This window comes from Cervus canadensis, chromosome 12 (genome assembly GCF_019320065.1).
Source record: "Cervus canadensis isolate Bull #8, Minnesota chromosome 12, ASM1932006v1, whole genome shotgun sequence".
Taxonomy (NCBI): Eukaryota; Metazoa; Chordata; class Mammalia; order Artiodactyla; family Cervidae; genus Cervus; species Cervus canadensis.
Genome location: NC_057397.1, coordinates 19,106,275 through 19,178,363, shown reverse-complemented (window position 1 = coordinate 19,178,363; position 72,089 = coordinate 19,106,275). Strand labels below are relative to the sequence as shown.

The following is a 72,089-nucleotide window of genomic DNA, read 5'->3' as shown; positions in this document are numbered from 1 at the left end:
TTTGGATTTCCTATCAGCATTGGATCAGGCAATGGCCCAGCTTTTGTAGCTGATTTAGTACAACAAATAAGCAAAACTTTAAACATCAAATGGAAACTGCACACTGCATATAGGCCCAGAGTTCTGAGATGGTGAAATGAACCAACCGGACACTTAAAGACTCTCCAAGTGGATCATAGAGACTGACTGCTCCTGGGTGGACTTGCTTCCGATGGCTCAGCTCAGACTCAGGATGACCCCACAGTCCCAAGGCTATTCTCCATACAAAAGTGTGTATGGGAGGCCTCCTCCCATAATAAAACAGGTGTCAACAAATTTGCCTCAGGTAAGGGGGGATAGGATTTCACAACAGATGAAACTGGGTAAGGTAATAAATTGGGTGACTAAGTTTGTACAAGAAAGGGTGCCGTTCCCCCTTGGGGAACAGATTCATGAGTTTACACTTGGTGACAAAGTATGGGTCAAAGATTGGAAACATGATTTGCTAGCCCTTTGGTGAAAGGGCCCTTATGTTATTCTAACTACCCCTACTGCAGTTAAAGTTGCAGGTATTGTCCCTTGATCCATCATAGGAGGGTGAAGAGAGCATACCACGCAGACTCAGAAAACGCTGACTGTACTGCACAGAGGGACCACATTGATCCTCGAGAGACTAAGACCATCCTTAAGAAGAAGGAAAAGAAGATCCCGGACGAGCCCCTTCAAGATGAAGCCGCACAGTCAACTCCTGCTGCTTGGCCTCATCAACGTGATTTTGAATTTAACTTCTGTCTCAACTCAGGACAACGTTTTCACCTCGTGGGCACATTCCTACGCGGACTTCCAGAACACCTACAACTTCTGGGTATGTAAGACTATGCCTCTGTCTGTGAAGGATGGACTTCCTTGGTGGGTGTCACCGCTCCGCCAAGCAGATTTTAAACCACTCTGCTCTTTTCTGGGATGACAAAGAGACTTTCCTCTCTCTTGTCAGTCATAACCTCTCCTTGCTCTCTTGGTGTAAGACCTACAGTCAATAGACTCGGGTCATGGGGTTACATTTGATATAAATGCCAGTGTAACAAAAGCCTAACCTACAACAAGGCCCAGTAAATCTACCTTATTTCATGCTAGGTGGACAAGATCTGTGTTTCAATGGTATGAGTATACTGCTGCCTTTTTCGTACCCTCTATAGGGACAACAAATATATTATGATTAAAGTAGAGGCCTTGACTAATTTCACAAACAGGCCCTTCTAGATAGAACAGAAGCCATCCAAGCCTTAAATGAAGAGCAAGTCTAAATGAGAAAAGCAGCAATTCATAATAAAATGGCTTTGGACACACTCACAGCTGCTCAAGGAGGGATCTGGGCTATAATTAAGGTTGAAGGTTGTATATACATTCCTGACTTATCTGACAATGTATCGACTACTTTAGATGATATGAAAAACCAGGTAAAAGCTATGTCAAATGAAAACATTCCTTTCTAGACTTCGTTCCTATCTTGGGTGAAGAGCGATTGGTGGAAAACTATATTTACCACTGCTATAGTTGCCTTGATAGTTCTGCTTTGTGGACCCTGAATTTTACAATGTATTATGAACTTTGTAACCCGAAGGTTGATGTCATTCTCCCTAATTGGCAGTTGGAGAGCCAGGGTGCAATACATCCCTATAAATGATGCTCATGATATGAGTTAAGAGCATCAAGAGGGGGGAGTGAAGAAGGAATTTATAGGGCCTGGACTCCATCTCAGGCCTGTCTGTGCTGATCGTGCTCGGCCACCTCTCCAGTGGACTCTGAACTCTGCTTAGTGCCTGTGGGAACGACAATGGAAGGATAAGACCCCGTCCGGACAGGGGAACCTTGAAGATCATATCCAGGTTACTCATCACCTAAGAGAAAACAGACACTAATCACCCCTGCCTCCAGACAGTATCTATCAGAATGTAAGCACAGGCTTATCGGTTATTAACCGGTTGGAATGTAACCGCGGGCTTATTGATTATTAACTGTTTGAACACATAACACGTGAATGATGGGGTTATGGTGATTGTACTTACCCTTCCTTTGTAAGCATCAAGGGATTGGGGTGGTGGGTTTGGACACGTACACATGGGGTATAAAAGATTTTCACAAATGCTGTTCGGGGTCCTTGGCTAAGAGGAAACTCTGCCTTGGGCCTGCCGGTGTGATAAACTGCACTCCACTATCTGTATTGTCCTTCTGAGTGAGTTTGTTTCCCGGAAAGCGTGGCTATAACAAGACTCCTGGAGTGAGTTGCCATTTCCTTCTCCAGGGGATCCTCCTGACCCAGGGACCAAACCTCCATCTCCTTCATTGACAGGTGGATTCTTTACCACTTAGCCACCTAGGAAGCCCTGTTATTGAGGGGGGGTGGGGGTTTTTCAGTCAGAACCTTGACAGGTTGTTATCATCTGGCTATCTCTTATCAGCTATTTTTATTTTTTATTGCTTCTGCAAAAGACTATATTTTTCTACTCTGCTCACTCTGCAAAATGATTCCTATTCTTTTCAAGCAGTTGTGATGTTGGAAATTGTTATAGATACTAAAAGTCACTCATGTTTTGGGCAGGTAATTTGTTAATGTCCTTAACAGTGAATGTTGCTACTAAGGAAATTACCTAAAATTTCTCCTCCTAATAAAAAAATAGGTGAAAGTTGTATTTGCTCAATTCCAGGCTCCTCTGGCCATGGAATTCTCCCGGCAGGAATACTGGAGTAAGTAGCTATTCCCTTCCCCAGGGTATCTTCTTAACCCAGGGATCAGACTCTGGTCTCCTGCATTACAAGCAGATTCTTTACCAGCTGAGCAATCAGGGAAGCCATTTTTCACACCAAGGAAATGAACTAAAATTTCTCTTCCTAATAGAAAAATAGAAGAAACTCATTTGTATTTGCTCAATTTTACTATCTAAGTTAAAATATGCCCCCCTTTTTAATTTGAATTCACGTATACAATATGAAAATAACATGCATTTAAAATTCATTAATGGCAAAAACAGAACCAAGCAGCAAGCAAAGAAAAATTGACCATTTTGCTCAGTGTTTAACAAAGCAAAAATGAAGCACACTGTGGATTAATGTCCATCAGTAAAGTACAGCTGCCCTGAAATACCCTTGCTTCTTTGCTTCCAGGGTGTTTCATTTCTGCTCAGAAAACACAACCTTCTTTGCTACAAATTTTTTTCAAGCTCTTGAGATTATATTTTCTCCTTCAAGGATCAAAACCAAATAACAAAATTAAAAGCATTTAATTTTTTCCCTAAATTCATTCCATGGGATTTTTTTCTAATAAAAAGACAATTCTGATGTGATAATTATCTATTTTTTTTCCCTTCATGAAAGTATCATGTAGTTAAGTGTACCAAATATACATCAACTTTGCAATAAATAAATTTGAAATACTTAACTCTTTATACAAACCTAAGTGTACTTTGGAATAAATCTATTTATTTAGAATAAATCTCTTTATGAAAAGAGAAATAAGGCTGGACTGAGTGGTGAGAGTTTTTTCTAGTTTGAGTTAACTACAAACTATACATTTTAGATCACTTTTCTAGCATTACATCTCAGAACATCTCTTCAAACTTCATTTTCTGATTAAAAAATACTGTTAACTGTTTTGAAACTTCAGAAGTATGCCTGGAAAACATTGTTAGCAAAAGTATTGGAAAACAGAGAAAGACCAGTCTCTTTCACAATAACATCTATACTACAAAATAGATAGTAATTAAACCTGGGCTAATACTCATCACCCGTAAAGATGATATAAGATCTTGTGAGAGAAAACAATACAAAGAGGGAAGTGGATGTACTAATGAATCAAATGCAAAACCACTGACCCTCAGGGCTGACATTGCCTAACTCAGGGCTGGACACTGGCTTGACTGAAGAGGTCTCTGAACAAATGTCTAGGAAGCATCCTTTCATCGGCTTGATTTTCATGTTAATTCCATCTTAGGTCAATTACTTTAAGCAACTTAAATTCCTTGGAGCTACTACACTTGGGTTCATGTGCATCACATATATGGGCTCCTCACCAGCTTGGGGTGAATAATGGGGGTGTGTTTCAATTACATGTTCTGATTCATGTCTTCTTTCCCAGAGCCAGTCTGAAACATTATAAAAATATTACACATATTCACACTACTATATATAAAATAGGTAACCAACAAGGGTCTACCATATAGTACAGGGAATTCCACTCAATATTTTGTAACAACCTATAAGAGAAGGGAATCTGAGGAACACGTGTGTGTGTGTGTGTGTGTGTGTGTGTGTGTGTGTGCGTGTGCTCATTTGCTGAGTCGTATCCAACTCTTGCAGCCCCATGGACTGTAGACCAGCAGGCTCCCCTCTCCATGAAATTTTCCAGGTAAGAATATTGCCATTCCTTCTCCAGGGAATCTTCCCGACCCAGGGATCAAACCCGTGTCTCCTGCATTGGCAGGCGAATTCTTCACCATGGCACCACCTGGAAGCCTATGTATTACACACACACAAAACATGAATCACTTTGCTGTATATCTGAAACTAACATGATATTGTATATCAACTATCCTCCAATAAAAAAACAAAGCAACAAACAAACTTAAATAATTAGAAATATCAGAAAACCCACTGAAGCCCAGGGTTGGTCCCGGTGCCCTGTACCTTGTCCTTGGAGCCAGAACTAAGTCCACCCCTGCACCCCTACCCCAAAGCTAAAGAAGCCACGTAGGCTCTGACACTAAGATTCCAGGAAAGCCTGTCTCAACGTTTTCACCAGCAGCTCAGGAGGCGAGTCGGGGGCAAATGAAAGCTGGACAATCCCCATGGGATCCCTCACAGTTCTAAATGCTGTCAGGGCAAAATTGACCTGGATTTATCATAACACTGTTCTGTTAGGATTCAGCTCTTTCTCTTTTTCACAAACACCCCCACAACACACAGACAGAGCCGTCCCCTCCCGGACACCCATCAGGGGCTCCTGAGGCAGCCGCACACCACACCCCAGGAGCAAAATGGAGAAGAAAAAATTCATGGTGTGTTTCCCTTTAAGGTAAAGGGCCACTCAGGTGCCCAGTGATTTCGGTTCGGCTGGATGAATCAGAGGATTCCTTCTCACCAGGTTGGACCTGCCAGCAGGAGGAATGAGAGCTTGGTTCTCTCACTGGAGATGCTTCAGCTCCTGAGAAAATATTCCCACCACTTTCCACAAACATTGAAAGCCAGGGTTCTGGAGAACGGTGGCCTTTGCCAATATTAGCAAATGTTTCGTTGCCCTAGGAACAGCTTGCTGACTTTTAAATGAAAACATTTTATTCTAAAAATATACTTAAAATGTAACCTCTCAGCTCCCTGTTACACCAATCCTATTGATCCCTCTCTCACTGACCCTTATGTGATCTGATTTTGTAGCTATTGCTGAATTGGTGGTTTGGGAGTTTCTATGGGGTGTGCTGGGACTGTGGACCCTCCTAAGATAGCACAACATCCAGTCCCCAGTTTGCCAAGACGTTTAGTCAATTTGCTCATCGATTTCTAACTGAATGTTGTTTATGTAGCTCTGATTGGAGATTCTAAAGCATCTCAAATGATCATTTTGGACTGTAAAGAAATTCATCATGTGAATTCAATGAGTTCCATCTTAATTGACATATATTTCCATGCTTGGGCTTTGATAAATTTATCTTATAGGCCTTCAAATTAAATTAACTAGAGAATAGATTAGTCATAAAAGAAGAGCCAACACTTTGCTAACAAAGGTCCATATAGTCAAAACTATGGTTTTCCAGTAGTCATGTATAGATGACAGAGTTGGACCATAAAGAAGACTGAGCACCAAAGAACTGATGCTTTCAAATTGTAGTGCTGGAGATTTTTGAGAGTCCTTTGGAGAGCAAGAAGATCAAACCAGTCAATCCTAAAGGAAATCAACCTTGAATATTCATTAGGACTGTGGCCTTCCAATACTTTGGCCACCTGATGCAAAGAGCCAACTCATTGGAAAAGACTCTGTTGCTGGGAAAGATCGAGGGCAGGAGAAGAAGGGGGTGACAGAGAATGAGATGGTTGGATAGCACTGCTGACTCAATGGATATGAGTTTGACCAAGCTCCAGGAGATAGTGGAGGACAGAGAAGCCTGGTGTGCTGCAATCCATGGGGTCACAAAGAGTCAGACACAACTTAGCGACTGAGCAATAACAATAACAAAGAGCACATATGTAGTCAAAGGAAACCTTTTCTTCAGTAAAATCACTTTCATCATTGGTGCAAATAACAGGAACACCCAGCCTATGATTCTGTCTTGGTATAAAGTTCTAGGAACCCAGCAGATCCTCTACTGACTAAGCTGGCTGCCCTGCCCTGTAGGCAGCACTGACATGTGGTGAAATCTGAACATCGGAAGATGTAACTTTCACTCTCTTCCATGAAAACGTTCCTGTTTCACCACCTCACCATTCACCATGAACTTTCACTTCCTGGGCCTCATTTCTTTCTCAGTTAGGCAGGTGGTGGCTTCTAGTTTTGTAGATAATCCAAGTTTACAGTCTTTCTTTTTCTCGTTTCCCCTTTCCTTCCGATGTTGATGCTTAGCATCCTGTCTCCATGTCTTGTAAGGAGGAGGGTAATTATGGGTGAAAAGAAGAGAAATATAGCAGTTGACCTAAATTCTAAAAATACTCCCTCCACTAAAACTCTGTCATTTTAGCCAGTTTACTGAAATGCTCTGGGCTTTGATTGACAACGAGATAATAAAAAAACAGTTCTACAGCTCAATGTGCTAAACACTGTTCTGGGAGCTGTCATGTCTACTTTCCTGTCTGCGGTAATTCCACTTTCAGTGGATGCTGACCCTTGGTTTGAGACTTACCACAGGCACTGCCTTTATATGTTGGCAAAACCAGAACGGTATGTATTTAAAAGACACAAGGCAGTAGAGTGATGCAAGAGTGGTAAATAATTTCTAAAGGGGGAATTCCTGAATACCTAACTTTTCATGCTCCTGTCACTCTTGATTTTCAGTGCCATGGACAAGGTCATGTAATGAAAATGCAGCATCAACATCACCTTGTTGACAACTGGATTAAATACTAGTGGGCTAGTATTAGTAAATACTAATGTCCAATTGGAGTTGCACATTCCAATTACAGAACAACGGTTGACTCCAGGGGAGATGTTCACATGTCTGGGGTGAAACTTGTACATTTTTAAAATTCCATTTCTGAGTCATTTACCCCCTCAATCCACACCTAGCTCAGGATCTTCTCCCCTGATGAGACTGCTCTGCGTCTGCAGCATAGCATACAGACGTTCAGCATCCCAACAGGAAACTCTCCCCACCAACCTGGCTTCTAGGAGAAACCCAAGAGGAACTTGCTTGCAGAGACGGAGGCACAAAAGCAAGTAATTACTGTCTGTGGGAAATTTCTTAAAACAATAATTAGTACACATAAATGTTAATCAGTCATGTCTGACTCTGCAACCCCATGGACTGTAGCCCACCAGGCTCCTCTGTCCATGGAATTCTCCAGGCAAGACACTAGAGTGGGTTGCCATTCCCTTCTCTAGGGCATCTTCCCAACCAAGGGATCAAATCTGGGTCACCTGCATTGCAGGCAGATTCTTTACCATCTGAGCCACCTAGGAAGCCCAGTAAACATAATGGGAGAATCATCGTATGTTTTCCTTCTCCATCAATGGCAAAGATGTAAACTATCATGCTTTGAGCTCTCCCAACCTTGTGTGGAACAGGGAGCTGGTGAATCTGACGTTTTCGAGGGTGTGTGGTAAGTGTACAGCTCAGTGTACTAAGACTTGCAGCTGCTAAAGAATGTTCAGTCTCCTAGTTCTTCAGTTTCGCCATATCCTTATTTAGTAACACATGCAAGAAACGACCGTGAACTCCGGTAGTGCAGGCATCAGAATGCTGCTTCCCAACTGGTATGTAATTAAACCATCCTGATTGTTATCCTGATTCAATATCCAAATCACATTTAATACAAGCGCTTGTTCAAAAATTTTATGTCGATGCTGCTAAAACTGACTAATTATTCATGTTTCTGTTTGTATTTAATTCCTCTGGGGACACACAGAACTGAATTTCTTTCAGTAAGATTTCATTTCAAGTCACTGTTTTCCCATTAGAAATGTCTCGAGAAATTGGTACAGGAATAGACCTCATAGTCCCTAAAAAGAATATTTTTTTAACTTTGCTGAGACCAGGCAAATGGTATTTTCCATCCCTCAGTAATGTCACTTACACTCTACCTTCAGGCTTTTTCCTGGTGTTTTCTTCCATGAGAATTCTGTCTCTAACAGCAGTATTTATAAGTCTGCTCACTCAGAGGGCCTTGCTATTTCTTCCAGTTACGGGTTTTCGTGGTTGTAAATTATCACCATCAATGTTTTACAAGAAAGAAAAATAAGAAAACACTAAAAATTAAAAAAAAAAAGCCCATGTACTTCTGAATGTGCATTATGCAATGAAATTTACATGTAGATTTTCAAAAGCAATCTTCATTCTTATTTAAACTCATGTATATATAAGTACCTATACTTATATATGCATGAATACCCACACATAAAACTCAAAATGTTCACTTAAAACAAAACAATGCATGCTTTGAAATGTGTTTCCTCCATTAAAAGCTTTAAGGAAATGGATATGCTTTTAAAACAACAGTATTAATCCAAACTACAGGTTTAAAAATAAAAGAATGCCACTTAAACTAGCAAATATTTTTTGTATAGGCCTTCCTATTTAATGGCAACCCACTCCAGTATTCTTGCCTGGAGAATCCCATGGACAGAGGAGCCTGGTGGGCTACATTAGTAGCCGGACATGACTGAGCAACTTCACCTTCACCTTCACCTTCCTATTTAAATATTTACAGAAGCAATGGGAATTAATACATATTACTTGCTTTTTTTTTTTTTAGTATGTGCATAGCAGGAAGTCCCTGCAAAGTGAACATAGAGCACATTCTTTTTACAGGGAGAATACTGAATTTTCTCCGTTGCATGCAGTGACCTTGATAAAGTACTTTTTGGAGGGTCAGAACATCAACCACATTTTCATTTGTCTGGCAAAAACACAGATGCAAAATAAGTGTTCCACTGACTCAGGAAAATAATAACTGTGAAGTTAACATTTCATCAAGGAGTAGATCCTTTTATAACTAGTACTAATGCCCTACTCATAGCTTCACTATTTGTGTTAAACTTTCTCTTGCCCCTAAGAGTGGAACTAATTTCACTGACTTTTAAACAAGGAAACATCATTCATTTAAATAAACACTGTATTTTAAACATTCATTTTCCAGTTTAGAAGAAGAAGCTTATGCCAAAATGTGTTATCCACCATTTGAATATCCTGCTCTCATATTTTTCTATATTTAGATTTTGTGTTTTCACATTTCACAATTAAATTGCAACTGCAAATTACTGGCTTATGTCTTCAAACTTATTGACACTGACATTTTAAATAATTAAGTAAAAATATTTTATTTAGAAAGGAAATTTTGAATTCAAACCCGAAAACCTGGTTATGAGTAGGTTAGGTTATGAGTAGCTGTTTTAAACGATACTATGATTTTTATCGACTTTAAAAGGTCTAGGCTCCTTTTTCCAATATCCACATGTCTTTAGCTTTCTCAGCCACAATTATGAACAGATGAACAGAAGAAAAGTACCTGTAATTTAGCAAAAGCCTAGAAGTGATTTTTTTTTTTAGCCAGATAGTTAAGGAACAGAATGTGTAGACTTTTCCAGAATAAACACAGTTCCTCAGCACGGCTTCGTTTCAAGTGTGCTTTTAGCTGCCATGTCTAATCCACTGAAGAAATTCACATTATTGTGCTTCTGTGGGTTTTCGTGAATTAAACTGGCACTTTCTATTATAACCTTCTATTTGGGGGGGGGGGTTATAGTAATTTCACTGGAAAATATAATTTGATACAGAACTACACGAAATTGCGGCTAGAGGACATCGAGAATAAATTAAAAGGGAATGAAAGTCTTTTTGGCAGCTTTAATTTATAGAAGTTCAAAGACAAAATAGAAAATGTGCTGGACCTGTGACTCTCTTAGAGTGATGTCTGCTATGGTGGGAGCAATTTGCATACCATCAAAGTACCATGGGTGCATCTGACTCCCTGGCACCCAGGTCCTTCATCGGACCCCATGAGGCTCTTTCTCACAGGCTTATTTGGAATAAAAGTTGTCCAGGCAAAGTGTCTTCACTAATGCACTTCACTTAGAACTCATTCTTTCAACTAAAAATGCGCTTTCAACAAAGCAGAATTATCCTTATGTCTGGAACATCCCCTGATGCAAAGGCCTGAGAACCTCTTCTCCACAAAGCTAGCATCAGCTTTGATCTTCTTGTTTAAGACCTGGACATTCCCACCAAGGTTGGAGAGAAGAAAGTATGGTTTAGAAGATCAGTTGGTATCAGAGCCAGCAGAAGCCACCATCAGATATAGCAGAACACCTGTTACCTAGAAGACACACAATAAACATTTCTTTAATTGAATTGATAGATTATGTAAAAATAACTACAAATGGGGGAATAAATATAGATTCATAAAAAGAATGTTTTCGTACTAGGAAAGTAACAAATGTGGTGAGGCAAGTTTAAACCAAGCCATATGCAGCACAGATGAAGGAATAGGGAATGTTTTGCCAAGAGATTTCATTCAGTGAAATGATGACATAATAGCTTTTATAAGCATGAATAATTTCCATGTGGAAAGATTATATATATTTAGGAGGCATAGACAAAAGTTGCAGCGTGAGATGAATAGTCATTTTGAGAAGCAGAATTTCAGCTCAATTTGAAACATAAATTTCAATCTTTAGAAAATCCAGGGAATACTGCCTTGTGTTGGCCAGTGCTCTCATGGTGATGTGCTGAGAACCAGGATGCGTGCACCTTTGTTCTGGTGTTCTTAGGAGACAGAATCACAATGAAACTTTCCCAAGATGGTCCATCAAAATTGCTTCTTTGGAATGTTTGTAAGAATGGTGTAGAGAAAAAAGGTTTCAAGGTCAAATAAGTTTAAGAAACCCTGGGATACCATTCGTGAGAACTATGAACATCCAGAGGATGGGCCTGTGAGACTCACCCCACCTGTTGGTCCATGCTTGGTGTTACTGCAGAGGATCCCACAAGTGCTTTGGGAGAAGGGAAACCATGAGAGATGCTTCTGGGGACTGAGAGGCAAGATCAGACAGCAGGTACCTTATTTGGTTTTGTTTCCCATCTCTTACATGCTGTGGTGCAAACACATGTGAGATTGACCAGGTGGGAAATGAGAGACAGGAAGAAAAAGGAAAGAGGTGGAAGGAATAAGGGAAGAGAGAAGGAAGGAAAGAATGGGGGTTGGAAATTAAAGATAAAAATGGAGGAGGAGAGACTGGAGGGAGGGAGGAGGTGAATTCAACCACACAGTTGTGGCTACAACACATTATTTTTTCCCAGACTTTTATTGTGCAATAAAATATGTATCCTCAAAACATATAAAAGAAAACAGAAATGCACAGCTCTAAGAAGCTTGAAGCCTCTCTGAGCCAGTCTCTGTCTGTGTTATAACCCCCTTGGGATCACTAGAGCAGTGGACATGACAACGGCCGCCCCGTGGCCCCACTCCCCAAGCTCAGCCAGGTCTCCAACACAGGAGAACGCTCTCCTGAAGGAATGATTCTGAGTCCTATTCACAGCCTGGGGGGTGAAAGCAAGGTGCTTCTCAGGGTGATTCAGGGAAGCGGCACTTTAACAAAGCACTTAAGAATGGGCTCTATTGCAATACGACACGCTTCATGGTTACTTAAGGAAAAAAAATCAGTCTTGGAGAAAAACACGCTTGGTTAGGCAGTCACTTTTTCAGCAACCAGTATAATGAGTATCACAAAAGGTTAGAAGTACTGACACCCCAAAACCATTAGATTTCTACACAGATGAAGGATTTGCATAAAACCCATTTGAGGCTAAATAATGCTGTTCCCTGAGCACAGAGAGGCTGCAGATGAATTGCTTCACTTCACGCAGGCAAAACCATCAGGGGACCGCTTGCGGTTAAAGACGACTTTGAAGAACGGGCAGAATCAACAGTCCTGAATACAGGAGTCAGTGAGCAGCCCAGAGCTGCACTGGGCAACTTTGCTTTCATTAGCAAATGAGTGGAGTCAGAAGCGGTCCCCATGATGGGTTTATGCACACACTGCCTTGGGGTTTCAGGCAAAAACATTATTTCAAAGGTAAAGATCAATTATACACTAATTTCCCAGCTGGTGCCACTTCCTCCACAGGGAGAGAGGCACACTTTGTGCGCAGGGGACAGGAAAGGTGGACGTCAGCACCGACACCTCCGCCTCTCTCTTTCTAACAAAAAGGCCGCCTCATCTTGATGTGTGTCTTTACAACAGCTGTGCTTTAAACAAAGAACGTTCTTTCAGTTGTGTGTCTGGGGCGCCAGTTGCTCGCACATTATCACTTTATTATCCTAGGCTTTCTCACTGGACCTCAGGTGAGCGAGCGTTTGCAAATTTTGCATAGTAACAGTCTACTTGAAATGTGATCTCTATACCGCCTAACATTCTGGGTCACAAGATTGCAAGTGGCTTGAGGAGAAAGGAGGAAGAACAGGGGGAAGGTTTCCCACGTTACCGCCAGCACTGGGCGTGGCAGTGAACTCAGGAAACTGCTTTCACATCTTTATTATGAAGGAAATAAGCCAAAAGACAACAGCCTTATGTTTGATGTAGGCTAGACATGCAAAATTAATTCTTCTTTTAAAATAAAGGCACTAAAGTCTATATTTTAATCTCAGAGGTGTTGAGAGCAGTGCATCAAGATGCCAAGTATCTAGAAAATTAGTGTGGAATTCCACTCTTCAATGGTACTATATCATTGGCTATCCACACAATTTCAGGGCTTCGCTGGTGGCTCAGATGGTAAAGAATCTGCGTGCAATGCAGGAGACTCGGGTTTGATCCCTGGATCTTCCTGATCCAGACAAACAGAATGGCAACCCACTCCAGTGCTCTTGCCTGGAGGATCCCATGGACAGAGGAGTCTGACAGGCTTCAGTCCATGGGGTCGCAAAGAGTCAGACATGACTTAGAGACTGAACAACAGCAGCAAAAGTTTAGTGGACATATGAAAGCATCCTCTGTCTTCTTGGTGCTGATGACCAGTGTTGCTACAGGGAGCTCTCCCTCAACTCCGCCTCTGCTCGCCGGCTGTCATCCTCTGACCCTGCCCTCATCTCTGACACCTGCTGCCCATGACTTGGTGTGCAGGAAACGACCAGAGAGTTTAATTCCCACAAAAATTATTTCCCATTACCAGAGTTTAACTTTCTGCCTCCACGGGAAAGCGGACAGAGGAAATTATGCGTGGCACCAATAGACCTAATAACAGCTTCCCTGGGAAAGTGAAATCCAACCACAACATGACGATATTTACAGAGGTTGCTTTAAACAGAGCAAAACAAATGGCTGAGGCTTTATATTTAAATAACCCTTAGATAACTTCAAAAGATAAGCACAAACTTCTAATTTCAGTGTTGTCACTAATTTTTAAAAACAAATACTTGGCAAATAAAAGACATAGATGACAAGTAGACATTCAGATCGCATGTAAAGAGCCTGTGAGGATGGGGTTTGAAGCTGGAAGACCTCAGGACTGACTAAGTGTCAGTAGTGGAATTTTCTTAGTGCCTATAATTCTAAACTGGAAAATGGTAATAATAACATCATTGCTCACACCAGAAGATACGCATGAATTATTACTTTAAACAATACCTAAAAAGCAATTTATAAACTGCTAGTTCAAAATAAATACTGTTAAATGCACTATTTAAAAATGTGTCATTTTTAAAAGTGACACAAATGGGCTTAAAAGAGTTTTTAAAAACTAAACAAATGAATGTACACTCTGATTACTTCTTGGATCTCCAAAAACATTTTCTTGTCCGTTTCTTTGCCAGAGAAGCACGTGCAGGTCACCACTCCGCTCTGTTCCTTCCTGATTGGACACTCATGGTCCGTCTCTGCCCATCACATCTCACACGGCTTCCCACTGAAATGATACCACGTCCACTGCTTGAATTCCCTTCACAGATGAACCACAGGCAGGAGGATAAACTGTCCAAAGCAGCAACAGCGAAAGCGCACCGGGAAGGTGTCCCAGGACCTGAGGGGTGGCCAGGACGCCCTCAGGAAGGAGTTACTGCCCGACAGTCCCCTCTGTCACCCAGACACCCTCATCTCGACGTAGAGCGTCCACACAACAGGCATTTCCCATCTGAGCCTGTGAGGTCCACCTGCCCTTCCATCCTGCTGCCCTGGTGCGGGCCCAGCCTGCCTCCCTGAATTCCTTCCTGAGCCCCTGCCTCTACCCAACCATCCCCACCAGGCTCCAAACGCAGAACGCCAGCCCATCAAGTCACTCCCTCGCTGAAATCTGTGCATTTGATTCCAGTTTCTCAGGATGAAACTTAAACTCATGATCACGGAACCCAAGACCCTCAGAGATTAAGTCTTGGTCCTGTCTCTGCCCTGGGGTCTCTGCCTCCTAGAAGTTCTCCCCGCCTCACTTGGACGCCTCTCCTAACCATCTTTAAACGGTGCCATGTCTTAACTGAAATTCAATTTCCAAACCCTATAATTAGTCCTTTTTTCATATGCTCACAGAGCCATGTGGCCATCTCAAGGGTTTACTTTAGAACAGTCTCACCACCGGGAAAGAAACGCTATGCCTCTCACTCTAGTCCCCACCCGCCATCCTGTCTCGCCATCCTGTCTCACCATCCTCCTCTCTCCCAGGCCCTAAACAACCCAGAACCTCTTCTGTCGCCATGGATCCGTGCATTCCACCAGAATCATAGATTATGTGGACTTTTGCTTCCGGATCTTTCATTCAACATAGCATCACTATCAGCCACACAGTGTCACACTGGTATCAGCCTGTGTTCCTGCTCACAGCTGAACGACATTCCATTGCATGAAAACATCACAGTTTGTTCATCAGTAGAAGGACATTTGAACAGTTTCCACCTTTTTGGCTACAATGGGAAATTTTGCTGCTATAAATACACACACTCACATTTTTGTGTGAACATATGTTTCCACATCTCACCTATGTACCTGGGATTGGAATTTCTGGGTCATTTGGTAACTTCATGATTAATCATTTGAGGAATTGTCAGACTATTTTTTAAGGACTAGATATCATTCTAAACTCCTGTTTCCAGCGTATGAAGGTGCAGAGATGACTCGTGAAGACTGACCTTTATTCTGGAGGATCCTTAGGGTCAGTCGTAACCTTTTGTCTCACGCTATCCCAACAGAGAGCGCAATTTTGAATATACAGAGAGCGCAGTTTTGAATATAAGGTAATGCTGAAACATAGACAAACCCATTCAATTACCGAGTGCAGGAATATTACAGGTAAAACCTAGAAGACTCAGACATAAAAGACCTGAAGAAACAGCAGCAAAATGGAAAACATGAAGGTGCTAAATAAGAACTTTATGACAGGAGACAACGTGGTTTTTTTTTTTTTACTACATATGTGTTTTTTCTGAGAAATAAGTCAATGGGAAATGCTCTAAAATAAATGTTTGAGAAGATATTTGAGTGTCTGACACCTAACCGAGCCTGACAGGTGTGTGAGTTTCCACTGCAATTTCACGAGAATCACTTGGCTCGCTGGCAGAGCATAGGGAAGCGGTGAGAGCATGGTATTCTCATTTGTTCCCATCGGGGATGCTCTGCAAGTGACATCACGAGTTCGTATTTGTGTTTTGTACCTTAATCTTCTTTTTGCCCCTTTGACACTGTCGTTTACTGAGTTACATCTCAACACCAACGTTTCCTGAAGTGTGTGCTGGTTATGAAAATTCCCCATGTAGCAATAAGAGAGGCCTGAGCAGAGGGTCTGCTGTCACCTCCCAGAGTGCAATTAGGGGACAATAGGACCCAGCCTCAAGAAACCCTGGACCCTCAGCCTCCACTTCACTGCAGTGAATGAAGCTGCAGTCTCTCTGGTGATCCGTTGCTATTTTTCAATGTATGAAAAGATTACAGCTGCTCATTCAGAGAATGTCTCTTGTTCCAAACCCCACATATTAGTCTGACTTTCTAAGTGTGACCCCAACCTTGCTCTGTAGGAAAGGCATCATCCCAGTGTGGTCTGACAGCGAGGTGGTCCCAGCACAGTGGGCACCTGGACAGGAAGGCACCTTGTGAACCCTGCCTGCCTTTCCTCCGCCCCTCTGGGTGAACCCTGCCTTGTTTAACCACAGTAAACACGGGAAAGGGAGGCATGGCGGCTGGAGCTCAGACCAGCTCACAAACTAGACATTCACTAAACTGACATTTAATGAGTGAGTCTTGAGAGCCTCTTATATCCCAGCATTGTTATGGGTGCTGAGGATACAGAAGTCACAGAATACGAGATGTCTCGTCTTCCATGACAGCAAGTAAAGAGGACACCAGATATCCCCAGACATAAGTAAAAAGGTAGAAAAACCTGTGTCATTGGCTGTGCCATGCAGAGGACCAGACAGTGCATGACAGACTGCTGCCTCAGACCGCGGTCCCTGAGACATCCAGGAGCATGGAAGCTCCACCTGAGACTGAATGTGCCAGTTCTAGCAGAGGGCATGTCGGTCCTGGTGTTAACCAGGCGTACCTGGGTTAGCTGTAGCTTCTCTAGCTTGAGTCTCCTCATCTGTGAGGGTCAGGGGTGTGTGTGTGTGTGTTTGTGTGTTAGTCGCTCAGTCGTGTCAGACTCACTGCAACCTCATGGGCTGCAGCCCACCAGGCTCCTCTGTCCATGGGATTCTCCAGGCAAGAATACTGGGGTGGGTTGCTATTTTCAGGAGATCTTCCCAACCCAGGGATGAGTGTCCTCATCTGTGAAGGTGAGATAATAATAGCATTAGCTCATGGGGTTTTTGTGAGGAGAAAAGTTCTTACAAAATGCATCTGCCACAGCAGCACCCATAAGAGGAGGCATCACTGGAATTAACCATTGCTGTTTTGCAGTGGTTGTTACTATGACTGTTACTATGAGCTTTCACGTTCGATTCCAAGAAGGAAGACACCAAGAAGAAAAGTTAGTGTTGTGGGTTCACAAACACAGACTCAATTCACACAGATTTTAACCACAGGTGTAAGGAAGATTGTGTGGTAATTCAAAGTAACCTGTGCAGTTAATACACATGTCCATCTCCTTAAAGTCTCAGAATTACTCACCGCATAAAACCTTCCCCCACTTCTCCTAAGGTCACTTTCTCCTATGTACCACTACACTGGTACATATATTTTTCATTATATAATGGCTGAAATCAGAAAGCAGCCCCAAACTATCACAAGTTGGACTTAATCTAAATTCACTGACTTGGTAAACATTGTACCTTGATCTTAGAGAATACTTACAACCTTCAAAAAATCACCCCATTATACTCTATAAAGCCTTGAACAAAACATAAACTTTGATCTGTTAAGACATTTTCTTCTCAGATGCAGCAAATGTCCATTACCTTCAGTTTTATGCAATATTCTCCATCCTGGTGCTTCAAATCCCAATTTTCTTAATTCTTTAAAGGAAAAAAAGCCACCCTCTTCAATTTTGCACTTTCACCCCTTTTTCAACACTTCCTCATCCAGTCTCGTTTAGACAGCACTTCTTGGTGTAAAACTCTTCAGTTCGAGATTTCTAGAGCACCACTGCTCTTTAGGATTCCCCTGGTTCAGACATCTAAATAAAAGCACTTTGAGATAATCTTTTTAAACTTGAGGATTAAAAAAAAAAGAAATCCATTTTTATCAATAATTGAATCCACAGTGTGATAAAAAAAATATTAAAATAATTAAACACATATTTATAGACTATGTACAATGACATTCTCCTTAGGAGAACACTGCTAAGGACATCGAGCCTAATTCAAGTCTCACTTGCCTGACTACACACTGTGAAGTGAACAGCAGTGATGATTCCTTTCAGAGAGAATAATCATGAAGTAACCCTAGACCTACCCGTGCTCTGGAGGATGGAGCAGCTGATTGGACTTGACCCAAATTGAAGTCCTTCCCTTGGGAGTTGAAATTAAAGTGAAGAGATTCCAGACACAGCTTGAACTGAATTCTTAACAGAGATGTGACAAACAGGGGAGATGACAGGACCAAGCGCTGCCTGGTCAACCGTGCGGTGGACAGAGCAGCAGCCGTGGAAGTGGACGGGGGACCCTGGGCAGCACAGGGACCATAGCCACTGTCCTGCAGTGACTTGTGACGGAGCATGATCTGCAGAAATGCTGAGTCACTGTGCGGCACACCTGAAACTAATAAATATTGTAAATCAACTATACTTCAATAAATAAAGCTAAAACACATTTTATTGCTGAAAATTCCAGCCAAGAAAAAAAAGAAAGTGGAGAAATTGAGAGAATACACCTGGGCCCTTGACACATAATTTCCAGTTCTAGCTCTTTCCTACAAACTGGCTGCATTTTCTCAGACATCCAGTATTTCTCTAAATAAATCCCTGGCTTTGATTTTTTCAAATCAGTTTTTGTTTTTTATTTTGAGAGGGTTCGAATCAAGACATTTAGCCAGACTAAGATTAATTCTGCTAAAAAGAATGATTTAGGATTAAAACTTGGGAAACAATTTGACAGTGTGATTGGAGACTGTGGGCTGAGATAGAGAACATATTTCCAGGTGAGAATAGAGGGTAAAAAAAGGCAGAGATGGGAGAGACTAGGTGTTTGGGGAGCAGTGGCCATCTTGAGATGAAAAGTATGTTGTACGGAATGGGACAGAATGAGAGAAAAATCAGACAAAGTCGAGGTCAAGTAAAACAAGAACTTAAATGCATTAGTAAAATGTTAAACTTCTATTCTGTTATCCACGGATGTTCAACGACTTTTGTAATTATGGCTAGGGAAAGAGTTCCCTTCCGAAATTCTTCACAAATGATTTACCTTTATATCCCGACCCCCGGCCTTTTTTTTCCCCTGTATTTTAAAAAATTCCATTTCCATGATGTGGATCTTCACAACTTGAATGTAGCTGAGAACTACTCTAGGATGTGGCTCTTGCAGCCATAATCCCACCTTCATTTTTCTTTGTGATATAAGGAATCCATTTAATAATGACAGGGTTCTTTCAGGTATTCTCCTTTCTTTATTTACCCTGTTTTACAGTGACAAACTGCCTCTAAGAATATAGCAGTGATTGTCCAAGACCTCTCAGCAGGGAGGTTTAGGGCCTGGAGACAAACTGAGCATAACCCTCATCAGTGGTTACTGAATAGGCTCTTTAGAGGAGCAAGGACTTGATTTCAGCCCAGAGGAAAGAGATGGTTAGAGGTTCTGAGAGGAGGCGGAGGCGGAGCTGGAGTGGGCAGGCAGACCTGAGCTTCACCGTCTAGTTATCACAGCTGGGGGATCTGTCTGAGTCTGGGGCCCTCACCATTTAGGGGACCCTCTTCTCTTGTCCACATGGTAGAGTGCTTGAAGGGGTAAAGGACGCAGTGAAAGGAAAGCATCCGTGCCCCAAATGAATCTGCTTGTTGTGGAGAAGCCTGGGCCATCCCTGGGGCATGAGGACAGGGAGGGTGACCAGGGAGGGCCTGCCAGGACCTGCAAGCAGGCTCCCTGTATTGAGCCCCTCTTGCCTTTTACAAGGTGACTCTTCGCCCATAACTGTCCCCCGGTGACTTCATTTGTGCTTTTTAGGTCTTCTCCTGAATCAGATGGTCGTGAGCCCTTAGATCCTGCTCCAGGGTGTCCACTACCTGCCTGAGTGGGAAGCAGAGAAGTGGCCTGAGCTTGGTTCTGGAGTCCCAGGTGCTAACAGGTGTAGGACTGGAGACCAGTGGGCACGTGGCCCATGGAATCTGAATCCTGGCATCACCACCATCCACACTCGCTTGTTCAGTGGTCTGACTAAGTATTCTGTAAAGACTAAAGGTGCATGGTTGGAAAGCGATCAGTCCCCAAGTGGTTTCTGAGCACCTTCGTAAGGTCATCACGTGCCCTGCAGTCTAACTGCACAAGAATGTGTGTGCTCTGCAAAGATGAGGTTGGAACACCCAGTGCACTCAGCTTGGCTGGAAAATTCCCGTATATCTTCCACTTGAAAAGAAAAAACAACACCCCGCCACTCATAGTTCTTCAGTTTTCTCCTAATGTTCTGGAAACAGCTTTCATTCTTCCCCTAACTCCACACCCTCTCCAGTGTAAAGTTTAGTACCGAAGCCGTGAGGCTCCTTAACTCATCTCAGGTCCCATTGCTAACACAAATAATGCCTGTGCTTATTGTTCTCAGAGGTTCTTATCAGGATCAGTATTTGCATTATTTCCTCTACCAGATATTCCCTGGAATTGAAACTGCAGCTGCTGTCTGTGCTACACTTTCACACACTGTGGTCTGAGCACAGGACATGTTTTACTTCTGTTCAACTTTTTTTTTCTTTTTTTTTTTTTTTTCTGTTCAACTTTGTCTCCAAAATAGCCTTGATACAAATGTTCTCTGCCCCTCCTCTGAGCTGCATTCCTGGGACGTGAAAAGCACCTGATGAACTCTCAGAGAAAGACTATAACTTTCTACCAAAGCATATAAAGAACATGAACATTTGTCCACCAATAGCAAATATATTGTTAAGAAGCCCCAGCAAATGACTTAATACTGTAGCACGGACTTTTTTATAAGCTTGTTAAGCAATTAGATTTTGCTGTCACAGTCTATGAGATACACAATTCATCTTTAGAGGTGAGTACCCTCTAAAAGACATAAAAGCAAAAAATCAGCCTCAGTGATATTATCTTTTGGTTTTATTCTGCCCCTTTTATCTCATCTACTGCTTGGTTAAAATATTAGTCTGGTATGTTTTAAGGTCCCACCCCAGATGCTTAATGAATTGTTTACCATTTTCTCATCAGAAAACACAGTAAAATACGAGGTAGTTTGTACTGGAGATGGAAGAGTACAGATGCGGTGCATCTTGATCCATTGCAGTTCAGCTGCTGGGCGTCGTGGCTTTTCTAGAGTAAGTTAACCCGGCGACAAAGGCCACTTGGTGATGAGCTCACTTCACGCCTCTCCTTCCACCGTGAGGACGGTGGCCACTCACCACAATTCATGAGAAAGCAGAGGGGCCTGGGCCTCTGGCCTCCCTGGGTCCTCCCGGCCTGCTTTGACGGGCAAGTACAGCAACCCAGCCTGGAAAGTGTGCTTTCCCCGGAGGGATGAGGGTCCAGCTCAGCAGGAAGGAAAATCCTGGGGTGGAGGCAGGGGCTGCCCCAGGCTGGAAGAAAGGAAGCTCCTGGCCTCTCTGACCAGAAATCCTGGGCAGGCTCTCCCAATCCCGCCCCACCCTGGACAGAGTGCACCTAACATGAGAAGCAGGTGGACCCGAGAGCCTGGAGGAGAGACCAAGACAGAGCCTCCAGGGTCTGTCCATCTCCTGGCTGTGCCTGCAAGCCCACTGCCGCTGATCCCACACGGCCTTCCCTGGAGAATCAGCCTCTGCTAGAGCAGCCCACCTACCCCCAAAACCTGGGCATGTACATCAGACCCCCCACACACCCCAGGCTCCACCATTGGTGATGCTGTGGGACCAAGTCTGACCCACTCTCCTCAAGGTGTAATCTTCATATTATTCACTTCACATCATGTATAGTATTCACCCAGCTCCCACCGACTTGGTCGGCCAGGATCCAGAAAAGGTGGACTCTGCTGAAGACACGTCACATTGGGGCCATTGCTCTTCTCCATCCTATGTCCAATCCCCCTGACACATCCTGCATCTAGACAGCTCGACGTTAATATTGGCTCTGAGGGAATTTAGTTTGATCATTTTCACTCCTACAGAGTATCCTGTAGGATGTATTTATGTGTTACTGAGAGTGTTTTCAGGATTGTGGGTCTAGTTTGGGGCATGAACAAGTCTAGATCACATGCCCAGTAAATTCACGTTAGATATAATCTCTGATGACTGGGAAAGCATTCAGCACTGAACAGGATAATGAGAAACGTTTGATGACAGAGGCAATTATTTGGTCTTTTAAAGTTGATTTTTATAGAGGATATGTTAGCTCAGCTATAACATATTTAGTTAATCTTTACAGTTTTTACATATTTTTCTCTTTATAACTTTTTTTCTGACCTCCTTGCTAATCACACATCCTCCACACAGAACCATGCATGAATCTTCAAATGGGACCCTTTTCTCTCTATGCTGAGAGCTTTGGGGGCACCTTATTGGCAACTAGTTCCATCCATTTCTTATGTGTTTTAGGTATCGAAATAAATTGCCTTCTTTGGCTATCAGGCGATCCACCATCGAACAGCAGAACCCGGCCTGAAGCTTTCTTGGAATTCTTCCCAGAATCTAACCAAAGTGTCCTCAGTCATAACTGATTGGGGGTTGGAAAAGGGCAGGTGGAATTCACATACTGACGGTGTGTTATCAGAAGATGCAGGCACCTTTAAAAACCACATGAAGGCCCAGATTATTTTGTGAGTTTACTTGATTGCAAGTGGCAAAATGTGATTGCCTACGAGGGCTGATGGGTGGGGGATGGAGGAAAAGGAAAAGGTGAAGTAGCTACCCAGACACTGGCCATACACTCAGCTCACACAGCCTGAACATTTCATCCTCACAGCACTTCATAGATGAGAATTATTTGCTCCATTTTACAGAGTGGGAATCTAATTCAGAACTATCAATACAGAGTAATTTGGATGTGGTTACCTAGTAGCTGAGCCAGAACTCAGGAGAAGGAGAGTTGAAACATCTGCTCCTTCCATTAAACCCTTGCCTTTGTTGAGATCCAAGTAATCTGAAATTCTGTAATTTTACCACCATTTAATGTGACATTTACTCCTTTAGATAAGCTTCCTCGATAAAAGCATTGTTTATGCACTTACATAAACAGTGAGCACTTATAATGCCCAGGATTCTGGGAAATATGCTGAGAAACATATGAACAGTGAGTCTTAAATTGGAACTCCCCTTCTCAAATTTCAGTGTCTTCCAAACTAAAAGAGTGAATGTCTTTGCCTGGGGAATGGACAAAAGGCATCACCGTCATCCCTTGGGGTTTGTGGGACATTGATTTCAGGACTCCAAAAGACACCAGAAACCACAGACACTCAAGCCCCTTGTATAAAATGGCAGCGTCAAGTGGATATACCACCCTTGGTGCCCAAAAAGCTCTGCATCCACGGATACAGGGAACCTCAGATAAGAGCTCCAAAGAGGGCTGACTGAGCTGTTACCCCACCACTGGATGTTCACTTGACATATGCAAAAATATGTTACTTCCACGTTGAGCAGACTTTTACATACCATAGTGTTTACTTTATAAGATTTCAAATGTGAAAGCCATGATTTAAATCCCAGGCTGACCTGTGACAACTACCTATGGGGTCTTGCTCAGTTTTAGTTCTCAAAACCACCATCTATTCACCAGCAAAGTGAGCACTTTCTTTAGTTTGTTGTGGATCTTCAATGAGGTCTGAATAAAATAAAATATTTGAGGAGACCATAGGCACATAAGTGTTCAATAAATAATCATGCAGTGGATATTTAGTATCTCAATAAGATACTAGTCCCTTCTGATATAGAAATAGCAGAAAGAATTGAAAGATGAGTATTGTGTCCTTCCATTGACCCTCTTCTCCCCTCCCCCAACCAAGGGTGAGGAGAGATGTCAGGAAAATAGGCTTTGAAATATGAATTCCGCAACTTCCCTTCCACTCCCCACTTCAGAGTGAAGAACTCCTGTTTCAGAAAGAACTGAATTATCCTAAAGGTAAGGCGTTTAGAATTAGAGGGAAAAGAGGGAGGGGGTGTGTAGCTAGTTGAGGCAACTTCTTCAAATAATGGGAAGTGATGGAAGCTGACATTTTCATCTCAGAGTCTACATGCTGCACACTTTGTGAATGCACAACAGATGCAATACCCTCAAAAGGGACTTCCTGTGGATTAATTTCAAACACTCAGGAACCTGGGCCCTGCCCTAGAAAAGGCCTTCTGCCCAAGGTTGGCCCAGGAGTGGACAGCCATCACCTCCAAGCCTATACCATCCATGTTGACCACCCCTGGACCAAAGCTCCTGAATGTTATAAAGGAGATCCAGTCCTTTTCAGATGACCATGAGGAGTTGAGCAAGAAGAAGGTGGCATTCCAAATTAAATGATGACACAGAATTCCTGACCAGATCGGCAGTATGGGGAGCTCAGAGCACATCGTATTAGAGAGAGATTAAAGGTGAAGGACTTTACCCGTAAGAATAGGAACTAAAGCTCGTGTGGGCTGGAGCAGTTTTTTCCTTGTCGTCTCCACCGACCCACCTTCAGGCCCCCAGGGACCTCGTGCAACCTCAATTGCAAGAACAAATTGATTCCCATCAAATGGTACCCGACTCTAAAGAGATCATTCTATGCTCTCTTGCAAAATGCTCTCTGCATTTTACTATATTTTAAAATGAAAAAATAGAAACAAATGGGCTCTTTTTACGTGGCTCTTGCAAACATGAGACTCTACAGTTGGCAGACTTGTGCAGTTTTTAGCAACGAAGCCAAGTCTTTGCAAATAAATTAGACTATTTGAGGTAGAAAAGGGAAGTTAGCAGACCACGTAAAGATGGTTTCCAGGAAAACTGGTGAGAATAAGGTGTTGAGGCAGAACCCACAGACACTGCCTGCAAGCTTAGGGGAGGCGCAGACTGCTTTCTCAGTCTTGAGGACAAACCTGGGGGCCAGTGCAACCCCAGGTCTGGAGGGTCAGCGTTATAGGTGCCAATGAACACTAAATGTAGTCGCTCTCTTTAAAGAGCTGACATCAGCTGGAGTAGATACAAAGAGAACATGTGTGTGTATGTGTGCACATGCAGTCACTCAAGTCGTGTCTGACTCTTTGCCACCCCATGGACTAGAGCCCACCAGACTCCTCTGTCCATGGAATTTCTAAGGCAGAATACCGGAGTGGGTTGCCATTTCCTTCTCCAGGGGATCTTCCTAACTCAAGGATCAAATCTGAGTCTCTTGCATTGGCAGGCGGATGCTTTACCACTGAGCCACCTAGGAAGCCCTACAAAGAGAACAAAATAATTTCCAAAAAAAGATGTGCAGATGAAGTCAGCACACGGGGAATATCCCTGGTGTCTGTTCTAGAGAAGACGCCTGCAGGTTTAAGGACGACTAGGTCTTATCCTGAGTGTGTGTGTGTGTGTGTGTGTGTGTGTGTGTGTGTGTGTGTGTGTGTGTGTGTGTGTGTGTGTGTGTGTGTGAGGTGGGGCTGCGGTGGGAGCAAGCCAGCCAGGAGACACTGACATTGTAACAATCCCTTGTTAAAGTAACAGATGATGCTGTAGGACGCCTGCTGTTAGCTGGTGTGGCTGTAAGTCCTGTCCTTTAACTGTGAATAACAGTGTTTAGAGTGACAGCACCATGTATCACCCATTTGAGAGGAAAGGAGATGCTATTTCATAATTATGCTGAAACAACAGGTACCAGTCATGACTTTCAAGGAAAAATAGAGTAAACATTTATCATTTTTAATAGATTTTTAAAAATGAGATACAGAAGATTGTCACTTGTCCAAGGGGGGAGATTTTAGGAGGGCAGCGCTGGGGCCAGGTAACTGGGGAGATGGACAAGACCTGTACAAGAAAGGCTGAGAACAGGTGAGAGGCAGCTTAGAAGTAAAACGGGCAGATGTGGTGACTGGCTTGGTGTCACAGGTGATGAAGTCCAGTGAATTCTGGCCCTGGCAGACAGTGGACAGGGACCCACTGGCCCAGGTGGGACCACCGAGAAAGAATAGCTCGAGTGAGAGATGCTGAGTTCCAGGCAGCCTTGGTCAGACGAGTCTGCAGTGAAAAAAAAAAAAGGAAAATATGGCCAGCAGCGTTGGTATGTTCTGTGTACACTTTAAGTTCAGTGGAGAAATTAAGAACATGAGGAGGAATTAAGAGATGAGGGGGAAAAACCTAGACGCATATTGGAGCTGGTTGAACCAAGTAAAAATGCTGATAGCCATAGTGTTTAAGGACCCAGAAAAGAGAAACAAAATGGTTTGCCTTGCGCGTCACCCAGATTAATCCCTGAGCTCCATAGGGTTTACTCTCTTCATAAATTAAAAGCTCTACCTTTTAACTGGATTTGAAAAAAAACATTTTTAGGACATGATTTGGGACATCATTTATGCAAGACGTAATTGGAAACAAGCGATAAAAGTATTGATTCCCAATTACCTGTTAATACTAGCTTTAACTTTTTCACTCAAAAAGAGCCTGGATTTGAAAAATCAATGTTCAACCATTTCTCCTTTGCAGTCTTTCTTCTTTCCTGGCAAAAGTCCAAATAAGCGTGCCTTCCATTCATTGCTTCTAAACTTTGACACTTACCTGGTTTTTATTACAAAGACAACCGTTTTCCTTTCTCAGCTCCTTTATAAACATTGTGTGAATTTTCTCAGTTTTCAGTAGAGCCAGCAAAGTAACAACCACAAACAAAGAAGCATCTGCAGACACTTCTTAAGGGGTTTTTGTTTTTTTTTTTTTTTGGTCCAAAGGATTTTAAGAGTAATGTATTGTTTTCTCCTCACAGTTATTTTCTGCAGTCCTGTCCCCAAATTGACTGTTAATTTCATTTTCAGATTCTCCGTTACCTGTATGTAGAAATACAGTTGATAGTTGCATGGTGTTGTGGTTATGATCTGAAAGTATCGAATACATCAGAAGAAGTGGCACTAGATCCACATGGTCCTGGCACCTGTGTTCCTAATCTTCCATGCTGTGGATTATCCATGCACTCACTCAAGCTGATTGATCACTGGATCTGATAATATCCTGTTGGTGACGGACAGATCTAACTGTGCATCCCCTGGGTCCACCCCAGTCATGTCTGTCTGTACTCATCTCAGAATCATGATAGCAGCAGCTACTTTTAACAAAGCTTATAGTTGTGATTGCTCCAGAACTCCAGTTGATTGTTCTGTAGGATCTTTATGAAACATTGTTGTCCATCACAGATGGCTTTCTAGATTTACCTTATCAAGTTTAAGAGAATAATACCATTTTGATCTATGAGACTTTGTCAGAGAATATCAAACTATGATTTGAATTTTGCTTTTCTTTTGTGAAATCGTTCTCCATTGTAGCTTATTTAGACAACGTTAACATCTTTTAAAGCTGTACAGAGACTATTACAGAGCTGTAGTATATATACAGCTGTGAATGTGTGTTATTAAATACTAAGGATCAAGATGATCTTCAGCGTGCACGCTAAGTTGTTTCAGTCGTGTCCAACCCTCTGCGACCCCAGGGACTGTAGCCCACCAGGCTCCACTGTCCATGGGATTCTCCAGGCAAGAATATTGGAGTAGTTTTCCATGCCCTTCTCCAGGGGATCTTCCTGACCCAGGGACTGAACCTGTGTCTCTTCTGTCTCCTGCATAAGCAGTCAGGTTCTTTACCACTAGCACCATCTGGGAAGCCCAACACTTGAGCAGCTGAGGTCAAAAGACATTTCATAACAGTCAGCTTTGCTGGTTCCTTCAAATTTCTCTCTCTAAACTCAACATATAACATTAAGTGATATCGTATAAAGGATTCCTGAGTAACCCTGTGTCTACTGAATCCAAGTCTCTGTTCTGGGATCCTGAAATATCCTCTATTAAGATGCAGTCTTCATGATTCTTAGATACTTTAAAATTTACATGATCCATCTCTGACTTTGCATCTAAAGTCACTACAAGGTGACTCAAGTCACTGAAGGGCTCAACTCCAATTCAAATCTTCTCTAGAATTAACTTGAAACTTGCAGGCTGATTTCTTCAAATATCTCTTCTTATTTAATTCCTACCTTAGAAAAGATTTTATTTACTGGATCCCTTCTTTCCCTGTACCTTCTGCCCCACATGTGGTCAGTGTTTTGACTCCTAACACATCCTCCTAACACTCCTTTGGGGCTGCGATCCTTCTTCCCATCCCCTTTCTTCATCCTAACTCTTCCCAGAGAGAGGGTCCCCCATGCTTCACCTCCCACTACTCTAGGCTACCTCCACACAGCACCCCAACCCTGAGCCACCTACAACCCCAAAGGAAGCTGAGCATGAAGGAGACAGTGGAGATTCTTACGTCAGCTCTGGCTTTTACCACCTGGTGAAAGTGGACCAGAGAAGTCCATGGCCTGGTGCCCCATCTCACTGAAAGATACCAGATCCAGCTCCTGCCACATGCTCTCGCCCCAAATCCATTATAAAACACTTGTATTACACAGTCTTTTGCCATCAACTGTACTTAACAATTCACGTGCATTTGGTGGCTTCACCTTTTCAGCACTTCTCCAACCTAGATGGTCGAGTCTGCTATTATTTTTGGCAAAATACAAACTCTAGATATCGAAGCAGCTTTTGGCTTGAGCTTCTTTGGCAATTTTTAAAATCCTGAAAAACAGCTGAAGGAGGGCCCTTGATCAATGCTTTCATGAAATATTTGGAGTTTTAGCTCACAAACAGGTCTGAGTAAACAGCAAAACTGAAATAAAACTCCAAAGACTGTTCAATGTTAGTGCCCAACAAATGCCCCCAGGAATGGTGCCAGTGGTATGTGTTTATGTTTTAAATAAACAATTTTAAGTACATGATTATGTTTAAATAAGTTATACAAATATAATAACATGTGAAAGCTCCAGGAAGCCACCTTCATATTACATCCTAAGTAAGTGGTGTGCTATTGTGCGTAATGGGTGATGGTGAAGAAATATATAATTAATTTGAGATTTATTACCAAAGAAAAAGTGTTTATTTGTAAACTGTCTGGAAAAGTTCAAACCAGCCAGTTAACACAAAATGTTTCCATCACAGTAAAATGAAGAAAGTCACCATCTCACTGCCGCCTCTCCCTCGATTCTGGAGGTTGAATCTGGGCAGTGGTATTATTAGCCCTTTGGGCTTCCAGACGTGGGGTGGGGGAGGGGGCAGGCGGGAGGATGTCTAGAGATGGGAAGAAATGAAGATGATGAAGCCTGACAGAGAAGGTGGGCTGGCTCCTGCCTCAGGAAAGATTCTGAACTCTTTTAGCTTCTACCAGGTCTTTGTGACATTACAGATGCTCCCCAAGCAGAGGTGCTTTAATTAGTTGACAAAGCAAAGCTTTAGGTCTTGTTTCTCATTCAGTCCAGTGGTTTGGGCCCTTGCCTGGAAACAAGAAAAGAGTAGCAAGAGCTGTACCAAATGCTAATATTTTTCATATATTTTTCCGGTGGAAGAAGAGCCGCTTTACAAGGCTGTGTGAGTTTCAGTGTACAGCAAGGTGACTTTTCAGATTGTTTTCCATTACAGGTTATTACAAGAAATGGAATACAGTTCCCTATGTTATACGTAGGTCTTTGTTGTTTATTTTGCATATAGTGCTGTGTTTGTGGTGATCTCAAACTCCTGATTTATCCCCCCACCGCCGTTTTGAGTCCGAAGGCCTGAGAACAAGGGGCAGCAGCGGCAGTTCCATAGTCAAGCAGGAAAGGCCAGGCTCTCCCTTCTTCTGCCTTTTTGTTCTGTGCAGGCCTTCACCCACATTGGGAGGGCAACATTTTACGGTGTGCAGCAATTCAAATGCCAGTTTCATCCAGTAACACCCTCTCGGATTCTCTCAGAAATAGCTGTGTGCTCTGAGCACCATTTCACGTAGAGAAGCTAATGATGGTCTTAGACTTTTCCGAGGCTCCTGGAAGCATCTGCTTGCTACCTGGCTTCTTGAATACTCAGCACTGAAAGGTCCTTGACTCTGACAATGTTTAATCACTGGGAAACACAGGCCAGAGAGGGAGGTACATAGAAGCACAGCTGGTAGATTTTCCTGGATTGACAGTTGGGGGTGGGGGTGGGGAACTTTGCAGGATGCTACATTTACAGGGTCTTGACAAGCCATCCAGATCTCAGTGGGAGACGCTTATTACAGTAAGGTTAACCATGCCACAGAAGACTCTGCCCAAAAAGAAAACCCTTTTCCCAGAACCACCCTCCTCTTTTTCTTTTCTGTGTAGTAGTTATTCCTGAAACTTGTTTCAAGGGAATAATTGCTTCCAATTGTCTTTAAACTCACTTTAAGCATAAACCACTTGCTAAATCTGGACGACTAGAAGAAATACTTTGAAATGAGAGGGGTTCCCACCCCCCGCAGATTTCTAAGTGTGTGAGGAGGTTTAGAGCTTGGTGGCTTGAAGGAAAATACGTGAGGGTTTCCCAAAACCCTGGGGAAGCAGCAGGCATACCTGCCATTGAGCAGGAAATGCCCTGACCTTGCTCCTAGACCATGTCCTGGTGTCATTTATCTTCACCGTTGAGCTCTGTGGTAGGCAGAACAATGCCCCCCCCGCAAAGATGCTCACAACATGCTCCTCCCTGGACCCACAGAGAGGGTCCTTCAGTGGCAGAGACTTGGCAGGTGTGTTTCAGTTAAAGACCTGCAGGTGGCAAATTATCCTGGATTATTCATGTGTTTCTAATGTGATCACAAGGGTCCTGCCATCTTGAAGCAAAAGGCAGAAGAGGGACAGCAGGATGGTACCTGGTGAGTCCTCAGCACTGTGCCACTGTGTTTGGATGCAGGGGTGGTAGGGGACAGCCGAGGTGTGTGGGGAGTCTGAGAGCTGAGAAGGCAAGGAGACCACCTTCCCAGGAGCCTCCAGGAGGAACACGGTCTTGCCAGACTCTTCACTCTGGACTCCTGCCCCCTAAAACTGTAAATGGATATGTTTGTGCTTTGTTATAGTCCTGTTTGCAGTAATGACTTAGGGCAGCCCTGGCACATGATCTCAGAAACCCCCTCCTTCTTCCCCATCCCCACTCAGAAGTAACCAACAGCCATTCCAAGGTGACACCCACCCCCCACCTCAGACTTGGTGTCTACCGAGAAGCCCCTGGGATTCTGCCTCATCTACTAGGTCATGACCTGGGTGACCCTTGACCCCTACACACAAGTGTATTAAGTCCACAGCATCCACTGGATACCACCCAGCTCTGGATGCTCCCATGAGACAGTGAAGGCCCTCCAGGAAGCTCTCAGGCCCTGTTACCAATAACATTCAAGAAGTACTGAAGTCCTCTTAACTTCTCTGACACTATCCATTTAACCTTAAATCACTTCAACTATGGCTCCCCTTGTCTTAAGGTCAGTAAAGAAAACAACCCCTTTGCCATGGAATCATAACCAACACAAAACGCAGAGGAGTAAGGGGAAGTAACTGATAATTTTCTTAGTCTCCAGAACAGTGTTTGGGATGAGATGGTCTTGTTAACACTGCACAAGTGTCAGGTAACCAGCTGATGGTCTTGCAGCTACTAATGGACAAAGTCAGGTCTGGGCGCCTGCCTCCAAAGCAAGAACGTTCACTGCTTCACCATGCTGACTCCAACCTCATGGGGATGTCGGTAAAGCTGCATCAGCACATGCTGTCTAACTATTCAGAGAAATGGAGAAATATATCAGTATTCCTACTACTTCTCTTCCCATTTGATCCATGCACCTTGTGGGGTTGCTATGGAGATCAATGGATATATGGGCAATGCCTCTGCAAGAAATAAAGCACTACTGCCTTCCTTCAAATATTCAGATTATTTTATGACATTTAGAAAATGTTTCCACTTAAAAAACAGAGAACTCTATACCTAAAAATCTCCTTAGCTAATTAACATGCTCTTAGCTAATAAGAGGATGTTTGATTAGAACATGCTCTTATTACCTTAGCATGCATGCACATGCATATACTAAAATAGCTAACTATAAATCAGCTAATACCCATTAAGTGCTTGTTATATGCCGGGCTCCGTATGGGAAACTTTAGGAGTGTTATTTTTTTACCTCATTACAATAAATCCGAGTGATGGTTTGGCAGTTTGTTTTTAATTATTCCAGCCTAAAGATTAGAGAAGTGAAATTTAAAGTTCAGAAAATTCTTCCAAGTCACACAGATTGTGTTAAAGGTGAGAATTTGACACTTGAAGTTTGAATTTTTCAGTTTGTAAATCCAAAGCTGAATTGTGATATAGGCTTAGATTTGCAAATTGTATCTTTGTGTAAACCACTTAGTGTTTAATTGCAACCTAAGTTCTATCCCAGAAAAGATGTTGTGTATATAATTATCATTGGTCCCAAGGGACCTGGTAAGATATTTTAAGCAGATAATTCCAATTAATTAATCCTGTGGTGAATCACATTCAAAGCACGTATTCTAGTGTGATGGCATTGCATATGTTTATTGCAAACACTGAAGTTAATTATCCTCATTCAGGTTGTAATGTATGAAGTTAAGATGAGCTAGGACCGGAAATTGGAGAAGGAAATGGCAACCCACTCCAGTATTCTTGCCTGGAGAATCCCAGGGACAGAGGAGCCTGGTGGGCTGCCATCTATGGGGTTGCACAGAGTCGGACACGACTGAAGCGACTTAGCAGCAGCAGGACCGGAAATGCCAGCTTTAACATGGCAACATGAAGTAGTCCTCCTAGAATTTGTCTAAGGTAAGAAAGACAGAGAAAAACAGAAATGAATAATCAATCTTCAGGCCATTTCGTGGACGCCGGGTGTGCGAGAGCATCCGGGAACGCTGGGCGGGAGGGGACTGAGAAGACCTAGCCTAGGTTCTGTGGATTTGGACCTCCGCATTTCTAACCCAAGATCTCGAAATGCATCGTGATTCCTGTCCATTGGACTGTAAAGTTTATGTAGGTAATCTTGGAAACAATGGTAACAAGACTGAACCGGAACGAGCTTTTGGCTATTATGGACCACTCCGAAGTGTGTGGGTTGCTAGAAACCCTCCCGGCTTTGCTTTTGTTGAATTTGAAGATCCCCGAGATGCAGCTGATGCTGTTCGAGAGCTAGATGGGAGAACACTGTGTGGCTGCCGAGTAAGAGTGGAACTATCGAATGGTGAAAAGAGAAGTCGTAATCGTGGCCCACCTCCTTCTTGGGGTCGTCGCCCTCGAGATGATTATCGGAGGAGGAGTCCTCCACCTCGACGCAGATCTCCAAGACGGAGAAGCTTCTCCCGCAGCCGGAGCAGGTCCCTTTCTAGAGATAGGAGAAGAGAGAGATCACTGTCCCGGGAGAGAAATCACAAGCCGTCCCGATCTTTCTCTAGGTCTCGTAGCCGATCTAGGTCAAATGAAAGGAAATAGAAGACAAGTTTGCAAGAGGAGTGGTGTACAGGAAATAACTTCATTTGACAGGAGTATGTACAGAAAATTCAAGTTTTGTTTGAGACTTCATAAGCTTGGTGCATTTTTAAAATGTTTTAGCTGTTCACATTTGTTTGTCTGTTGGAACAGTGACACAAAGGTGTAATTCTCTATGGTTTGAAATGGATCATATGGGGCATGTAATATCAAGAATTGTTACTTTACAATGTTCCCTTAAGCAAAATTTAATTTGCTTTGAATTTTAGTCTTGCATAGGCTGATAATAAACCTCTTAACTCCTGCCCAGCTAAAGTCAATGTTTAACATTATGGAAATAAAAACTGGCAAAAATTGGAAGATTTTTTTTCAACATAGCTGGGATATGGTATGCAGCTGTAGTTAAGCAGTTTTTAAACTGCTGTGAACTGAAAAACCAGCTGGAAAAATTAAAGCTTCACCCTTAAACTAGATTAGAGGTTTAAAAATCCCACTAGTCTTCACACTGGACAAAAGGTTGTCCAGTTGGTGTAGAATCTAAGAAGTTTCAAGGAAGTTAGTTTACCTTTGCTTTAGGTTGTAAGTTCCTTCTGTGATTGCTGTATATGAATACATAGCTCTTTGTAACGTTCTTTATTTGGAAATCTGAGATACTCAAGATAACAAATGTCCTGCCAGTTTAAGGGTACATTGTAGAGCTGAACTGAGTTACTGTGCAAGATTCTTTTTTCATGCTGTCATTTGTAATATGTTTTGTGAGAATCCTTGGGATTAAAGTTTTGGTTACAAATTGTTGTTTAACCTGAAAAAAAAAAATAATCAATCTTCAGCAAAAATTGAGACTTTTTAACACACGGACCACAAATACAAGAAAAGAAAGATAAAAAGTAAAAACTAGTGAAAAATGAAAGACACTCAGAGAAGTGCTGGGAATTTAATAAAAAGTCACGGGCTTATCCCTGTGTCTGGGAAATGGTGTGGCCTGGGGTCTGAGACCAGCAAACCGTAACTCTGTTAATAACAATCATAGATGCAGGGCTGACAAGGTTCCGGTCACTGATCTTTAGTGCAGAGTCTCAGCGAGCAGAGGAGACGGACAAATGAGCGATTGCACAGAAGAGCCATAATTTGAAAGAACAACATGCTGGTAGAACATGAGTGGAGGAGAGGTACTTTGGGTCACAAACAGGGCTGCAGGGACAATTTTACATTGTATTTGAAGAATGCGTCTTTGAGGGCTCACAAAGACACAGACACACACACAAAACACAGTGAATAAAGGAGAATTCCTGTTTGTGCAGAGCCCGCAGCTCCGACTCATTCCACTTGTGAAGCTCTTGCCAAAAAATAATAATAATAATAATAATTTTAAGCCACTTGTTTAGAAGTAACTTACTTTGTCCAAAAGTGATTAAGGGTATAAAAGGGAACAAGCACAGAACATCTGAAATATTCTACAAGAAATAAAACCGTATTATAAACAAACTGAGTACCCCACAACAACAAAAATATTACTAAGGAGCAGATGAAAATTTTGACCAAATATATTGACATGAATAAAAATAGAAAGCAAGGAAGGAAGAAAAGAAAAGAAAATATAGCCTCCATGAAACAGGATCAAAAAGCAGAAGTTAAAAAAAAAAAAAAACTGAGAGGGCTATAGAGATTTAACAAAAGAGATGAAGCAAACACAAGCGAAAGAAAAAAATTAAAAGCATATGGCAATCAAGATCAAATTACTTACAGTTTAAAGGAGAGTAAAAATCACAAAAACAGCAAAAAAAACATGGAGGGGAAGAAAGAGAGAAGCAGGCAAATGAAATGGAAGCACATTACATAGAACATGGAAGTTAGGCCAGTGAAAATGGCAGCTTAGGGGGTTCCAAAACTACTTGGTTTCATGAATGCAATGAGAAAAATAATAAAAATGGTCAAATCAACTCTTTCAGAACTTTGGAAATGAACCAACAGTTTGCAACAATCCAGAACATTTCTTTAAAAAAAAAGGAATGAATATTGGTAAGACTGTGAACTCTAGCAGTTTATTCCCACATTCCTCTCCCCAGTTCTGTTCAAGCCATGAAAGCTCCAGCTATGTGGTGAAAACTAGCAGCCTTCTTCAGCTCCACATACATTCTTCAAGGCTAGACCACCTCAGAGCAGAGCCCACACAGTCCTCAGGGAAAGGAACATAGTCCAAGAATTTCAGGCACAGCCGAACAACAGTGCAAATGCAAAGAAGGAATTAAAGACAAACACGCAGCAATGAGGATGTCCAGGGAGCATTGTTCCTACGAGTTATTCTTCAGCAAACTATCAGAGAATGAACCTCAGCCAACCAATTAGTGAATCAAATTATTATGGCAAAATTCCAGCATTGAGAATTGAGTATGTGAATTGTTTGACGGAAGTCTGAAATACATATGTTAATTATGGTTACAGGAAAAAAATGTAAAAATTATAAATCTTGGCAATGTAGAAATGATATTAAATTGCTAAAATTGGAAAGAGAAAGAGTGTAGGAGTTTCTGCACAGCTCTGATTTTCTCGATTTTTAAAAATAGCTGATTGACAGAGATCGTTAAATACTGCTAAGCCATATGGTAGAAATATATTTGAAGTTACAAAGATAAGTAAAAGAAAAATAGTATAATCAGTTAAATACATTTGGTGCAGAAGAAAGAAGAAAATACTGTACAAAGGTCTACAATCCTCTTTCTGAAATTTGTAATTCCTGATTTTCAAGATACTAACTTATTTAGACAATTGTTCAACTCAAAACCTGATTTGAATGGGAGGCTTTCTATAATCTCCTTTTTTCTGCCCTCTGTGATCATACAATATTGACATTCTTAGTTCTGTCTGTTGGTATGTAATGCATGGGTAAGCACTTACACCTTCACTCTAAAATTCTAAAAATTTGAATTCTGAGCATGTGCCCCAAGGATTTTGTCAAAGGAGGATTTATATGAATCCTATTGCTGTACAGAGTAGAAAACAAACAGGTATTATCTGGAGTTCTAACAGCATCTTTAAAAGTTGTGATCACCTTGCTAACCATTAGAGCAAGGAGTAATACAGAGCAGCATTTTAAAGAAGGAAATTCAGTGAGCCAGACAGATGTAAAATTTATTTTAAAATCTATGAAAATAAGAGCCACAGAACAATATGTGAGCTAAGAAATAATATCAAATGTGTCTATTGTATATAAATAAATATAAATGGGCTAAACTCATATGCTAAAAGAAAAAATAAAAAATTAGAATTTAAAGTAAAGCTAACTTTAAGGGGTAGATAAGCAATATCTATAAAACAAAGAAATTGAAAAAGTTTGTGCAAAAAACATTCAAAACATTCCAGACAAATGAAAGTGAACAAAACTACATATATTGCAACCTTTAAAAAAAAAGTGACAGAATTCAGGATTGTAAATAAGTAAATCAATATCGGTCACAATGGGCACTTTACAGTGATAATGAGCTCCTTTTATTTTTATGTCGGACAAGTGAATGCAGGTAAAGTCTTGCTGAAAATACTCTGCAGCTGGAGGCTCCCGTGGGTACCGTCCAGGTGTGTACTCCCCAGTGAAGTAGTCTGAGTCTGGGATGCTGTGAGACTGACCAGAACATCAGCCAAATGTGTAAGAGCAGAACATCTCCCCTGCTGACCCACTGGGGTCAGTAGTTCACCAACGCTGTGCTTGAGGTGAAAGGAAAATGTGTACCCTTAAATACCCATAAGCTTTAAAATTTTCGTATGGAATGGAAATAAATAAGCTCCAACTGAAGAACTGAAAAATATAACAAAAAATAAATACAAGGAAAACAAAATGGTAGATAATACAAATGCAAATTTTTTTTAATTTAAGATCATTATAGTAAAGGTAAGACTAAAAATACTAATGCTAGCTAGTTATTTGTAATAAATAATGAAATATACAAACATTTGCCACCCAGTAGAGAAAAAAGGATAAAATATTTTAAAATAAAAAATATTATGATGGGGAGAGTATGACAACCCTTCAAATTAAAAGAATTCCAAGAGGTTATTTTGATCACTTTTATGCAAATAAATGTGACAACCTGTATGAACTGGGTAAGGATGACAAAGCGAGGGCAGAAATGCAGATGCTGTTCAGAGAGCTGCCCACCACCCTTCCCCCAGCAACCTCACGCTGTTTCTAAAAGGCTACACTTTCCAGTGGCTTTACTGGATAATTACACCAAGTCATTAGGGAACAGATCATGCCAATGCTTTTAACCTCTTCCAGAACTTAGATAAAGAAAGAAATATTGCAAATTCTTTTCAGGACATAAAGCCAACATTAAAACAAACTCCAAAATGGTATCACAAGGGAAGAAAATTATAGATCAATTTTATAATTAAATGAACTGAGTCATAGGCTCATAGATTAAAATGAACTCCATAGATTTTGAAATGCACTTAAAACATCATCATCCATTCTTCTTTTGAAAAAGCTCTTAAATAGATGCATTCCTTAAAGTTTGCAAGATGCTTAGTGAAAAAGCCACAGCAAGACAAGGTTCCTGATCAGCACCCCAAGGGTCCTTGTGCTGTAGGTCAGGGTGTTTTCAGGGACACAATGTCCCCTCCCCAGCTTGTTTAGTTCAGCTGTGAAGGTTATTTACCTGAAACTGATATGGATATACCAGACTACACATCTGGACACAAGGCAGAAATGGCATATAAAAACCAGGAAACAGAAGGTAAAGTAATGATTTGTTTGCAGACTTCATGACTGTTTATTGTTAATTTAAAAATCAACTGAAAAACTATTATAATTCATAATATGTCTAAACAGAAAATTAATATACAGAAATCATTAGTCTGCAATAGACAAACCCAAGAAGTTAAGAGATGGAAGAAAACACATAAAATATCTAGGAACACAATCAGCTCCCAAAATACATATCAATGTGAGGGAAATTTTTAAATGGAGCTGAGATGCAAATGAAGCCTTGAGCAATAGAAAATCATGCTTAATCTTGGGGGAAATAATTAATTCAACAAGAGTGAACTTCCTCCCTAAATTAATCTTGAAAGTTAATGCAGTCACAATACAATAGCAACAATATATTGGGAGGAAAAAAGAGGGGGTAAAAGGCAAAGTTTTCAAACTTTATATGGAGGTGTAAAAAAGTAAAAATACAAAGAAAACTTCTGAAGAAAATTAGTACAGAAGGAAAGACTTCCACTTCTTGGGAATGTGGAGGAGGTGTATTCCTCCTGTGTGTGTACTTAGTCGCTCAGTCATGTCTGATTCTTTGTGACCCCATGGACTGTAGCCCGCCAGGCTCCTCTGTCCATGGGATTCTCCAGACAAAAATACTAGAGTGGGTTGCCATGCCCTCCGCTGGGGGATCTTCCTAACACAGGTCTCCCACATTGCAGGTGGATTCTTTACTGTCTGGGCCACCAAGGAAGCACATTCCTCCTGTAAGTAAAACTAAAAACCCTGATGTTATATATAAAACAAGCACAGACATCTCAGAGAGGTGAATGGCCATGTTCTCAGAGCCAAGGAAGGACATGGGGGTGAGTTCCCTGGGTTTCATTTCTCCATAATGTATCCTAAGGTCTACCCTGGTGATTCAGTGGTAAAGAATCCACCTACCAATGCAGATGCGGGTTCAATTCCTGGGTCAGGAAGATCCCTTGGAGTAGGAAATGGCGACCCACTCCAGTATTCTTTTTGGGAAAACCCACTGACAGAGGAGCCTGGAGGGCTATGGTCCATGGGGTCGGAAATGACTTAGTGACTAAGCAACAGTGTGTTTCTAACTGAATCCTGTAGAAGCCAGCAACCAGGAAACACCAATGAGGGGGAAAACAAACAAACAAAAAGCTATAGTGAGCCCGCTCTGTCAGGTCAGAAGCCCAGGGAAGGGGCCTGCTGGCCAGACCGACAGTTTGCAATTATCTCTGTCCTGCAGCCAAACAGCACAGAGAATCTTTAGCTGCGCCCACCTGGCCAGCAGAGGCGAGTGGGACCCCATCCCAGACTTGGGACTCCAGGGGGCCACCACACCACCAGAGTCTCAGTCCACAGTGACTTCACTCAAGTACTCCAGTTTTTGAAAATTAAGTTTTTGGATTAAAATTAAGATTTTATAGACTGCCTTTCCAAAATTTATTTTGTCAGCCATAATGCTGTCACAGAATCACAGAGAAAAACTGTTATCAAAGATGCATAATGTGCATTTTATATGACAGGTGTGCGATGGAGATAAATCAAGAAAAATGATCATTTCCTTAAACTGCATTTATCTCTAACATGGACCATGGGTGAATTAGGGGCTGAAAAACAAGAAGTGCATTTTAATTTAAAATGATCAGTTATTGGTAATCATTACCATTTGAGGATGGAGAAGAAAACTGTCTCCCCGAGGGGAAAATCCTTCCAAACTCCAACTCTTTTTCCAAAGGCTGAAGTCAACTGGTTGTGAATGTCCAGCTCTTAACCCTTCTTATTTGAAACAATTTCTCCATGTTACATGATCTTATGTGCAGTTGCCCAAGGTGCTCTCCCAGACCATTGAGTTCTTAATGCTAAAATGACAACTACAGAGAAACAGGACTAATAGTAGTACGTAGTAACATAGTAGCTTGTTTCCTGAGTTTGGAGAAAGGGGTGGTTGCAGTTTATGTCAATCTAAGAAAGAAGGACTGATGCTGAAAATGAAACTCCAATACTTTGGCCACCTAATGTGAAGAGTTGACTCATTGGAAAACACCCTGATGATGGGAGGGATTGGGGGCAGGAGGAGAAGGGGACGACAGAAGATGAGATGGCTGGATGGCATCACCAACTCGATGGGCATGAGTTTGAGTAAACTCCGGGAGTTGATGATGGACAGGGGAGGCCTGGCATGCTGCAATTCATGGGGTCACAGAGTCGGACACAACTGAGCGACTGAACTGAACTGAACTGAACTGAAGAAAACACTACTTTTTTAATATAAATTTATTTTAATTGGAGGCTAATTACTTTACAATATTGTATTGGTTTTGCCATACATTGACATGAATCCGCCACAGGTGTACATGTGTTTCCCATCCTGAACACCCCCCCGCCACCTCCCTGCCCATCCCATCCCTCTGGGTCATCCCAGTGCACCAGCCCCGATCACCCTGTATCATGCATCGAACCTGGACTGGCAATTCATTTCACATATGATAATATACATGTTTCAATGCCATTCTCCCAAACCATCCCACCCTCGCCCTCTCCCACAGAGTCCAAAAGCCTGTTCTATACATGTGTGTCTCTTTTGCTGTCTCGCATACAGGGTTATCGTCGCCATCTTTCTAAATTCCATATACATGCGTTAGTATACTGTATTGGTATTTTTCTTTCTGGCTTACTTCACTCTGTATAATAGGCTCCAGTGTCATCCACCTCATTAGAACTGATTCAAATGTATTCTTTTTAATGGCTGAGTAATAGTCCATGTGTATATGTACCACAGCAGAAAGCGCTACTTTACACATCAGTTACAAGTCACCAGGAGCCTCAGCAGAGAATAAATCCTCAGGCTGCAGCTCAGGACCCTTGATTTCAGATTCCTGGAGATGGAGCCCCGTGTCTGCATTTTATCAGGCTCCTCACACGGTTCTTAGATACACCAGATTTTGAGAATTGCAGGGTTACAGTTTTGCTCAAATAAATTGCTTCCTTTTTAGGCAACGTCCAAGGCTTTTATGAGGTTTTTATACTTTTGTAATATATGTCCAGCCTGTCTGTCTGTCACCTGTGCTTTTAATCATTTAGCATCAGAGAAGATGCTACTTCCATTTGAAGAAACACAGTGCTTCAAGGAACACTGCAAGCAATGATTTATAATAACTTGCTGGAGAGACTCAATATTTTGGAATTTAATACTTTCTAAAATATTAAAATTTATTATTTTTAGAATTCTGAAAGGAGGAGGATTCTGGAATCCTGTAAAAGGTGGTTTCCAAAAGGAAAATACTTGAATTGGAATTAACTGACCAGTTACAGATTGGTTAAACTTTTTAAATATATTTAAGAAAAATTTATTAACCCCATAGACCCTCAAATCCCTCTTCCTCTTCTACAGTGCTGCTGGGGATGAAGTCTAATTTGCTGTCAGTTGGGGATACAGCTCCCACAGTTTCCAGAACTCAGTTTTCTTTCAGCTCTTTGATTCATCATCAGATAGACAAGCTCCCACCTCAGGGACCGCCCCGAGTGGAGCCAACCTGATGCAGCTCAGAGGAAGGATCCTCTGTGTATAAGAGGGAATGTGGTCTCCTCCAGGATGCTCAGCAGCATCAGTGATACCAGAAGATGGATGAGCATTGGAATCTATCAAGGATGACACAGGACAAAGTAACATGATACATCTACTTGGTGGCCTTCCTCTGTATTCTCTTTTCATGTGAAATTTAGCTTGAAATCTGAAGACAGATAGCTCCCTCAAAGAGTTTTTTTAAGACTGCACAAATATTTTCAAAGGTAGTTTATTTGAAAATAGAATGTTTGTCTCTCTTCCTTGCAAAGGAATTTCAACATCCTAACCATTGCTTGAGTTGGCATCCAGAATGTAGTTCCAGTAACCGTTCATTTATTAATTCAAAAACCTCTGCTAAGCATGTAAAAAAGGATAAAATATTTATGAAACTCACACTCTGTGGCTCTTAGTCAAATAATTACTATAGCGCAAAGGATTTAATATATTTTGTGTTTACAACCTGGAGGCAAATAAGTTTCACTATATCCAATTAAAATATGTTGAAGCAAAACTTTCACATTCCACTGATGCTAAATAAAGGGCTTCCTTGCTGGCTCAGATGGTCACTAATCTGCCTGCAATGCAGAAGACATGGTTTCAGTCCCTGGGTTGGGAAGATCCCCTGGAGGAGGGCATGGCAACCCACTCCAGTATTCTTGCCTGGAGAATCCCATGGACAGAGGAGCCTGGTGGACTACAGTCTCAAAGAGTCCAATACGATTGAAGTGACTTAGCATGCATGCATGCCTCCCTTCCTCTATCAACATTTTGAGAAACAAATTATTATTCTGTAACATGAAAACAATTTTCAGGTGCCAAACCTAAAATACATTCTTTCAAAACTATTGAGAAAGGAGAGTAACTGTGTAGTACTCTATTTTTCTAGGTCATACAAAACAGCTCTATGTTTTGAACAGAAAGTAGCAAAAAACAAATAAGAGCAGTACTTGGTATGAGAGGTAGCAAGACGATGACTTCTGAGACCGGAGACCCTGGTGGGGAGGGCTTTTGGGTGATCTGGCTTCACACTGTTGCTGCACAGAGTGCCTTTGGACAATTCACTAGATCACAGATTTCTTAAGAAGGAAGCACAGAACCCCAGGCCCCACCATTTCTCATCCTGGGCTCAGTTGGAAACAATGCTGTAGACGATGTGACCTCCACAAGGAGAACACCAAACTTGCCCAAAGCTGCTGTCCCCTGGCGACAGAGTCACAAGGTATTGGAAACAGGTGGACAGCGTGGTCAGTCACAGTCTGGTGCCCGCTAGAGCGCCTTCCACAAAGGTGGCCACTTCCCCCCTCAGGACCCTGTCCCTGGCCACCTTCCCTGTGAATCCTCTCCTAATCAAACCAATCAAAGCCTCTCTGCCTCCACCTCTGTCCTGGCCTAGTTGCACTTCAACATAACACCTTGTTTTATCTCCCTTACAGCACTTACCACTGCGGGAAACTATATTCCATGTTGATTTAGTGTTTACTCTTCTCTGCTAAAATGTGACGCTTCTTGGGAACAGCCCAGCTCTAGCCAAAGAAGCAGTGTCATTCATCTGACCAATATTTATTGTTGTGTCACAAGCTGGGGATAAAATGTCAAGGAGAGCAGACGTGATCCTTGTCCTCATGTGGTTTATGGTGCAGTGGGGAAGACGTATATTATGGTGCTGTGGAGAAAAGACGTAACACGACACATGTAAAATTATAACTGTGGTGAGTGCCAAGAAGGAGAGAAACACAGGCTATCAGTGCCTATGATGGAACATCTAATTTAGTTAAGTAAATCAGAGGTTTCTCTGGGGAAGAGGCTTTTGAGCTAAGATTTAAGATGCATAGACATGAATTAAGGGAATAGAGTGGGGACTGGGGATGCCCCTTGGCAGGAGGGAAGACAGTGCCAGAAGGATGGACAGAGGATGATTGATGGGGCTGGACCACTGGGCACTGGGAACATGAGAGACAGGAGTGAGTGGGATGGATCTATGTGGCTAGAATATGCGGCAGGATGGGGTGGGGGCCGGGGTGTGACTTTATCCTGAGTGTAATAGAACCATCGAATGTTGTGGAGGTGTGAGTATGCCTGTTCTTGTGTTCATAGGAGAAAATTACCAGATTTGGGTTTTGTGAAGATGACTGTGATTTATCTATAGAAGAGATTTAGAAAGGACACAGGTGGACCACAAAGGATGTCCTGGCAGTGCCCTCAGGAGACACGATTACAATTTGGATTCAGATAGTGATGTTGGGAAAGGAAATGAGTAGGTAGATCCTAGAAACACACAGAATGAAATTTAAAGGGCTTGGTGTCGGATCAGTCATAAGGGAACCTCATCTGCCTAGTCATCTGGGCTGATGAGTGGAGCTGCCAGTCTCAACTATAGGGGACAGTGTGGGCCTCAGAGAATGCTGTTGGGGGACAGTGGTGGATTAATTATGATTGTCTCCATTTCTTGAATGTCTATGAGTTAGAAGTTGAGCTCTACGCTGTTCAACCTGGACAATTATTTATATCCTCACTCTCTAGTAGCCCAATGGAATTCTGCAATTTTGTTTCTCACAACGCTTGTTGTTGCTGTTCAGTCACTAAGTCATGCCCAACTCTGTGATCCCATGGACTGCAGTATGCCAGGCCTCTCTGTCCTTCACTATCTCCCAGAGTTTGCCCAAGTTCATGTCCGTTGAATCGGTGATGCCTTCCAACCATCTCATCTTCTGCTGCCCTCTTCTCCATTTGCCTGCAGTCTTTCCCAGCATCAGGGTCTTTCCTGATGAGTCAGCTGTTTGCATCAGATGGCCAAAGAATTGGCCTAACAACCCTAACTTCTACAAAATGTATGAAGCATCAGATAGGCCTAAACTCCAGCAGGAGGACTTCAGAGACAGTTGAACTAGCTTTATCTGTAATGAATATGAGGCCAATAATGTCCAACCTGCCATCAAAACCACTTCTCAAAAAGGTTGGTGGAATCTCAACATAAAATTTCACAGAAAATGAGGGCAAATTATCAAAGCTTTGTTTCATTTGATACCAACATCCAGGTCCAGTCAAATAACATTTCATAAATCACACTAGAATGATCATAGCATGTTTCAGATCACATGGACACCCCTCTGACATAATTACCTTTATTATTTATTATCTCCTCAGTAGGCAGCAAAGCCAGGAGATGTTTTAACTAAGACAACAGTTATGCTGAGACCAACATCTGAGGTACTTTTTAAAGACAGCCCCAAAGTGTCTGAATGGTGGGACAATTGCATTAGAATCTAGAATTTGCCTAGGAGACATTTTGTTGTCACTATTTCTATCATCATAAGTCTGTAGAAACTCTGAAATAGCACAAAGCAATCCTTTCAGTTTTTAATCATTATATGTGGTATAGTCGCAAAGTCGTGTCCGATTCTTTGCGACCCCATGGACTTCAGCCACCTCTGTCCATGGGATTCTTCAGGCAAGAATACTGGAGTGGGTTGCCATTTCCTTCTCAAAGGGATCCTGCTGACCCAGGGATCGAACTTGGGTGTCCTGAATTGCAGGCAGATTCCTTACTGACTGAGCCACCAGGGAAGCCAATCATTATATGAGTTCACTTTAACATTATTTTTTGGAAAGATTCCTAATATTTTTCAGAGGATCTATAGCTATACATCTATCTATCTGGCAATTATGAATCTGCACAGATAGATGTAGTGTGTGTATGTATGTGTGTGTGTGTGTGTGTGTGTGTATATATATATATATAGTACTCTAAAGTGCTTAATAACTATGTATGTTCATGATAATATGTTGGACTTAAAACCTTATGTAAAATTTAACTATCTTAAACAATAATAACTTTCAGTAACAGTAGCATTAAACACATTAAAAATACTGCAAACACAAAGGCAAAAGTGTAACTTAACAAACAGTATCTTTCTAAGTAGACAAAGTAAATACTGACTTGATAGCTTATTTGGGGAAATTTATCCAATAAACTAAACAAGCCATCTGTTCACACATATCCCAAGTGATTACAAAAAAAGGAATTTGCTAATAATCTCAAATTAAAAATAAACCCCCCCACAATTTACCATTTTGTTTCACTGTATTTTTCTCTCACTTTGGAGAAATTCAGTCTTCAGTCATGCTAATTTGATTTTAGAGTAAAGGCAAATGAAATGTAGAACTCAAAGGTTTAATGAGCCTCCACAAATGCATAAAAAGTGTAAAGGCAAGTAACCATTAGAAGAGCAGTAATGTGTCAGCAATGAAGTACTATTGGGCCACAGGGATGTTTGAATCCCTGCACTGACAGCAAAGTGATGGAGGAACGTGACTTAGGAGGAGGACACATCCCATCTGGAGGGACCGGTGAAGGCTGGTGAGGTGTCCATCACTGAGGAAGCCACCCTGCCATGGCTGCCTGGTCCTGTGGTTGGGCAGAAAGACAGTGCCCCCTTCGGGTGTTTAGTGCATCATCAGCCACACCAGCATGTACTGATATCTACCCCTGAGTGAACCGTAGCATCCCTAACTGCTAGGACTGGCATCTTACTTTGAAAGATATCTGCAAGCAGTATCAGAAAATCTTCAGCTGAAACTCCTTTAGCATTATCTACCAAACATGAAGGAAAGTAGGAAATATTCTATCCGATGTCAGGAATATTCACATTCAGAAAGTGCATTGCAGCCCTCCTCTACATACAAAAACATGCTCATATTAGTCAGTTTGAAAAGGTACAGAAAAATACAAAGAAGAAAATGAAAACCACCCAAACTCCCATCTCTGAAAATAACCATTGTTACCATTTTGATATATTTCCTTCCAATCTACTCTTAAGCATATATACCTTTTAAAATACAACAAAGTTCACGCCGTATACAGATTATCCTCCTTTTTTTCATCCAACTTGGTATCATTATGGTTTTCCATGTTGTTGAAAATAATTTACAATCATGAATTTTAAAGTCTATATTGTTAGGAAAAACGCCGCGGGAGGAAAAAGCCGCCTCTAAGGACCGGTGGTAAAGGCCTTTTATTAAGCGTCGCTCTCGGGCAGAACTCCCGGGGGCTGGTGAGTGAGGAGACAAAGGGAGTCTGCAAGGTATGAGGGGTGGGGAGGGGTTTTATAGTCCGGGCAGGCATCCAGGCCAGGTCTTTTCATATAAGGAAGAAAGCGCGGGCTACAGAGGTGGTCAGTGTCCGAGGGCTTTATGTTGGTACCTGATTGGGCCAGGCTGCAGGGGGCCAGCCCCTGGAAGTTTAGCCAGCCTCCGGAATTTGCCTTGCAGCACTTTCCCGGGGGCATGCCCCGACCTTTCATATATAACCAATTATGTACAGTAATGTATTTAACAGATAATGTATTTATGGGTTTGTTTTCTACTTCCAATGTTCATGATTAAAAATACAATTTCTGCAAAAAAAAATACAATTTCTGCAACTCTTTTTTTACACTTCTGAATCCAGGGCTCTTAAAACAATTGTGTTAGGCATGAATGCTTCAGTTTTCAGGCATAATAAAACAATTAACAGATGTAATGAGAGTTTAACAACTTTTTTGAAAATTAACACACAATTTTCGATTTTTAAAAAATTTGAAAAATTACAAGGGTAATGAAAAGGCTATTTCACATGAATCTCTTTATTTGAAGGTCACGTGTTTTCAAAGGCTTTTCCACTGTTCTCCATGTAGCTGACACCGGTGGCAGGAATACTCTCAACATTGAAGAAAATACCTAAACTTTTGCCGTCTGTGTGTCTGCGGTGGTCTTGTCTTATAAGTGAGATATCCAAAAGGTTTTCATCATCTTATAAAGGAGAAGATCACTCAGGTGCTAAAGGGTCCGGGGGTCACACCTGCAGGGCCTCAGCGGGTGGCTATTACATAGAGTTGCAAACAATAGTAATACTTTGAATAGTGTAGTTAACTGTTACAACACTGCCCTCCAAACTGCAAGGCAAAGATGATCAGCTGAGAAATGCTCCTTTGTAAGCTAGGTTGTCTGCACAGTCAGGGTAAACTGGAAAAATATTGCTGAAATAGTCCCAGATGTGCCCAATTTATTCCCGTGTCATTTTAATATATCCCCATCATTTGGGGGCATTTGTATCTTTGAGGGCATCATGAAATGGTCCGGGCTTGTCTTTTACTGCTTTACTGTCCCAGAATCTGTTTACTGTTCCAGAATCAGCCATTTCTCCAAGGAGCTGTGATTCCTCTTATTGGAGTAGAGAGTGGTTATTTGTTCCTAAAGGTGCTCAGATCTGACTAATGATTAACTAGAAGAAAGTGTCCCCACCTCTGCCCTCAAGTACAGGTTACATCAAAGACTTCACCTTCCAGAGAGGACCATGTTTTATCCCTGTTGGTTGATGTGATAATTATGACACTCACTGTTTTCATCTGAAAAGGAAATATTATCAAAAAAGACTAAAACTTACCCACAAGCAGACTGGTCTTCTCTTTTTACACTTGAAAGTACAGGTACAGATTGAAAAAAGGATTTAAACCACCAGGTGGATTCTGCCACTTCGGGTAATCCTATCAAATAAAATTCACATTTGCTGTTCAGTCACTCAGTTGTATCTGACACTTTGTAACCCCATGAACGGCAGCACACCAGGCTTCCCTGTCCTTCACCCATCTCCCAGAGTTCGCTCCGACTCCTGTCCATGTGTTGGTAATGCCGTCCAGTCACCTCATCCTCTGTCACCCCCTTCTCCTCCTGCCCTCAATCTTTTCCAGCATCAGGGTCTTATCAAACACAATTGAGAGACGAAAAACGAAGGGAAATAGGGAGGGTGATACTGATAAGAAATTACATACCTAGCTGGGCTTTGTCATCACCTACAAAGTTGACAGAATCAGGACCAGTTAAAGAAGTGCCTGAAGAAACACTGGCCTCTGTAAGAAAGAAACAATAATAAACAAGCATATAAATAATAAGCCAACACAGATTTTTACATATAAACTCTCAAGCAGCATGGTCTGAAATCATTTAATCCTGGATTATGAACTGAAAATTTGGTTATATTACCAGCCAATTAGAAGTCTCCCAGAATAATGCATAATACATTTTTATTAATAAAGTGTGTTCCTTTCCATAGTGAACAACTCTCACACAGATATTAAGTAGAATTTAAAATATATAATAAATGTTATCAAATTCAAAATCTTAAAAAGTACAAAATCAAGAATGAATATTATTGTACTATATTAAATATATTACTTGCATACAAGTCATATAATGTATTATATTTAAATATCCTACAGAAGTTATCAAATTTAAAAATAAAAGAATCATTTTAAAAGAAAAACATCTTATTTGTCATATCATACTTGTATTTTAAACCTAAGTGTTCTAAAAGATAAGAATAGAAAAATAACTTTTAAGAATGTAATAACTCTAAGAACTTGGGCATAGTTTAACTTTGGGTGGGGGAGAATAAATTAGTAGATGTTTCCATCTCTTGTCTACAAACAGCCCTTGAAATAAGACTTTTCTACAGGCTGGTGTGACTTCAAAAAATGATAGCTTGGTTCTGAAATGATTGTTTCATTGTATGAAATTTCTGAATTTTCTTCGAGAAGCTATACTTTTCCATTTAGCTATAAATTTTCACAGATGGAGAGATAAATAAAAGTAAAGCTGGCCAAGTAGAAGCTGACCTATTAACCACAGGAGAAAATGGAAATGAGAGAATCTCTGAAACACACTCGTGCTACTTCTCTTTTCTCAGAAATGAATATTTTATTTATGCAAAATTATCAGGTTTTAGTGTATCCTATTAAAGGCAAGGAACATGAAAGTAAAACCCACGGGAATGAGTTGCCATTTCCTCCTCCAGGGGATCTTCCTAACCCAGGGATGAAACCCTCGAATCCTGCATTGGCAAGAGTATTCTTTGCCATTAGCGCCACCAGGGAAGTACCCACCCTCCCCCCAACCCTGCCAAAATTGTGAAATATAAGCTTATTTTTACTTATTTATGTGTTAATGGTTTCATGGCTATAACAAAACATAGTTAAAGCAAAGTAATGAGGTTTGACAGTTTTTATTGATTCGGGGAGTCTCTGATAAGGTCTATTCCTATTTTCTTCGCTGTCACAAAGAATTGTCACTATTCTCCCTTTAGTTCTGATAGGACATGATACGTAGGTTAATTATACCCCACAAACATCACCTGAGATCATATTCTCTAGGGCCACCCTCTAGAGTTGTTATGACTCACTTCGATAATACTGATTTCTGGCCAAAAGACAACCAGCGGAAGGCACGGATGCCATTGTCCCCTGAGCAGGAGCCAGTGAGTTGGTGACGGGCAGCCTGCAAAATGGATGATGAGAGGCTAAAGTTAATCATATTGGGTTCCTGTTCCTTTTTCCATGAGTATTTTTTGTAAAGCAACATAATTTACCATGTAATAAATATCCCACAAAGAATTAAAGAGTTCACATAAAATTGTAATCAAATTCATTGCCATAAACCAAAAATGCAATTCATTAGGTGAAAACACAAGAAAAAATATATATCCAAGTATAACCATGCCCACAGCTGGCTCCAGAAGTGTAAACACAGCCCTGACCATCACTCACCTGCCTGCTTTCTTCAGCCTGCTCTTCCAATGAACGTGGGTCTATAGCTTCTTCAGAAAATGCAGACTTGGGAAGGGCTGATTGATGGTGATCCAGGACAGACCTGCCATGGGGCAGAGGGTGAGCCGTCTGGGAGCACAGCACCCCTCGGTCTGGAAGGCAGAAACCTGAGCTGGGAGTGGACGCAGGTGGGCACTGAGCCACGACAGGCGGAGCCAGAGGCTCCCTGCCTGCCTGTGTGCCCTTGACTGAGTCAGCCTGCCGGGGGGGCTGTGGGCCAAGCAGGACTTGGCCCAGACGTGGTGTTGTCCTGGCCCTCTGGACAGTCCTGGTTCAGGACTGCTGGTTTGGCAGGGAGAGAGGTAATAGCCGCTCTGGGGGCAGAGACACAAACTTGGGGTCAGTCACACACTCGGGGAGAGCACCACGCTGGGCTCTGAGGGGGACACCATGGACAGGCTGCAGGCCCCCAGGGGCACTGGATGTCATCACAGCCACGGGGATGCAGCGCAGAGTCACGGGGTCTTGGAGGACAGGAAAGAGGTCGGGGAAGTGTGGGGACCTTCTGGAGGAGGGCCGTTCACTGCACCCCCAGGGGACAGCAGGTTAGAGATTCCAGCAAGAACAATCCAAGACACATGGAAATCATGGGGACGGAGGAAGCAGGAACTTGATGGCATTCTAGCAACACTGCTGGTTGAAACAAAAGCTGCATTTCTGTTCTGCTTCTAGCAATGGTCCTTACTTGAACTGTTTTGCCATTTCCTAGACTCAGTTTGCCAAGAGGTTCCAGCCGTGGATCCCTCGCTATTGGGAGGAAGATGCTGTCAACTGATGATTCAGTTCATTTGGTGGCTGTTGGTTTCACTGGCCGAAATCAGTTTGGGCAACATATACAGAATTGCTCATCAGCTATGTTCAAATTTATTAAATACCCACTCCACCTGGTTATGGCTCCTTTCTGTTGCCAGTATTATTCATTTCCGCCTTTTCTCCTTTTGTCTTGATTAATTTTCCTGGTGGTTTCTCTATTAAATCAGTTCTTCCAAAGAACTACCTCGCGTGTTTTTAAGTTTTATATTTTATTTCCTGTCTTCTTTTATTCTTCTTCCTTTTATTTACTTTAAGGTTATTCTTGTTATCTATTTCAAAATTTTTTTACTGCTGTTATGACATTTCTTGAAAATTTCAATTATTTAGTGATGCTTTTCTAGACACATACTTTCTCTGGTAGCTTAGAGGGTAAAGCGTCTGCCTGCAATGCAGGAGACCCTGCTTTGAACCCTGGGTCAGGAAGATCCCCTGGAGAAGGAAATGGCAACCCACTCTGGTACTCTTGCCTAGAAAATCCCACAGATGGAGAAGCCTGGTAGGCTACAGTCCACGAGCTCGCAAAGAGTTGGACATGACTGAGTGACTTCACTTTCACTTTCTAGACATATAAATTTTCTCAATTATCTTTTAATTGATGATTCCTAAATACACTATGTTGTCAAGAGAGTCTTTTCATTTTTGTTCATTCTTTCAAATAATTTTGGAAGTGGCTTTCTGTGTATTAATAATAGTAAATATTCTTCCATTGCACAGACATGATTTGGTATCTGTTTGATTGTGTTACTTAATTATGTTAAACAAATGATTTATGTACTCACTGCTGTCTTACCATCTGCCTTCCCAGTTTGTGGTGCCATCACATCAGTTGAGTCTGTCCATTTTGGCCTCATGTGTTTTGCAGCCGTGTGGGCAAGTGTGCACAGAATCCTGATGTCATAGTTTCTTGGTGGATCTTGGATTTTACTTTCCTTTATCAGCACTAAGGGTTTAACTTCTGCCTTAGATTCTCATTGGTCTAATGCTAATTTTATGGCACCTGCATGCAATCAGAAATTATCTCCTCTCATCTTTTTATTTTCTGCTATCTGTTCTGTTTCCTTTTAAAAATAACTTATCAAAAAATAAAAATAAAAAAAATAACTTATCAGCTCCCTTTGGCTACATTATTTTTTCCTAGTTTTACAGATGCATTTTCTGTCACAGTTGTTGAACTGTTGGCTGAGTTGCTTAGCACTAGATTTCTTCACAAATTTTGGGATGTGGATTTGCAGGTTCCTTCTGAGTGGCAGGTAACTTCCATTGCTCTGTCTAGCTGTGCACCACCCCTGGCCACTACACCACACCTCTCTCCTGTCTGGTGCTATCAAGGTTTGACCCATGGTTTCAGTTTTTGAAAGATTCAAAAGTGAGTCTCTCAAAGACAGGGGGTTCAGTTCCGTTCAGTCACTCAGTCGTGTCCGATTATTTGCAACCCCATAGACTGCAGCACGCAAGGCTTCCCTGTCCATCACCAACTTCTGGAGCTTGTTCAAACTCATGTCCATTGAGTTCATGATGCCATCCAACCATCTCATCCTCTGTCGTCCCCTTCTCCTGCCTTCAATCTTTCCTAACATCAGGGTCTTTTCTAATGAGTCAGTTCTTCGCATCAAGTGGCCAAAGTATTGGAGTTTCAGCTTTGACATCAGTCCTTTCAACAAATATTCAGGGCTGATTTCCTTTAGGATGGATTGGTTTCTCCTTGCAGTCTAAGGGATTCTCAAGAGTCTTCTCCAACACCACAGTTCAAAAGCATCAATTCTTTAGTGCTCAGTTTTCTTTATAGTCCAACTCTCACATCCATACATGACTACTGGAAAAACTATAGCTTTGACTAGACAGACCTTTGTTGGAAAAGTAATGTCTCTGCTTTTTAATATGCTGTCTAGACTGGTCATAGCTTTTCTTCCAAGAAGCAAGCATCTTTTAATTTCATGGCTGCAGTCATCATCTGCAGTGATTTTGGAGCCCAAGAAAATAAAGTCTGTCACTGTTTCCATTGTTTCCCCATCTATTTGCCATGAAGTGATGGGACCGAATGCCATGATCTTCATTTTTGAAGGCTGAATTTTAAGCCAGCTTTTTCACTCTCCTCTTTCACTTTCATTAAGAGGCTCTTCAGTTCCTCTTCACGTTCTGCCATAAGGGTGGTGTCATCTGCGTATCTGAGGTTATTGATATTTCTCCTGGCAATCTTGATTCCAGCTTGTGCTTCATCCAGCCCAGCGTTTCTCATGATGTACTCTGCATATAAGCTAAATAAATAGGATGACAATACACAGCCTTGACGTACTCCTTTCCCAATTTGGAACCAGTTTTTTGTTTCATGTCCAGTTCTAACTGTTGCTTCCTGACCTACATACAGATTTCTCAGGAGGCAAGTAAGGTGGTCTGGTATTCCCATCTCTTGAAGAATTTTCCACAGTTTGTTGTGATCCACACAGTCAAAGGCTTTAGCATAGTCAATGAAGCAGAAGTAGATGTTTTTCTGGAATTTTCTTGCTTTTTCTATGATCCAACAGATGTTGGCAATTTGATCTCTGGTTCCTCTGCCTTTTCTAAATCCAGCTTCAATATCTAGAAGTTCTCAGTTCACATACTGTTGAAGTCTCTCTTGGAGAATTTTAAGCATTACTTTGCTAGCATGTGAGATAGGTACCCTCTATATTTTCGCTTTAGCAACATCCAGTACAAAACCCAACACATACCATAAGTAGTTCCTGTTCTGAAAATCTGACAAAACCAATGTATTCTTCCTCCTGTGTGTGGTAAAGAGGGTTATATCCTCAGCTAATGATTAAAATGTTATAATAGGGCTCAGATTTCCACACTGTAACCATGACATAAGGCAGCTAATTTCTCCCCAATTGTTCCCTGACCCACGTTATTTTCCAATATCTCATTATTAAAATTATTAGATTATTAGATCCATTAAAATTATTAGATTATTAGATCCACTATTAGATCCATCCACATTTCACTGAGTGTTTTGTCCTAAGATTAAGTTATGCAAACATTTCTCTTTGATCATAACACACACTTCAAACCTAATGGACATCTCATTAGAGGAAGAGAAAGGCATAATTTAGAAAGACTAAGTACTTGTCACAGTCCACCATAGTCTCTCTGAGGGGTGACCAATTTATTACATGTGGGACACTATTACTCTTTCTGGGTTTATTGATGATGGATGAAGTAGGAGACAGGTATCTGATCATTGTTTTGTAGAGCATGGAAATTCATGGCAAAAAGTTGTGTTTATAGATAATTCATTACCACCTATGCTGTTAGACCACTGACCAGGTGAGATCAGAGTCTGGGCGACTTCACTGCCTCTGCCTCATTCCAACTCCAGTCTGACATGTCTATGTGTGCACACAACACGTCGGGGTTCTTAAACATGCAGTGACATTGGAATCGATGAACATACCCCATTAAACATAAACACTCTGTTGTTGTTATACACTCAGTCTTGTCCGATTTTTTGAGACCTGGTAGACTGTAGCCTGCCAGGCTCCTCTCTCCACAGGATTTCCCAAGCAAGAATACTGGAGTGGGTTGCCATTTCCTCTTCCAGGGGATCTTCCCGACCCAGGGATCGAACCTCCATCTCCTGCATTGGCAGGTGGATTCTTTACCACTGAGCCACCAGAGAAGCCCCAAAACATGCACAAGGCCTCTATAATAACAAAAGCTTCAAATGAACACTGTTCAGTCCAACATCAGTCACTCAGCTGTGTCCGACTCTTTGCAACCCCATGGACTGCAGCACGCCAGGCCTCCCTGTCCATCACCAACTCCCGGAGCTTACTCAAACTCATGTCCATTGAGTTGGTGATGCCATCCAACCATCTGTGGCAGGTGCTTTATAGCCGAATCACCCTTCACCCCCTCACCCTCCTCCTGTGAGTTTTCCTAGGGGAAAAAACCTGCCTGAGTCACCAAGGGTGAACTTACAGTTCACAGTGTCAGATTCAAGTGGTGCCAGGGGACAGCTGTGGACCTGGGACCGCGAGGGTCCCACCTTTCTCACACAGCTCAGGATTCTGTCCCTGAGGCTGACTGTCGGCCCCCCTGCCTTACAGATGCCAGAGGTGATAAATCCTTCACCTGCCAACTCTTACCATCCCCCTACACTGGTTAACAGTCGCTCTCCTCCTTTCACAGGTTTTTCCAATGTGTGGATGCCATCCCACTACAGCCAGCTCATCCCGATGTCCAGTGCTAGCTGTCTCTCTGACCATCACACCCCCTAAACAGCCATGGATGCTGGACCCCCCATGCCACAGTGCCCCCCACCCCTCCACACCCAGATCATCACTGGTAGAGGATGTGATAGCCACCCTGGTCTGCTGGGGCTTCTGTAACAAAGCACCAGAGACGAGGTGGCTTAAAGCATAGAAATTTATATTTTCTCTTCTCCTGGGTCTGGGGGCAACGTTGGGTTCTTCTGGGCCCCTCTCTTTGGTTTGTAGATGGTTCTGTGAATTCACAGGGTTGTCTGTGTCTGTGTCTTAGCCTCCTCTCTTAATAAGCACTCAGTCATACTGGACCAATGTCCCATCCTAACAATGACATTTGAACTTAGTCACCTCTTTAAAGACCTTAGCTCGGGCCTGGTGCACTGGGAAGACCCAGAGGAATCGGGTGGAGAGGGAGGTGGGAGGGGGGATCAGGATGGGGAATACATGTAACTCCATGGCTGATTCATGTCAATGTATGACAAAACCCACTACAATATTGTAAAGTAATTAGCCTCCAACTAATAAAAATAAATGAAAAAAAAAAGAAAGAAAAAAAAAAGACCTTATCTCCAAATACAGTCACATCCTGAGGTCCTGGGGGCTGGGACTTCAACACGTGCCTCAGCCTGGAACAGCCTGCTGGAGTTTCCCACAGGCTGTGGCACTTCACCCATCACCAACCACGGGGGCCACACAGCTGCCAACCAGGGGAAAGGTGCTCCAACTCTGAAACCCCAGCCCCAGGGCGCCCTGTCCTTGGCCAGGTTCCCTGAAGAGCAGAAACTGAGACGCACATGGCGACACTTGTGGGGCAGAAAGAAGCCTTGGGCGTTACCTGTTCAATCCATCAATCTCATCAACACATCACGAGATCACTCAGACAGCTTGCCAGGTAAAGCGAGATTTCAAACACAAAGTGTATGCTAAGCACAAAGGCTTTCATTTCAGACGTGAATTGATTGAATATCCTGAATTACATCCATTTTGATGTATCTTTATCCATAAATCTGGGCACTGCTATTGCTGGAACATAATGCACATAGTTTCTGACAAAAAAATTTCATATGCTATGGTCATGTTTTCACTGATCCTTTGACTAAGCTTACAAGAAATAGTTTCTTATTTAGAATTAAAACCAGAGAAGCCATGAACTTTAGAGGCAGAAACATGAGATTCATTTTTAATTGACTCATAGTAATTATCAAAGAGCACAAATCAACCCAACATGTTGAAAACATTAGATTGTGCATTCTTCCCTTGAAATAAATATTTTTAAGTCTGAGATTTACACATAAAATGAAAGAATAGTTTTCACAGTGATATTTATTTTACTGTACTTTTCACTCTCTGTGCCTGATTGCGAGTAGTTTTTAAATGTGGCATTTTTCACTTCCTTTTATTCTGCTTTTATCTGCTTTTATTTTCTCTTATGAAAATAACTCTGCTCAACTTTCAGATGAAGTATCAACTTTTATCAGGTGATCCAAAACACAAGTGAATTTTGAACTTCAGCCTAGGGAAGGAAGACTATCTCTATGAATTTCATCACCAGAGAGGAAGGGGAGGAAAAAAGGACTTCTGGCAGAACTTTCCCAAGCTGTTGCCAGGAGCCATAGAAAGCTCACTTGTATTGCAAACCCATTATAACATTATAAAATAGTTTTACGTATTCAAGGTGATTTATGAATGGTTAACTGCGGAAAGGCAGAAGCAATTAAGGTTACGTGAGTCACAGGGTGTTTTTCTAAAGTGTTAGATTCTACTGGTGTAAGATCTACTGGTGATGTGTGTAAATGCAGGCCCTCGATCACAAAAACATGCCTAGATGTGGAATTTTAGCTGCTTGTATGTTTGTAAAACTAGTTTTACCTGAAATCCAGAGAAAATACTGGTGAAATATTTGCTGAAAATTTAATTGCTTCAATCAGTGGCACAACCTTCTGTGTATACATCTATAACACAAAGATAGATGCATCTCTATGTAAAGATAAAATCTTTATCCGAAAGATAAAATCTAGGATCCTTTCATGAATCCAGGCTCATTTCAGATTAGGGTGGATTTTTACAGGTGTTTTGATGTTTCATAGCTCTTCACCAAGGCTGCATCACCTTCCCCAAACATCCCTCAGAACCACTCTACCTTACTAATGCTTAGTCACTTCAGTTGTGTCCAGGTCTTCAGTTATGACCCAATGAACTGCAGCCTCCAGGGTCCTCTGTCCATGGAATTCTCCAGGCAAGAATATTGAAGTGGGTTGCCATGCTCTCCTCCAGGGGAACTTGCCTACCCAAGGATCAGACCCATGTAAACCAAGGCAAATTTCCTTGTATTGACTTCCCATGATGGATAGTTTCCACTTGTATCTATTGGGAAAGAAAGCTAATGAAATTCAGAACCCAGTCCATTTAGGTCTGGATTTTGCCTAAAAGTACTGGTTAAGCAAGATGGCATGCTTCTCCCTACATCTTTATTTCTTTTTGTGAGAACAGGACTATTAAAGTTTACATATACTTTAAAGTATTGCACTTGAGGATCTTTAAGTTGGTGTATGCTCTGAAAAACATGACACAAGATGCCCCTTATTAGCAATTCAATCCAATTAGTGTTCTCCTTTTACTTTAAAATTAATCTCTAATTGTACATTAGATATCTGTGAAAAAATCATGAACTAGTATAGCCTCTTTTAGCAAATCTCCAGGGGAAAATGTCTACTGGAGTTGGGCTATAGAGCAAATAACCATATTAGAGGCCAAGGGCTTCTTCAGTGAACTCTGTAGAACTAACTTCCCTTGATCATTAAAACAGTCCTCCTTTGTAGCAATTTTACATTCTTGGTGAATGTAACCCTTTTATGAAGCATCTCCACTGAAGTATCTTTGATTTGATATTTCATTGAGAATTGAACAGAATTAAGACATGTTTTCTGCAGGGCTTATGCTATCGATACACCCAATGACTGCAAATTCACTGATTTCATTTTATTAAATATAATCAGTAATGAGTTTAGAGTAAACAAAACAGAAGCCACTCTTTCATGTCTTGTGGGAATACTCTGAGTTTGTTTTAACTTTTAATTAATTAAGATTTCCATACAAGGGATAAAGTGTTTATGATTTTTCAATGAATATTTATGAAAGCTCATTGTCCAAACTTCACAAGCATTCATTCAGACTCATTAAAAATGTTCGTAAATATTTCACAGAAAACAGAGATCATAAACTGAAGCACTCTGCCGTCCTTTCAAGAGCCACATAAAGAACATCCATGAACTTAAACCATGCATATGTTGGTGAGCATCAGTATTTCTTCCTTTGGAACATATGTTGCACCTCTTTACTTGGGATCAACAGTGTTTTAGACCCCACTTGTCATGTTAACAAGAGGTGCTCAATAACTCTCAAAAAGTTGGGGGGCAAAGAAGACAAAGTTCTAATACTGAGTTTACAGATAACAGTTACCAAATTCTGAAACACTGATGAATTAATTATATAATCTATAAGTTAGAAGTCAAACATCGTCATCAAATGACAGACTAAGATGAGAATGAATTTTCCAGCAAGTAGATAGATCCGTGTCACAGCTATTTACAGAGTGGTTGCTATGTGTCAGGCACCAGGCTACTATTTTTACTTTTGAGAATCCTGTGGACTCAGTGAACACTCCTGAGGATTAACAGAGTGTCACATCTCTCTCTACAACAGAATGGAAAGTAGGAGTTGACATCACAATGGCATTTTCAACAGACATCTGGTGTTTATCACTCATGGACACTAGGCTTTCATGGATATAGTTCTACAAGGAGGTGAAATTCAATATTCTGAATCCTCAGCACCCACTGAAACTCAGGTTTTCTTACTGTTCACTCCTCCTAAAGTGTTTTTTAAGCATGTGCTATGTAGCGGGCATCTCACCATGCTGACACATTTGGTAGCCAAGACAACATCCTTGATTCTCATGGACTCTAGGAAGTAAACTAATATAATTCCTAACAGGGAAACACACCTCAAGTAAAAAACAGATAACTAAGCAGAAAGAAGGTTCCCTGGTGACTCAGATGGTAAAGAATCCACCTGCAATGCAGGAGACCCAGGTTCAGTCCCTGGGTCAGGAAGATCCTTGGAGAAGGAAATGGCAACCCACTCCAGTATTCTTGCTTGGAGAATCCCATGGACAGAGGAGCCTGGCGGGCTAGAGTCCATGGGGTCACAAGAATAGGGCACGACTGAGCAACTAACACTTCCACTTTTTCACAAGCCAGCAGTGTTGGGAGATGATTTAGGTGAGGTAGACAGAACAGCCTCTCTGAGGGGGTGAACCAGGCAGAGTCTGAGTGAAAGAGCTGACTCATGCCTGGAGTCAGGGTGAGGGCAATCTCAGACAAGCTCAGCAAGGGGGCGGCTGTAGTCGGGGGATTAGGGTCAGGATGAGACGTTTCCCAAACAGAAAGCACAAGGAGATCATCTCATTTTGGGGAAATTTGATGACTTCAGTCTTACACATATTTGTTTATTCTTTTCATTATTACTCTGTTCTTTTTTCTTGCCGAGTAGCATTCGGACATGTGACTTTATCAGTGTGTTTGTCCGTTGTCCTTTTGACAGACATTTGGGGGTTTCTAGTTTGGGATCATTGTAAGTAAAGTTGCTAAGAACACAATGTTTACAAGTCTTTTTGTAGACAAGTGTTTTCATTTCTCTTGGGTAAATACTTAAGGGGTGGAACTGCCAGGTCATGGAATAGGTACGTGTTTATAAGAAGGTACGTGTTATAAGAAGCTGCCAAACAGCTTTCTAAAAATGGCTGTAAAATTTCACTCTCTTGCCAATAATCTATGAGAACCTAGCCCAGGGAAGGCCGTGTCTTTGTCGGGGTTCACTATCTCCCATCCTGCTGGGGTGAAATGGTGTTTAATGATGCTTCTCTTCTGTATTTCCTGATAATTGATGATGTCGAGCATCTCTCCCTCTGCTTCCTGACAACATATTTTCTTTTCTGAAAAGAAAACATCAGTTCAACTTTGTTTGTGCTGCGTTTGGGTTGTTTGCCCTTGATTATTGATTTGTAGGAGCAAGCTTTTATTCTGAACACATTCGTCTTTCCTTCACGAATATTTTCTTCCATTTTGTGTGCTGCCTTACAATTTTTCTTACTCATGTCTTTTGGTGGGCTGAAGTTTTTAATTTTGTTGAAGACCAATTAGTCACTTTTAAAAAGTAGGTTTTGTGCTTTTTTGTATTCTGACTAAGAAATCTCTGTGTAGCCCAAGGTGGTAAAGATATTTTTCTATTTAGGTGTTGTATACCTTTATATTTCAGGTTTAGATGTAAGGTCCATCTAAAATCATTTTTATTAAACATTTATTTTAAAAGATTTACTTTCATATATTCTGGATTCTCTTTTATGGTTAAATTTTTAAATGTCTGATGATAAGATGACACTTATGACTAAGTTGCCGTTTTGGGGCCTAAAATATGATACCCCTTTGATACAGACACATTTCTGATCATACCAAGTGACTGATTGTTTTGTAAACTGAGATGTGACTAAATTAGAAAATATTTCACTCTGTACCTTTGAAATTTAAAAAAGAAAACTTGTGTCTCACATTAATACTTCTTGAAACTTTGTTGTTGTTGACAATAATCATTCTTTGTTATGGAGGCATCCAAACCTGCCCTTCACCATTTTCTTTCTTGTTCCCCTCTTCTGCTCTGTGTTTCCGTTCAGCGCTTAGAGTTTTTGAGCTACTGCTTCATGAACATGCTAGTTACTTCATGTATGGATGCTTCTGGGAACTCTCAGGGCTCTAAGGCTGAATTAGAAGAGCAAAAAGTGTAACTTGTTGCTGAGTCGCTCAGGCGTGTCTGACTCTCTGTGACCCCATGGACTACAGCATGCCAGGCTCCCCTGTCCTTCACTATCTTCCAAAGTTGGCTCAAACTCATGTCCATCAAGTCGGTGACGCCATTCAACCATCTCATCCTCTGTCACCCCCTTCTCCTCCTGCCTTCAATTTCTCCCAGCATCAGGAGCTTTTCCAACGAGTCGGCTCTTCACATCAGGTGGCCAAAGCATTGGAGCTTCAGCGTCAGTCCTTCCAATGAATATTCAGGACTGATTTCCTTTAGGATTGACTGGGTCGATCTCCTTGCAGTCCGAGGGCCCTCAAGAGTCTTCCTCCCAACTGAGGAGCCACCTGGCGTGAACCTCTGACCCTGATCTAGCAACAGAAGGGAGCTCGGGGAGGCTGGCCCCTTCCTGTCTGAGGTCCTGGCAGCAACATCAGGCAGAACTCAGTGACCTGGGTCTCCTCTCCCCACTGAGGCTGACACTCCCCTCTGCCTCCGGCGTGGGGGACAGATCCAGGAGCCGCTCTGTCCCTGTGTCCCACTGCAGTTCCTGAGCTAGGCAGCAGGATGAGAGAAAGGAATAGAGTTCTTCCTTAAACGTGCCTGTTGCTCCATTAAGGATGAAAAGTCAGTTCCTAAATGATGCTAGGACAACTGGTAGAAAAACTGGCCACAACCCCAGTTGTCAGAAGGTCAAAAGGGGAAGTCAAATCAATAATTCAGAGAGGTCCCTGGGTGGATAGAAGCCAAGATGCACAGAAAAATAGACGTGAAGTATGGAAGCTGCTGGCTCCCACAAGAGTGAAGTGAGAGCCAAATCTACGCAGGGTAGATGTGGAGATGGGGGCCATGCCCAGGGGACTGGACAAGGCAGTTGTACCCTGTGGAGACTAGGTTGTATCAGTCTCTCCAGGCCAGGCCCTTTGGCATGACAATGAAGCATTTGTCGAGAAACAAGAGGGCCAGACGTGAGGACAGTCAGTCAGGGGGTGGGGGCTGTGGCTGGCCCAGGGACAGTGGGAAGGAGGGTTACAGTGGGTTCTGACCCCCAGCAAGGGGGCCCTGGAGGGGAGCTTGCAGTTCAATTCCTCAGGAATCTCTAGAAAGAACAGAACGCGGACATGAGATGTGGGTCTGAAAACACGGGGGTTAATCACTGTTCGTGGAGGAGCCACATGTCCCCATAACAACCCACCACCACCGTACTGGATGCAAAGGGCTGGTGGGGCGGCCTTGACCCGAACCAGCTGTGTTCCTCCATCAGCAGCCAGGTTAGCTCAGGGGGTCTGACACCCAAAACTGCCCACCCACATGGCGGTGACTGGGGCCCCCCTCTGCCCGTAAGTGAGTCTGCTCTGACACGGCACCCAGCGGTCCACTCTGCCCCATCCATCCAGGAAGCACCAGAGGACACCTCTGCTCCTGGAACTAGCCTAGGCGGCAGGGGCTGCTGGCATCTCAACACTTAAGTCGGGCTGTAGGCTGTAGGCATCCTCGACTGAGCGACTAACATATCCTTGAGAACTACTCTTTACCTAGCATGGATGCGAAGCCTGAGTTCCACTGGCATCTGTAGGCACAGCCATCTTTCAGGGTCTGGATGAGGGATGAGCTGCCCGTGGTTTGCACGTGTGTGATTTTTCTGAGCCAGTTCCATTCTTGAGAGAGACATTAGCAAGTCTGAAAATTACATATAATTATAATAAATGAATGTAAATATTAATATTATTATATAAGCATTATACAAAATTATTATACAAAAATGAGAGTAAAACTATACATACTAAAAGAAATCTTTTTCCCAGAAAATGTTGCACTACTAATTATACAACTTCAGACTTTGACCTGTTGCTGCCATTTGAAGCTATGAGCTATGAGCTGTGGAATCTCAGGGTCACAGACGGCCCTAGAGCATCTCCAGGCAGCTCTCACGTGTGAGCTATGAGACACTCACACCCAGGCAGGAGAAAGGTAGATTTACTTGGCTTCTAAAGTTCCACTAGATGGAGGGCAGGGCAAGGCAGTGAGCAGGGAGAACTTGGAGGTTGTGTTCACGGACACTGTGTGAGTGCATGTGTGTGTCCGTGTGTGTGTGCATGTGTATATATCTGTATGTGCATGTTTGCCTGTCTCGTGTGCCTATATATTTGTGTGTGCACTCATGAATGTGCTTTCTTTGCATGGAACATATCTAGAATTCTCACAAACAGAACTACCTGAAAAGAAGAGAAATTGCTTTACTCTTCTTGTCAGTATAATATCTCTGAGAAGCAGAAAGAAAAAGAAACAGACCCAGCTGCTTCCATGAGCTCTTTGTGCCAGAGATGAACCAGGCAGCACTTCCTAGTGAGCAGAGGGTCAGGGACGCAGCAGAGACTGCCTGGACGGAGGGTGATTTCCAGACGACACATGTGGTCACCACATGTGGTCACCACCACATGTGGTCAGGACAGAGCCTTCATGTCAAGATGGGAGGTTGCCCTGTGACCTGCCTGTGGTGTCTCATGGCTCCCCTCTACCCAGTCTCAGGGTCCACGCTTCTCCATACTGAATAACTGCCCTCCTCACCTCGGGAGCTCCTGTGGCCTCAGACTACAGCTCACAGCTCAAGACTCCATTGTAACAATGCCACTTCCTCCAGGAAGCCTTCCCTGACTTCCTGCCCCCAGAGCTGAGGAGGCTCTGTTGCGTCCACTGTCTTGATAGCCATTAACATCAACTGCAAGCATCAGGCTCTGAGGGGCAGACCTTTCTGCTCCCCAGGACACCCACATCCCCCAGGGCAGAGTGAGTGAGTGCAAGTCTCTCAGTCGTGTTGACTCTTTGTGACACCATGGACTATACAGTCCATGGAATTCTCCAGGCCAGAATACTGGAGTGGGTAGCCGTTTGCTTCTCCAGGGGATCTTCCCAAATGAGGGATCGAACCCAGATCTCCCTCATTGAGGACAGATTCTTTACCAGCTGAGCCACCAGGGAAGCCCAAGAATACAGGAGTGGGTAGCCTATCCCTTCTCCAGAGGATCTTCTCGATCTTCCCAGGAATCGAACCTACGTCTCCTGCATTGCAGGTGGATTCTTTACCAGCTGAGCTACCAGGTAAGCCCAAGCCCCAGGGCATGTTTATCAACAAAACAAGGAGACAGGATCCCAGGAAACAGAGATCAACGAAAGGGACAGGGTGGCAGGGGAGGGGGAAGGGGTGCCTGCAAGGTTGCCACAGAGACGAAGCAGGTTTTGGGGTCTGAGCATCACAGGGCAGAGGCCCAGTCACCCTGCTGCGTCCTGTCCACGGGCCCGGGAGCTTCTGGGCCGGGTGGCTGGCAACAGTCCCTTTCACGTTTATAAAAAATATTCAACCACCGTCCTTTGTCATAATAGTTAAGCATCAAATATCATGGGCCCACCTATATATAATACAAATATTTTTAAAGATTTCACCTACTACAGAATAGATTTTTGGATCAAGTTAGAATATTTTCCTTTTAATAATTCCAGGCCAATTGTAAACCCATACCGCCCTCTGCTGGTCATTGTGTGCCTAACATAAAAATCAATGCGGACCTTGTCTGTGGAGAGGTATCAACAACCTCAGATGCTCAGATGACAGCATCCTTAAGGCGGAAGACGAAGAGCCTCTTGATGAAAGTGAAAGCGGAGAGTGGAAAAGTTGGCTTAAAATTCAACATTCAAAAACCTAAGATCACGGCATCCGGTTTCATCACTTCATGGCAAATAGATGGGGAAACAATGGAAACAGTGACAGATTTTATTTTCCTGGGCTCCAAAATCACTGGAGATGGTGACTGCAGCCATGAAATTAAAAGGCGCTTGCTCCTTGAAAGAAAAGCTATGACCAACCAAGACAGCATATTAAAAAACAGAGACATTACTTTGCAACAAGGGTCCATCTAGTCAAAACTATGATTTTTCCAGTAATCATGTGTGGATGTGAGAGTTGGACTATAAGGAAAGCTGAGCACCAAAGAACTGATGCTTTTGAACTGTGGTGTTGGAAAAGGCTCTTGAGAGTCCCTTGGACTGCAAGGAACACCTGGGTTCTGTTCTTGACTTCGCTGTTAGCTGACGGCCTCTAACACTGTAAACGAATCTGATAAACAAACCAGTCAATCCTAAAGGAAATCAGTCTTGAATGTTCATTGAAAGGACTGATGCTGAAGCTGAAAATCCAATACTTTGGCCACCTGATGCAAAGAACTGACTCATTGGAAAAGACCCTGATGCTGGGAAAGTTTGAAGGCAGGAGGAGAAGGGGGTGACAGAGGATGAGATGGTTGGATGACATCACCGACTCAACAGACTTGAGTCTGAGCAAATTCCAGCAGTTGGTGATGGACAGGAAAGCCTGGCATACTGCAGTCTATGGGGTCTCAAAGAGTAAGACATGAATGAGCAACTGAACTGAACTGAACTGATCTGAGTCTGTGAAGAACCCAGCATTCCCCAGAAAACAAACTATTTTTCCCAAAGTGAATGAGTTTTTTTCTGAAACTTATTTTCCAACAAACAAAACTTTCAAATTTTTATTTTTACCTTTTTATTTCTTTAATTTTTAAGCAGACCTACTTACTTAAAGGTAATCTTCAGATAGTTTTAGACTATTTATCTTAGAATACTTTTATCTTTTTATAATCTTAGAGTCTTTCTTAGAATACTTTTATCAAAATGTCACTGATAAAAAGTTAAAACAATAAAATATGTGCAATAGAAGAACTCCTCTCAAATTACACATATTTTAAAGACACTTTTATTTCATGCTTTTTATTTTCCATTTAATATATTTTCACATATGAACATAATTCTAAGATAAGGCTATAACCAAGACATCCCATACATTTCACTAATTCTCCAGATAGATTGCATCCACCAAAATGGATGGATAATTCACTAATTTATTTTTTATTTTTCATTTTTTAAATTATGAGAATGTTTACATGTTAAGAGTTTGATAATGGCATCACAGACAACTGAAATAGAAAGTAACAGGCAGCCGGAATTTGAAACTCATAGATCAGCTTGCTTTCTAAGACCGTGACCTCAGGCAGATATTTACTATAACACAGCCTCAGCTTACTCATCCTCAGACCACAGGTAGCACAGACCACTGCACCATTGTTATGAATAGTAACACGTGTTTCATGGAGTGTGACGATGCTGCAGTCACCCAGCCTCTTCCTGCACAGAGCTGGGGCTCAGGGGATGCCACTTCTGTCTTCCTTGTCTGAGAAGCAGCTCTCATGGGTGTGCCTTAAAACACTGGCACATACTAGGCTTTCAATAATACTGCTGATGAGTGGGTATTTTTAGCATATGATGGCTGCAAGTGGAGAGATTTTAGCATATTCTGGGGTCTGTGTCCAGCCCAAATGCTTTTCTCATTCAACACATTAAAGGAGCTCTAATGGAAACAAAACATGAAACTATGGATTTATGGCATTGTTCCTGAAAGCAGAGGAATATATAATGCATCCTTTCTTAGTCTTTGTTTGGTTTCCATGGAAACGGCTGTGGCAGGTGAGATTGCTATGTATTTATCACAGACAGTTACCTCTATTACTTCTATTTCCTTGATGTAGAAATACGAGAACAGTTCAGAGGACAGGGACGTGGAGAAGAATATCTGTACCAACAGGTGACGAGTGCCTCATGTGCCTCACGATGTCCACTCATCACCTGTGGGTCCGCACCCAGCACTGCTCCATCTCCACCTCTCCACTAAGTGCTCTGCCTCCGAGGGCAGGTGACTGTCTCAGCTGACTGTGTCCTCACGGGGTCTCTGCACAAGGAGACTTTGCATGTAGGGCAGCCAAGGGCGAGCTAGCCAGGGAAGGGTCAGTAAACACTGGCTCCATTACAAAGTTAATTTGAATGTTTGAAAAAGATCAGTGAAAGCAAAGGGCTCTTAATCTTCTTTGAAACAAACAGGAAAAAATTGAAAATACACATATTCATGCGAGTGGGCTGCACACAGAAATAATCATCGACAGCACGGTCTGAAGGATTTCAGGCCCTGCATCCGCCCTAAAGCCCCACACATATCACCTGGTGCATCTTATCGCATCCTGACAAGGTTTATTATCTCAATTTCATCCACGAGGCTAGAAATGATCATAAAAGAAATATGGCGTGGTTTTTAATAAAATAAGCTTTGTGATCAGAAACACCTGGGTTCTGTTCTTGACTTCACTGCTAGCTGATGGCCTCGGACTACTTGAACGAATCTGATAAAGATTTAAACTGTAATATCCGTTTTCTCTTGTACTAAAGACGCATCAGCTGTAAAACAACAGTGCCACATGGATGGCAGGGTGGCTGCGGGAACTCACCTGCAAACCACCTCTGAACACAAAGGGCTCGGGTTTGATAGCTGGAAGCTTGGCATTTGTATCAGGAGCCATAAACACATTTGTACCCCTTGGCCTAATGATTTTACTTCTAGAACTGTTTTCTGTGACATCGAACGTATTTACTGTAGCATCATTTGTAACACTGACCACCCAGAAACAAACAGTGTCCACAAACAGAAGATACTAAAACACATAAGGATCTGTCCACGTGATGGAATATTGTGTGTGAGGGTTGCTCACTCAGTCATGTCCGACTCTTTGCAACCATGGAATATTGTGTAGTTATTTATCATCATAAACCTAAGGAAGATTTAATAACAGGAAAATCCTTAGGATCCAATGCTAAATAGAAGAGTAGAACACAGTTCTGCTGGACATTATTATTTCACAACATATGCAATGTGTATAGAAAGAAGTCTGAAAATTAATACAACAAAGTGTTACCAAAGGCTCTGTTAGAGTGCTAATAGCAATATAACAAATTTTTCTTCATTTCCCACGTCTTTCAAAAACTGTATATTCTTTTTAACAATGTAACACGATTTATTTTTTATAAATATAATAGAGAGTAGCCTTTTTTTCTTTTCCAAGGATCCCCAGTAACACTATTGCCTTTAGGGGAAAACACACTTGATCAATTTAAAAGCTGGCATTTTTCAGCCTTTAACAAAACCTCCAAGAAATAAACAAAAAACAATACATCTGGAAAATATGATATCACTGGGCTGCTTCACATGGGAATCAAATAGTTTAGGGTGTCTTAATACATCAAAGGATTACAGTAAAATAAAAGAATAAAGAAACCAAAATGTAAGAGAAAAAATGTTACTTTTAAAGTGTTACAGTTCTCCAGTCTTCGGAAGGACAGATGACTTCATATTAGACAGTTGGGACAGCCTTCATCAAAGCTGTGACTTACAGCTGGAACCCACCGAGTAGTGTGTTCATTTGCTTAAAAGGCAAACGAGAAACTCCAGGGCTGGTGGTTCTGCTAAGCCTGCTGTGCGTCCAGCTGATAAGCTGAAAATAAATTGCACAGTGTTTGGGGAGCCCATTCCTCCCAAGCACCTCGCATCCCTTCCAGGGGGATGAACGCGCAAGGATTTCATCATTCTTTCAGTCTTCCTTGAACAGCCCTCAAAGCCAGCCACGAACCAGGATTAGACCCAACACTTGAAAGGCTGTGATTACAATCCAGCCGAACCTGAGTGGTTTGTGGTTCCTGGACGCCAGCTCCACCGCTCCTGTCTGGGTGTGATACTCATGATATTTGCCTTTGTTTAACACAGCTTTGTTCCTCTAGGAAGACTTTTTTTTTAAGCTCAAAATAAACTAAAAAAAAACAATAACAAAACGTATTTTAACTGTGGAAGGAAAACAGATTGGAATTGATTCCTTTGGTGGTGTCCAGTGGCTGAAGGACCCATGGGCGGCTGGACCCGGAGGGACGGTTTCCTTCCCTGGTCACACGGGTGCCACGGAGTGCCACAGAAACCCACGATGAAGCCTCCTCTCTCAGGACATAATCTAACCCCAACAGAACTTAGTAGATTGTGACTGGGTTACAGTCAGACCAACAGATGGCTCAGTTGTGAGGTTGAGAAATACTACTCTCTTCTCTCCTTATGAGGTCACCACATGAAGGTCTCTGGGTCAGTTGCACCCAGATGCTGAGCAAATGGATTTCCAGCCCCTGCATCCTTGCTCGTGTCGTCAGGAAGCCATGAGTCATCTGCCGTGAACCATTGGATCCACCGGCAGCTGCAGTGTCCATCCACGGAGCACTTCCCTGGATGGGATGTCCCTCCCACCTGGACTTCCCTCTGGCCCAGGCTCACCTCTGTTTCTATCCTGGTAACATGATGGATTTTCTCAACTGCTTTTTTCAGTATCAATTAAGATTTCCATTTGTTTCTAAATCTATTCATATATTAAGAAAAAAGAATTCAGACTTTGATTCCTTAAGACAGAATAACATCCCTAATCTTGGCTCCTATTTTATTCAGGGAAGTGCAGAGAATGAGAGAAGAGAGAAATTGCAGATCATATTCCTCATCCTTATTTTGAGTTTCCTGTATGTTTCAGATTTTCAACAGCATTTTAAATAAGATAAGAATGTTCCCAGACTGAGTTTTTAACCCTGTATATAAATATTCAATGATTCTTTTATTTATACATAACACTTCAATACTAAAAAATGCTTAATTTACAGTGATCTTGTTTCATAATATAGACAAAATATGTAGTAGCATTTGAGAGCTATAATTCCTATATTATACAGTTCAGCTGAGGAAAGTGTACAGCTTCATGATTATTAGTATTGCTAAATCTGCAGGATTGTGCAGCCACCACGGTCCAGTTTACAGCATTACCCTCATCCATCTATCCTCATATCCTCATCAGCATTTATTTCCAGTTCTGTCCCACCCCCAAGCCCTTCAGCCCTGCACATCCATGCGTGTATTTTCTGCCTCTAAATATGTGCTTGGACATATCCGACAAATAGATGTTTCTTTTCATTTTTTCACAATGAAATGCCTATCCATTTATTGCAGGATTTTCTTTTTTTTTAAACAATGTTTTGTAATTGTCAGAGTAAAAGTTTTCTACATCTTTTGCTAATCTCTTCTCAAGTGTTTTATTCATTTTGGTGCTACTGTGAAACTGCTAACTTCCTTTTCAAGCGGTTCACAGACCACTGATACTTGTATGCTGATCTTGTATCCTGCTTCCTCACTGGGCAGGTTTATTAGTTCTAACCACATTGCAGTAGACTCCGTAGGATTCTTTATGAGTGAGATCGTGTCATCTGAAAATAGAGAAAGTTTTAGCTCTTCCTTTCTAATCTCAATACCTTGTTCTTTCCTGACTTCCTGGCTGGAACCTCCAAACAATGTTGAACAGAAGTGAGGAGGCTGGACATCCTTGTGCTGCTCCTGATCTTAGGCGGAACATTCATCCTTCATCATTAAGTATGTGAGCTGTGTGGCTTTCTTTTCATCAATCTCCTTTGTCATATTGAGAAAAGTCCCTTCCATGTCTAGTCAGTGGCTTGTCTTTATCACACACACACACAAAAAAGTATTGGATTTTTATCAAGTGTTTCTACTTCATCTGTAAAGGCTCTGCTGGTAGGTGCATTTAAGTTGTAACTCCTATAACTTCTGAATGACCACTTCTGTAATAAAATTGCCTTTTATCGCTAGTAACACTGAGTCTCTTGTGTGATAGTCATGTAGCCACTCCAGTTTTTTATGGGTGCTGTTAGCATCATGCATGTTTTTTTCATCTTCTTCATTTTAAACTATATGAATGCTTGAATGACATGGAGATGCCCCCCCCAAAAAAAAGCACTAACTCAAATTTCCCCTCTCTGATTATAACCCTCAATCACCTCAACTTGTTACCCTCAATGCCCTAGACTTCTTCTTAACTCTCAAAAGACTTCAGTGTATGGAGTCCTCTTGTTTTCTTTCCATCAACCTTGTCTTTTCTTTACTCTTCTCTTTAATAAATTGGTTCATTGTATCAATAATATATTTGCTGTTAGTTGATAGTATAGTAGATTTAGCTTGATGTATTAAAAGTAAAAACAACACCATAGGTGTTTATTTCTCTCTAACTAATCAAAAAAAAAAAAAAAAAAGACAGCTGTGAGTTACTTAAAAAAAAGAAAAGAGAACCGCCAACATGGAATTTGTTGAATAAGTACAGAACTAACATATATATAGTCATGTTTCCTAAAGCCCCACACACCTCCTCACATAGAATTACAAATTCCAGCCTTAAGAGCAAGAGCAAAACAGAAATTAAATCTATCTCCCTAATTTATTGCAGTGTAACAAACTTATCCCAGCAATACTCAGGGCTGTAACGCCTTCATACTTACAACTCCAGTCCCAAGAAATAGGACCAATACTTGTATCACAGACTCACCGTCTTCATCGAGACTTTGGCAGGCATCCTTGTTATGTTTGGAAGACTCTGCCTGACCGGCAATATACCCAGATCTGTGGATGCGTCATGTCGTAACAAGGATCTACTGTGCTGCTCAGGTTTGGCTGGGGAATGGTAGAGGTCTCAATCGCTTACTTTGGCTCAGCTCCACTGGCTTCTTGGGCAGCAGTGAAAACACCAACCTGAGGACCCCAGGCAGTAAGGGTGGAGACAGGACCTTATTTCAAAGCAGCCCCAGAGTTGCTTCTACCCAAGCCTGTCAGAAGATGCTTCAAAACAACAAAAAGTAACCGAGGGTCACCTGGCACCTAGAATCCTGGCAACGAAAGGCCAAGATTTAGGATTGCTTTCCTAAAGCAAAACTGCTGCTGGATTTGCCAGGGGTCAGCATGAAAGTCACAGTATCAGTCACTCAGTCATGTCTGACTCAGTGCGACCCCATGAATTGTAGCCCACCAAGCTCCTCTGTCCCTGGAATTCTCCAGGCAAAAATACTGAAGTGTGTTGCCATTCCCTTCTCCAGGGGTTCTTCCCAACCCAGGGATCGAACCTGGGTCTCCCGCATTGCAGGCAGATCCTTCACAGTCTGAACCACCCCGGAGCTCCTTTTAAAAATGTTTTTACAACAACAACAACAAAAGATGTCATTTTTAGGGTGTTGTATTATGGAACTTTAACAATAATAGCTGTCATTCATTCAACTTCTTGCCAGCAGGTCTTACTGTCAGAGAAGCACAGGGCATAACAT

At 42.1% G+C, this 72,089-nt stretch overlaps 2 protein-coding genes and 1 pseudogene across 4 annotated transcripts; 2 read left to right on the top strand and 1 right to left on the bottom strand.

Moving 5' to 3' along the window:
• The first annotated feature begins 706 nt into the window (after positions 1–706).
• On the top strand, positions 707–1,772 carry LOC122450923 (annotated as a pseudogene).
• Positions 1,773–25,657: 23,885 nt separating this feature from the next.
• PPDPFL (pancreatic progenitor cell differentiation and proliferation factor like) lies at positions 25,658–62,696 on the bottom strand. 3 transcript variants are annotated; one of them, XM_043483452.1, is made up of 6 exons: positions 62,552–62,696; positions 50,050–50,201; positions 49,686–49,780; positions 48,280–48,357; positions 47,895–47,994; positions 32,264–32,535 (listed from the first exon to the last, which is right to left on the bottom strand). In XM_043483452.1, exons 3-6 carry the CDS (start codon positions 49,738–49,740, stop codon positions 32,430–32,432), a joined length of 339 nt encoding a protein of 112 aa, XP_043339387.1. In that variant the 5' UTR covers positions 49,741–49,780; positions 50,050–50,201; positions 62,552–62,696; the 3' UTR covers positions 32,264–32,429. The 3 variants fall into 3 exon arrangements, with proteins under 3 accessions (XP_043339385.1, XP_043339387.1, XP_043339386.1); XM_043483450.1 differs by lacking the exons at positions 32,264–32,535; positions 50,050–50,201 and adding an exon at positions 25,658–25,887; XM_043483451.1 differs by lacking the exons at positions 32,264–32,535; positions 50,050–50,201 and adding an exon at positions 46,655–47,732 and having other exon boundaries at positions 47,891–47,994.
• On the top strand, positions 32,590–33,987 carry LOC122451010 (serine/arginine-rich splicing factor 3-like). Its single transcript, XM_043483454.1, has one exon. The coding sequence runs from the start codon at positions 32,706–32,708 to the stop codon at positions 33,198–33,200; it is 495 nt and encodes a 164-aa protein (XP_043339389.1). The 5' UTR covers positions 32,590–32,705; the 3' UTR covers positions 33,201–33,987.
• Positions 62,697–72,089: the final 9,393 nt, after the last annotated feature.

Bases quoted from the DNA above. Each gene is read 5' to 3' on its own strand.
- LOC122451010 (XM_043483454.1), top strand. From the start codon at position 32,706: ATGCATCGTGATTCCTGTCCATTGGACTGTAAAGTTTATGTAGGTAAT.
- PPDPFL (XM_043483450.1), bottom strand. From the start codon at position 62,688: ATGTCTCTCTCAAGAATGGAACTGGCTCAGAAAAATCACACACGTGCA. The intron at 49,781-62,551 runs GTAAAGAGTAGT...TCCATTTTGCAG, and splicing joins AGGCTTCGCATCCATGCTAG to GCTGCCCGTCACCAACTCAC. The intron at 48,358-49,685 runs GTGAGTCATAAC...TCTTTCTTACAG, and splicing joins CAGAAATCAGTATTATCGAA to AGGCCAGTGTTTCTTCAGGC.